The sequence below is a fragment of the Mirounga leonina genome, unplaced genomic scaffold (assembly GCF_011800145.1).
Source record: "Mirounga leonina isolate KUSES-001 unplaced genomic scaffold, KU_Mleo_1.0 Mir_173, whole genome shotgun sequence".
NCBI lineage: Eukaryota > Metazoa > Chordata > Mammalia > Carnivora > Phocidae > Mirounga > Mirounga leonina.
Genome location: NW_023270447.1, coordinates 60338627 through 60399574, shown reverse-complemented (window position 1 = coordinate 60399574; position 60948 = coordinate 60338627). Strand labels below are relative to the sequence as shown.

Sequence of the window (60948 nt, the reverse complement as noted above, 5' to 3'; positions counted from 1 at the left end):
AAGTTGAATTCTTCAGGCTCTTAACAATTTTGTGAGCTACCCAATATAGTCTATTAGCTAATATACTATCTTACTAGGTCAAGAGAGAAAAACTGTGTAATTGTTTTGAGACTATTGGTTGCCTACCCAACGATCAATGATCATTCCCTTGTCTTTTTCTGAAACAGAACTCTGCTTTTATTGTGGTGTTTTGTTGTTTTTGTTTTTTCTTAGGGTGCATGTGTCCAGCCCCAGGGGAATAAATCATGATTGATCTACCTCCATGCCACTCTAGGTAATATCATCCTTTTTGCCAACATATATTTCCCCTCCTTTTTGCAACAATCCCGCAAGGCAGGTATTATATTTTCCATCTTACTGATGGGAAAACCCAGGCTCAGAGGAGTGACCGATTTTGAACACAGATCTGACTCCATAGCTCTTTAGAGTGCACTACACCATTACTCATCTATGGGTATAATTTTAGACTTTTTTTTTTATGATTCTGGTTTTGAGAATTCTACTTTTCTATTGGACCTATCAGAGCGTTTTGTAGGTTTCCTTGCCCATCATCCGTGATAATCTGGGAGCTCCTTAGGGCGACTCAGTGCCCCTTAGGAACAGTTCCTAATGACTTCTAGGTACCCCCTTAACTCTCCAGAATACGTCTAATGACTCCCAGGATCTTCTCCCCCGCCCCAAGAGCTGCTCCTAATGACCCCCAAGTCCCCGCTCATTGAAGAACTGCTTTTTAATGACCCTAAGGACATTCCCCCCTCAGAGCTCTTTCCCCTTCAGGAACTGCTCCTTTCAGGAAATGTCTCATTGGCCGGCGAGTGAGAGTTTCCCAGGATACGGGACTTTCAATTTTCACAATCAAGGCAATCTCGGGCAAAACAGGACAAGCTGGTCACCTTATCAGAAACTGCTTGATCTCGGAAGCTGCCCGTAAGGGCTCGCAGCGCACTTCCACCTTAGGCAAGGGTCCTACTCACTCTACAAAGACCCTGCCCCACGCTTTCATTAGTAACATCCTACAATAATTGCACCGTCCCTACCCTTGCCGACCATCCCACTTCCAGGCACTCGCCTCCTTCAATCCTGATTAGCTTTGGGCGGCCAGAAGCCTGCCTATGATTGGCCAGCCCCGCGATTCAGCCAAGATGCTCAGTGGCCGCGGTCCCGAGCGGTACCGTGTTTCCTCCTGGCAACAGCCCGACCCGGCGCTCATAGGTTGAGCAGACCGATATGCCCGGACTTTTGGGCGACTGCAGCGCGTGCTCATTGGCTGTTTGAGGAGTGATAGCGGCCCTCAGATTGGTTGACGCTGTGCGGTTGCGCAGGGGCAGACTTTGTAGGGGAGGCGGAGCTTCGTCCTCCGCCGGCTGGAAAAGCGGTAGGTACGGCTAGGGGCGACAGCAGAAGCCAAGCCTTAGCCCTGCCGGGGCAGTGGGCTTTAGGTAAGAACCGTACAGTTTTGGAATCGTTTAGGTTTGTTGCTGCTGTAGCCGTGACCGTGAGCTCCGGTGGGGGGAGGGGCAGAGGGTTTGCCGTCAGCGGTGAGTGATAGACATGGTTCTTGGCTAATGGGAACAGGAGCTTCTAAAATGGGTCCTGAGATTGGTCCTTTCTAATCTCTTATGGCCAATGCACGTCGGGAAGGGAGGCGGGTGTACTGGACCTTATTTTCTTCTTCCTGCGGCCGGGCCTCACTCGCCTAGGCGGCGGGGCCGGGAGGGGCTGGCCGTCTACGCGGTGAGGTTCGGGGACCTTGGGAGCGGGGGTCTGCCTTGGGAGTGGTACCCGCGGGGGCAGCTGCGAGGGGAGGGGGCGGGAGTTAGAGGTAGTTGTTAGCAACAGCGACCTTTATTGAGTTACTAAGTACCGGGCCTAGTGCTTAGCGTTTCGCTTGCATCATCTGAGTTAATCACAGCAACCCTGCTGGGCAAGGAGGTTGGGATCCCCATTTTACAGGCGGGGAAACTGAGACTCGAGCAGCTCACACAGCCAAGGTCACACAGCTAATAAGTGGCAGAGACCGGATCTGAATTCAGAGTTGTTTTGATTCCGGAACTCCTGCTCTTAAACCACTAGGCTTTGTTGCTGAATGGGGGAAATGAAGGAGTCAGGGAACAGGAGCTTTCCCCAGGGAATAGGTTGGGGGAAAGGCATCCTAGGGTTGAAAAAAGGCAATGAGCAACTGAAGTGGGGGCGAGGAAATCAGTTATTCAACAGTTACCGAGTATCTGCTCTGTGCTGTGCATTGTTCTAGGTTCTAGGCATACAAAGATGACGAAGTCCAGAGGCAGGCCCTAGCGATGGGACCTAACACCGTGTTCACATGATTATATGTTTTTGTAAAATTGGCTGAAGTAAGATCTTCTGTATTTTTAAAAAAGAGGGTCTCCAAAATTGATTAAACTTGAGGTTCTTCCACACTTGGATCTGCCCTTGCAAAGGGCTTAGTCTAGGTGGAAATTATGATGTAGGCAGCATAGGGTAATGGAAGAAGCACTGGGGTGCATTGCAGGATGGTGGGGAGATGTCTTGCTCTGTAAAACGAGGATAACCATATACCTCCTATGTAAAGTTTTGGTGAGATGCATGAAAAGCTCCTGGCCGAGAACACACTTCTTTATTTTTGGTGAAATGGAAGCTTGAGAGATGTGGGTACTGAGGCTTGTCTTCTTTCCTACCTTAGACAGTTCTGTGCCATGCTGTCTTCCTAGTCTGTTAGTAGGTTGCCGGTAGGTTGGAGGCAATTGCTTCCCTTCTGAGCTCTCTAGCTCTCAAAGGGATCTCTTGGATCTGGGCTTTGGGGCCCAGATTCGGGGAGTCGAGGAGGGAAATGTTTTTGCTTCTAAAGTGGCTCCTTTTAGCTGGTGTGCTTGGTTCTTACTCAGTTGGAATAGTCTATTGTGTTATCAGGCAATGGGGATGCACCCACTTAGTTGCAGGCCTCATCTAGAAACACAGTATTTCACCTTTTACAGTCAGTTTGAAGTTTGCCCTGTATTGGCAGTTTATTGCCCATTTACATTTTGTCCTTTGAATTCTGGGAATGGTACCGTTGGACTCTCTAGCTTGACCTCATGTAGTACTGATGAAATGACATTTTGGTTTAGGTAGAACAATTTCATTTTAGGGTTTGAAATACTAGTATCAGAGTACTTTTTAACTCTTAAACTTTGTAATCTTGTAGCCAAGTAAGGTTAAACTTTGTAATCTTGTAGCCAAGTAACTTTCCTTAGGAATTGTTTTAAAGTTGTGCCCTAAAAGGGAGCCCATAGGTTGTTTTTTAAATCTTGTTGTAATACATCGTTTAATACCTCCTGAAGCAATTATCAAAGGTGAATAAGGGAGGAACTTGAAAAGATAAGAGTAAAATAGGGGCAGGCCAGCTCTAGTATTGTTCAGTGGTACCAACAATCTAGTAACAACTTTGAGCTGAAACAGTGTCTACATTTAAATGAGATTTGATTATATACAAATTTGATACATTTGATTCTTTTAAACAAAGCCTTTTCTTTTTTTTTTTTTTTAAGATTTTATTTATTTATTTGAGAGAGAGAGACTGAGAGAGAGAGAGAGCATGAGAGGGGGGAGGGTCGGGAGGGTCAGAGGGAGAAGCAGACTCCCTGCCGAGCAGGGAGCCCGATGCAGGACTCCATCCAGGGACTCCAGGATCACGACCTGAGCCGAAGGCAGTCGCCTAACCAACTGAGCCACCCAGGCGCCCTAAACAGAGCCTTTTCTGTGTTCTTGTTCACTTAAATAACCTACCTAGAGGCAGATTCCAGCTGTGAGGTCTTAATGTTTCTTCAGGATTTCTACACCTTTTACTGTTTCAGCACTGACATTCCCAGCATTTTTTTTTCTTTTTCAAGTTTTATTTAAATTCCTGTCAGTTAACATACAATGTAATATTAGTTTCACATGTAAAATTTAGTGATTCATCACTTACTTACAACACCTCGTGTTCATCCCAAGTGCCCTGCCTCCTTCTTAATATTCATCACTCATTTACCCATCCCCCCCTGACATTCCCAGCATTTAATCCTAATTACATTTTATGTTCTTAATGTATTTCTTCAGATTCCTGTCTGACCAAAGTGACCTCAAAAAGGAGGGAAGATGGCTTCTGAATCTGAAACTCTGAATCCCAGTGCTCGGATAATGACCTTTTACCCAACCATGGAGGAGTTCCGGAACTTCAGTCGATACATGGCCTACATTGAATCCCAAGGAGCTCATCGGGCTGGGCTGGCCAAGGTGAGGGTGGGTGGGGTTGTTCCACATGGCTTTTGTGACAGGGCAGCAGGAATTTTTCCTAAATGGCGGATGAAAACCAGGCAGGGTGTTGAGTATATACTGTCCTATTTGCAAGTTAATTCCTTTCGTTAACATCTGAAGCATCTTTTAGGTAGCAGGAGAGCTGAGAGAGAGCCGCTTGGCTTCTTTAAAGGGAAGTAAAGAGACAGTGTCCCAGGTCCAGCTGCTGTGCTGCTTCCATCCTCATGGTGGAGATGGGTGCTTTAGTGTTTTTACCCGTCACTGAGGGCTTATACCCTCCACCTTCCCTTGTTCTCATTTCAGTCTCATCTAGCACTCTGAGAGCAAGTTGGCTCTTTGTGTGCACTTTCTGTTAGATTGAGAGAGAATCAACTTCTCAGCCTCCTGTCTTGGTGTCCAGATAAGATACTGAGCTGAGAATGAGTATTATCTTTGGTCATTGCAGCGAGGCAGCTAGTTGGTGGCCAAACTGGGTCAGGGTTAGCCCAGCAGTGTGACTTGCTGTGTTTGGGTGAGCGTGCTTAAATCAGAGTCACTTTATAGTAAAATTGATTGGTTGGATAGCAGCCTACCTACATCCTGGACTGTGACCAGCTTGCCAGGTTTCTGATCTGTTTCTTGTGTTCCCTACAGGTCGTTCCTCCAAAGGAGTGGAAGCCACGAGCATCCTATGATGATATTGATGATCTGGTCATTCCTGCCCCCATCCAGCAGCTGGTAACGGGGCAGTCTGGCCTCTTCACTCAGTACAACATACAGAAGAAAGCCATGACTGTTCGCGAGTTCCGCAAGATAGCCAATAGTGATAAGTGAGTGAAAACCTGTCCCTTCCTACCCACATAGTGCCTAGGAGCTAACGTTTCATCCTCGTGGCTGTCTCCTAACACTGCTGTGTGCCACTGAAGCATGCTCTCCTCAGCCCTAGCTCTGTCTCCCCTTCTGCTTTTTTTATGGAAGCATCCTTACTATTTTCTGTACTGTGTCACAGTCTAAATACATCCATATTCTTACCTGAAGTAATCCCATTGTTCTTCCATCAGAAGTGGCATCATTCTCTGACCTTGGTAAGTTGCAGAGTTGCAAAGGAGAAAGTTGGGAGTTGGTTCAAAAGGAGCTTTTGCCAGATGTGTTGATAACACCTGCTTATCGAAAGTTTCTTCTCTTTCTTCGGGGTCCTTCTGTCTTTTATCATGCTCAGATTCCTCACTACCCATCCAACCGCTGTCTCCTTTCCATTTTGACATAACAAACTGTGCATAAACTGCCATGCTGGTTGTTAGTTTCTTTGCCTCCATTCTTCATCATCCGTACATCCTTATCTCTGTTAGACACGTCTTTTTGTAGGCCCCCTGTTTTCCGGGGTTTCTTCTCTGTTGTTTTTCATATTTAGCTTTCATTGGACCTCAGATTTACAGAGAATGATTTTTTGGTTCCCTCTTGAGCTCTTGACTGCTCCTTCTTTAATCCTCTTTCTTGGGACTTCCTCCCTTCCCATGTTACTCCTTAATTTTGAGTGTCCACAAGGGATTCCTTCCTTTTCTCTTGCTTTTTCTTCTGCACTCTTTTGATCTATACACATCTTGATTTCAGCCAGTCAGACGTATTAGATTGTGTCTTTGCTGTGAACGACCCCAGAGCTGGATGTGTGGTTTGCCAGTCTTCACGCTTCTGGGGACGTCACTTCATGGCTTTATGAGTGCTCGCTTTCACATCAGATCTTGTTCTGTTTCTATGCTTTACCACCTTTTCCTTTGACTTACCACAATTCAAAATGTGGCTTTCTACTTCTAAAGAATTTATTTATTTATTTGACAGAGAGAGAGACAGCGAGAGAGGGAACACAAGCAGGGGGAGTGGGAGAGGGAGAAGCAGGCTTCCCACTGAGCAGGGAGTCCGATGCGGGGCTCGATCCCAGGACCCTGGGATCAGGGCCTGAACCGAAGGCAGACGCTTAACGGCTGAGCCACTCAGGCGCCTCTGGTTTTCTACTTCTGTTGACAGCTTAACTCGTAGAACATCTGTATCACTGACTAACCTGCTGTCTAAAGAGTGAATTTATGTAAAAGCATGTTGAAGAAGTGTGACATGCTTTGCAGATGAAAGGCTGTGCCATCCTTTATGTCTGGTTCTAGGTCTGTGCTGGGACCGGGCTCGCCTGCCTTCGGCTCACGTGGGGGCTCCGCCAGAGGCCTCAGTCTCCTGTGTCTGGTTTCTCCTCTCAATGTAGGGGAGGCCTTTTCTTTCAGGATGGCTCTTTTTCAGTTAGTCAGTCCTGTCTTTCCCCTTCATCTGAAATGCAACAAATTCTTACCCTTGATTTCTAGGTGCATGGTCAGCCAGCTTTAAGAAAACCCAGCAGGTAAAAATCTGAATTTATAAAGCAGATCAGTTGCAGGTGGAAGAATTACGTATATTTCAAAGGGAATTTAAGAGTCCTAAACTTTATTATGAATTGGTTGACATTAAAGTGTAAGGCTGGATTTAAAGTAAGATTTTTTTCCACTCAGCCCGTATTCCCCACAGTTTGGGGTCTTTGCGTCCACTCTTTCCATTCATAATATTTTTTTGCCATTTGAGTTACAAAGTACACTTTCAAATATCTGTTCAATTTATACATTATTCTTTTTTAAATTGCTGTGTAATTTTTGAGTGGTTTGAATTTTTAGAAGTTTTTTTTTTGGAATAAATTCTTAGTAGGTGATCATTGAGCTAAAGAGTTAGATATATTTAGTGCTTTCATAGAGATGTACAGACAACTATATGTGAGTACATATAAAAAATTTTATCTTTTTCCTTTTTTTTAAAGACTTTATTTTTACTCATTTGACAGAGCGCGCGCGCACACACACACACACACACACACACACACACAAGCAGGGGGAGCAGCAGAGGGAGAGGAAGAAGCAGACTCCCTGAGGAGCAGAGGAGCCTGATGCGGGGCTTTATCCCAGAACCCTGGGATCATGACCTGAGCTGAAGGCGGATGCCACTCAGGCGCCCAAAATGCTTTAAAAAATAAATAAATAAAACAGAATACTTTGTTTTTAGGTGCAGTTATTTGTTGAGTTAGCCACTGCATAGGGTGCTGGGAGTGTAGCAGTGATGATACAGACGAGCCCTCTTGGAGCCATTGCCTTTACAGAGTGAGGAGAAGTGAGTGCTGTTCTAAGGCCTCAGCTCTTCACGTGCTGGCAGGTTTGGGTTGTCTGTGGATATGTAGGGATTTGCATTCTTGGTTCTCACAGTTTGTAAGCCTATTTTCTCCCTGGGTGGCTAGGCCACTCCTGATTCCTGCAGGGTGTAGTTTTAGTGGCCTCTTGAAAGAGTTGAGGGTATTATGCCTCTTACATGTACATGACCTTCCTCAGGCCCAGAGCTCTTAGAAGGGATGTTGAGGAAGTTACTGTGTATTGGAGCCTTGAAAGCCAAGGTTATGTCTTGTTGGTCTGAAATAACTTGCTGTCCCTAGAACAGGTAATTGTGTCTTGTGCTGTTCATAATGCCTAAAGAATTTAGTCCGATAAGTGGTTAATACTTTTTTTACTTTTGAAAGGTACTGTACCCCACGCTATAGTGAGTTTGAAGAGCTTGAACGGAAATACTGGAAAAATCTCACATTCAATCCTCCAATCTATGGTGCAGATGTGAATGGCACTCTCTATGAAAAGGTGAGACTCACCGGAAATGGCAGCGTTTTTGTAATTTAATACCATTTTTATCTGACCAGCACATAGTAGGCACGTAAAAGCTGCTTGCTGAATGAGTGGTTGAACAAAGGAACGATCCACCACCAGCTGATGTGCTGTGCTCACTTAATTGTGGGTATTTTTGCATGTGACTGAATTTTATTTCTCCCACTCTACATGTGAATTGGGTGATGCGCCGTTCTTTGCAAGGGCTGTTAGAATAGTCTGTGGGTGGTAGCTGATGAGTTCTTGAAAGGGTGGGATCACAGTTAATGAAAATGTTGGGGGAGAGGCAGTGTGGTTTCTGCAAAAAAAAGATCACTGACTAATCTAGTGAAAGGAGTGGATATTTAAGAGAAACATATTTAGATTTTCAGAACCCTCAAACAAGATTCTTTAGCCGAAGCTATTATAACAAAATGCATTGGATTGGGGTGTAGTGTTTTTCGACATAAAGAACAGCCTTAGATACAATCTAAGAAAGGACTATTTGGGACGGTTTTTGGATGATTTAAAAATCTGTAGGGTGTTGCAGGGATTATTGCTCAGATTAATTTAATGTTTTTGTAAATTATTGGAAGGAAAGGGTTTAAATATATCCCAAGTTTGTTGATGACAATTTTTTGAGTGGTGTGAAGTGAAACTTACAGATGTAAATGGCAGGAAGATACTGTAAGGGTCTGGGATGGGGAGGTACAAAAGCCGGGCACAATAATCTAGAATGGATTTATAAGAGGTGGGCTCCTAGCAGACCATTACAATTTAGGAGAAGGATTTGGATGACATTGTAGACTTTTTACTGAAGACTCTGCCTAGTAGAAATTGGGGTTAAAGAGTCACAAATTGGGATAGTTAATTCCCATGTTGTATTTTTGGTGGTTTAAGAGTTCTTTCCTATTTTGATGTAAGTTTCTTTAGCTTCAGATCAAACTCTTCCTCCTGGGATTGAGAACAGGAGGTTCGCTGTTCCCTCCTGATTCATCTTTCATATACTGGTTTTCTTTACCAAGTGGTATTTGCCTTTTGGGGCTCTAATGGTGTCCGTTCCAGTGGTCGTTGTGAAGAGTGAGTGGGGTTGTGGTCTTTGGGTCCAGGCTGTTTCCACATTATTCCACATCTTCATTAGAGGTGATAGGTCACCTGTGACCTCTTCTCTGATTTGTAGGTTCAGAGCCTTAGTTTATATTTAGTATAATTGCCCTCAACTGTGATTTCCTTTGCAGCATGTTGATGAGTGGAATATTGGCCGGCTGAAAACAATCCTGGACTTGGTGGAGAAGGAGAGTGGGATCACCATTGAGGGTGTGAACACCCCGTACCTGTACTTCGGCATGTGGAAGACCTCCTTTGCCTGGCACACCGAAGACATGGACTTATACAGCATCAACTACCTGCACTTCGGAGAGCCAAAGTCCTGGTAAAGCCGGGCCGCACTTGGCGCTGGGGCTTCTCAGGCCACCGCAGGCCTCTCAGCTCTCATGTGCCTACGCGGCACCTCGGGATCTGGTTAAAATGCAGATTCGGCTTCAGGAGGCCTGGCCTGGGACTGACATTTAACATTGTCACCAGGTGTTTAAGCCATGAGATGCTGTTGGAGCTCTGGCGCTCAGACCCCCTTTGAATAGCAAGGCTTTAGAGGGCAGGACATTTAATACCCTTGTATGAAAAGCTGAGTTGGCTGAGTTACTGAGAGCCACAGAGGCTCTTCCATGCTCTCCCCCTGTGATTTCTTCTGAACAGGCCTGAGGCATTTCTTAGAGGCAGACTTCTAAGACTGGAGGCACTCCTTCAGGTGATAGAAAGCTTTCTTTTCCTCATGGAAAAAATACTTGGTGAGCAGCAGTGTGTGCTTACCTTGAGAGGGGATGCTTCCTGCTCCGGGATGTTCTCTAGTTGGGGAGACAAAGATCTGTTCTCTCCTCTCTCCCTGTGCTGATCCATCTCTCAGTCCCAGCATTTTAGTGAAGGTGCTTTGTTGGACAGCAGTGACCAAGACAGGAGGCATCTATTCTCACAGATAGGAGACTGGTCAGGAGATTGAACATGTGAGGAAATAATAATCTACTGTGAGAGAAATTCTGATGGGCGCTCTAGGTCTGCATAGGAAGGGTACATGAACATGGCGTGGGGATTGGAGAAGGCTTCCCTGGAAGAGGTGACAATGAAGCTGAGACCTAACATGAGGAGGACTAGCTGACTGGGAAGGTGGCGGGTTTTTGGGCAGGGAAGACTGAGGAAAGTGTGTCCAGGTGGTTGGAACAACACATGCAGAGAGCCTAAGCTGAGAGAGAGCACGATGTCTTCGGGAACTAGAGGAAGTCCATTGTGGTTTGGGTGCCGTGTATAAGGAGGGAAGAGCGAGGAGGCTGGCAGGGACACCATGGGCCAGGTCACGAGAGTCGTGGAAACTGTGCGTCTTCATTTCCTTTGCCAGCATTTTCAGCCACCTCCTTTCCCAGAGGTTTCCCTTTCTTTTTTCAGATGCTTTCCAGTTTCTAATCTTAGTGGGGGTGACCTTCTGAGCCTCTGCTGACCCCCTAACTGCTGTCCCATTTCCTTTCTTAGATGGCTAGACTTCTAGAATCTGTAATTGTTGCTTTTATGGTTTCTGCCTTTTTACTCCTAAGTTCCCTGAGGTTGGATATTAATTTTCCTTGTGAGAGAAGATTTCCTGGTTATTACACATGCTCTTTAGGTTATCGGAAGTGGGACCTCCAGAGACTTCTGGGCAAGGTTGCCTGATGGATCCCCATGTCCTTTGGGTGACCAACATTTTCTGCTACTCCCCATCTGTTTTGTTTCATAATGAAATTATTTGGGATGAGAAATTTCTGTTGGGGAATAATCTTTAGAATCAGTTGTAAAGGTTAAAATGGACTTACCGTGAGTTTCAGAATATTAAGTTAAACAGTTCTGCAAAAATTTTAAGTGGTTGTGTGGTTTCCTTTTTTTTTTTTCAATGAAGAGCAATTTCTGTGGTGTATCACTACTCTGCAGAGTGGAGGAGTAATTAATTAATTATTGGGTAATCAGTGTAGCTGTTATGGAGATGAAGAGAAAAATGGGGTCAGCAGCAGATACGGGGCCTAGTCTCTAGTATCAAATCCCACTTTCACCTCGTTTTCCATTCCTCCTCTATCTTGTCCCAGTTAGGCCTTTTAGGCTTTGTTAGGAGTACTTTAATGCTATCCTTTTAAAAAATTTTTTATTTCTTGAACATTATAAAGGAGAGTAATGCTGATTGCATACCATAGATTCTGCCTCTTGTCTCAGTAAATGAGTGAACATAAGAGAACTACATTCACTCGTACTTTGTGGGCTCTTCCCTCCTCTCCCCCAGTAGTCTAATATATCATTTCTCCAGACTCCTTTCCAGTTTTTGTGGTTGGGAAGTTGAAAAATCTGGTATTTCGAGCTGTTTTGAGAATGGGAAAGAGCCCCTTAGCTCCTGTAGTGTCCTCTGCTCAGCATGCGATGCTTTTCTGTGATTGCAGGTACTCTGTTCCCCCTGAGCATGGAAAGCGGTTGGAGCGCCTTGCCAAAGGTACTATGTCTCCTCCCTGTGCTGGGTCAGACCTTCCTGTGAGCTGTGCTAATTGCTCTAAAATGTCCATTCTCTGTGGTCACATGCTTATGTGTCCTTTCTCAGGCCTGTGTGTAGGGGATGAGCTAGACTGCTGGATTGGTTACCGCAGCAGAGCAATTAAAATCGGAAACTTCCTCCATTTGTCCTGGGAAGGGACTAAGTAATTCATTCTTTCTTTCTTTCTTTTTTTTTTTTGATTACTAAGTAAGTAATTTCTAGTCTTTGCCTCAGTTTTATTAGGCATGGGTTTATTTGACCACAGATCGTATACCAGGCATATTGGGTCTGATTCTTCTGTCAGAAACCCAAATGTGAAAATTCAGTTTTTGTGCTTTGGTTCTTTTAAGTGGACTTTAACAGATTTGTACCACCAGAGAGCCTATTTCAGGAGAGCTTGGATAGTCTGCTCTGTGGATGTGTTACTAACAAAAGATTGAGAGATACAGGTTAACAGGAAGGTCCTAAATAGTTTCAGGGATTTTATAAGGACAGGGCAGCTTGGGTGATCTCAGTCTCCCAAACAGAATTTGATTACCTATGTAACAGCTTGCATGGGAGAAAGCCCAAGGGCTCATTGTAGAATTTTAGGATTGGCCTGAAGCTAGAAGGATCTGTGGTGATTTATCCTCCTTATCATCCGGATGAGACACACAAGTGTGCAGCAACTCCAGGGTTGAAGAGCTGGTGGGGAGCAGTGTATTAACCTGTGCCCATGTTCAACGGAACAGGTTTTTTCCCTGGAAGTGCTCAAAGCTGCGAGGCTTTTCTCCGCCATAAGATGACCTTGATTTCCCCTTTAATGCTGAAGAAATACGGAATTCCCTTTGACAAGGTGAGCTGATTTTACATACAGAAGTCCTTAGGCTTACAAGGAAGCCACCCTTTTTGGTCTGTTTCACAGAGGAGCTTTAATCTAGTTGATCACTCTGTACCAGGGGTGGGCCGGAGCTAACCTATATAGCCGTACTTCGATCCAAGGATGTTAAAGGTGGAGGTACTGTAGCGCCCAGTGCCCGGGCAGAGTCCCGTCCCCTTGAACAGTGTTGACTTGGAGGAATGGTCAGTTACAGCGGTGGGGTCTTATATGATAGGGCTTTGCATTTTACAAAGACCCCCGGTAGTTTTGGGACTTCTCCTGGGTTACTCAGCGAAGCTGTGGCAGAGCTGGAGCTCAGAGGGCCAGTTGGGTAGACTTCACCCATTGCTGCAGGTGCTTCAGTCTGCTCTCGTTTAGGTCACTCAAGAAGCTGGAGAATTCATGATCACTTTCCCTTATGGTTACCATGCCGGCTTTAACCATGGCTTCAACTGTGCGGAGTCTACCAATTTTGCTACCCGGCGGTGGATTGAATATGGCAAACAAGCTGTGCTGGTAAGTCTGTTGGGTTTCTTCCTGTAACGCCATGACTGAAAATGTCTGGTGAACAAATTCTCGTTAGATACACTGGCTGGCGATTAGAACATTCTTTGAACTGCTGGAATTCAGAAACAGTGACAGGGATGTGCAGAAGTGCCAGCATATTGTGTTCGTACAGAACGGTAAAAAGTTTGCTCAGGTTTGGGGCGCCTCAAGTGAGCTTTCCATGCTTAAGTCCCCAGAGCTTGAAGACCACACCCACACACATTGATATTTCTTGCTTTGGCCACTGTGGGATTTCTCTGTTGAGAAGTTCTTCAGGTTAGGGAAGCAGGCAGGCTGGACATTTGACTGGGCGCACTCGCTCCTGTGGTCCTGGCTTGGCTAGATCTCAGACGAAAGGTGGACGTTGACCTTCCTGGGTGTGAGTGCGGAGCTTCGTTGCAGTGTTTCTCTACGCAGCCTAGCGAGTGCCCGGGTGGGCGCACCCCAGCGCTGCACATTCCTCCCTGCTGTTTTCCATGCTTCCCCCCATGCTCAAAGGCTTTGCAAGGACAATTTGCCCTTAGCCTGTGAACGCAAGCAGTTTGGTTTAAATGGGCTTGTGTCTTTTTCACTTGGAGGAAGGAGATGGGATATGGGGGTCGCGTGGAAGCCGTTAAAGCATGCTGACTGGAGCTCTCCTGGTTCCCTGGGACAGTGCTCCTGTAGGAAGGACATGGTGAAGATCTCCATGGATGTGTTTGTGAGGAAGTTCCAGCCAGAAAGGTACAAACTTTGGAAAGCTGGGAAGGACAGCACAGTTATCGACCATACTCTGCCCACGCCAGAAGCAGCCGAGTTTCTTAAGGAGAGCGAATTGCCGCCAAGAGCCGGAAATGAGGATTGTCCAGAGGAAGATGACATGGAAGGGCTTGAGGATGGAGAGGAGGGTGACTTAAAGAGAAGGTAACCCAGCGGCCCTCTGGGCCCAGCTGTTTGAGGGAGGGGTCTCTGGGCAGCTTCCATAACCTGTCGAGAGGCTGTTTCTAAGTGGGGTGTTTGAGCCACAGCTGAAGGAATTTTATTCTTGGTAGAGGCTCCAGAATCCTCAGAGCAAGGGCATCCAGGCTCTTCCTTATGACTGTCCCCCAGGAATGGCCACATCTGTATGTGGGCCTGTAATTGGCTGGGGCGAAGGTCACATACACAAGAGAGCATGGCTCTCTCTGAGCCAGAAAAGTCCTATTCTCATTGCCACGTGAGACATTATTTATTTATTTATTTATTTATTGTTTTAAGTAGGCTCCATGCCCAATGTGGGGCTTGAACTCACCACCTTGAGATCAAGAGTCGCATGCTCTACTGACTGAACCAGACAGGTGCCCCATTATATGAGACATTTTTTTTTTTTAAAGATTTTATTTATTTATTTGAGAGAGAGAATGAGAGAGAGCACATGAGAGGGGGGAGGGTCAGAGGGAGAAGCAGACTCCCTGCTGAGCAGGGAGCCCGATGCGGGACTCGATCCCGGGACTCCAGGATCATGACCTGAGCCGAAGGCAGTCGCTTAACCAACTGAGCCACCCAGGCGCCCTATATGAGACATTTTTTACGAAGGAGAATGTAGTGGTGGGAATGAAACTCATAAGGGCAGGGGGGTGGTAGGATTGAGGTTGGCCAGCGTCGTTGGTGTCTTAAGCTGGAGGATCTGTCTTCTGGGGAGTTTATCCTGGGCCATGTGGAGAAGAAAGGAGGAATATTTATGGGGTAACTACTGTATGCCAGGTGCTCTGCCAGGTCCTCTGCTTACCTTATAAGCTTCACATCAAATCTTTGAGGTGGGTGGTGATGCTCCTGTTTTTCGTTGGATGGAACAGGCTCAGAGAGGTGAAGTCCCTTGTCTCTCCCACAGACAAGAGGTGGGACTGAAGTGTGAAGCATAGCGGACAGGCTCTGGCCGTTGATTCATTTTGGGTTATGTGTGGATGTGGGTGAACATGTCTGTATGTGAATGTATTTGTGGGCCCTTAAAAAGTGTGCTCTCCTCCTCGCAGCCTCGCCAGACATCGTATAGGGACAAAGAGGCACCGAGTTTGTCTTGAAATACCACAGGAGGTGAGTCAGAGTGAGCTCTTCCCTAAGGAGGAGCTGAGTTCCGGACAGTACGATGTGACGGAGTGCCAGGCTGCCCTCGCTCCGGTGAGGCCCACCCACAGCTCTGTGCGGCAAGTCGAGGATGCTCTTCCCTTCCCAGGTTCGTCGGCTGTGGTATTTTTCCCACAAGCGTTACTGTGCTCTGTTCTGTGTTAGATGCCATATTGCGTGCAGGGTCATAGGTATGGAAAAGTCGGGAGATGGGGTCTGTGAGCAGCAGAGTGTAAGTGGAGTGTGAGAATGGGTGTGAGGAGAGGGACATGCTGGGCGGAAGGTAGGGGAGGTGCCCCCACCCTCTGCCTGGTGAGGGGTCAGGGAAACACCGAAGGTAGGTGAAGTGATGCTGACGCAGCTCTTACAAGAGAGGTCGGAGTTTTCCAGGCAGGCAGAGTCGGGGACACCTAGGAAGGGCACCCAGAGGGGAGTAGCAGGGGCGCCGGCATGGAGGTCTGAAACCACACGAGCTATTTGGGGGGAGCTGGTAGTGATTTCCTGTAACTTGAATACAGGGGTGAGAAGGGTAGAAGACAGCTGTACTAGCAGGAGATGAGACTAGAGAAGTAGGAGTGAGACGGTGTGGCGACTGGCTGCCATCTTAGTGTTTGCTCTCTGGCGGGCTTGAGGGCTACTTGGATTTTAGGAAGGAAGTGGCGTGGTCAAATACGGTGTGGGACAGCCACTCTACCCGCTCAGGTTGATCAGGGTAGTTTTGTTAGGTGAGTTGTGTCAGCCTCGGGTGAGGCTTGGAGGATCTGTCCTGAGGGTGCCTTGGTGCATCTGCTGACAGCTGGACAGCACTGTGGACTGGGGCCCTGGGGCCTGGCTGCCACATTGTCTAGCGTGGAGTCACCAGGCCTGCTGTGGTCAGGCCTTCGTTCCTGCAGGTGACTTCTGAGGGTCTGCTGTGTGCCAGGCTGTGCTCCATCGTAGACACAGAACCCTGGAGACAGGTGGTAGGTTGCCTACCCTCCATGGGACGAGCCTGGAGGCCTGGAGCAGCTGAGCAGTCAGCCCCAGATCACACAGTGATAGAGCCAGAATCGGCTCTATGTTCCTTGCCACCCATGTTCCTCTGTGCTTTGCCACTCTGCTTTTCTCTAGCTTCACATGTGCATGGGGAAGTTGGCTCTGGCCAATGTGTGTGTGTGTTTCAGATTATTCTGACTCCTCTGAAGTCAAATTTGAAGAGCTTAAAAACGTCAAACTAGAAGAGGAGGATGAGGAAGAAGAGGAGGAGCAAGAAGCAGCTGCCTTGGATCTTTCTGTGAATCCTGCTTCTATAGGGGGACGCCTTGTCCTCTCAGGTTCAAAAAAGAAATCATCTTCTAGCCTGGGCTCCAGTTCTTCACGGGATTCTATTTCTTCTGATTCAGAAACCAGTGAGCCTCTGTCCTGCCGAGCCCAAGGGCAGTCGGGAGTTCTCACTGTGCACAGCTATGCCAAAGGGGACGGCAGGGTCACCGTGGGAGAGCCCTGCGTGAGGAAGAAAGGGGGCGCCACCGGAAGTATCAGTGAGCGGGAGCTGGCAGAGGTATGGGCTCTGGGCAGTGCTGGGGGGAGGAGCTGTCTGGCTGGGGCCCTGTGCGGGGGCGGGGCGGGGGAGTCGGGAGTGGGGGTGCTTGCTGCAGGTGTCCGAGATGGCAGGAGAGACCATCAGAAGGGGCCACCAGTCTGTAGTGTCAAGCAGAAAGCCGGGTGGCATTGGTTTACTTCCAGCTTGTTCTTTGCTGGGAGTTCCTTTTCTCTTGCCCCGGTGTGTGTGTTCCAGAGAATCCAGCCGTCTTCATGACAGCTGCGGGTCTCCAGCAGTCGGACGCACCTTCCGACCCACCCCTGCCCTAGAGGCACGAGCGTTAGGGTGGCAGTGGTTGCAGCCCAGATGTGTGTGGATTGGGGATGAGATGGCCTTTCTTACCTGAAAATTCAAGGGTGTTTTTTTTTTCTTAAAATTTTGACTGCCTTGTAGACACCCATGGGGATTTTCCCTCTCCTCCCCGCATACATTCTTCATCTCCCAGTACAACATGGTTGATAGAGCATCTTTTTGGAGACCAGGATGAATTCCCAAAGCCGTGAATGTGAATGTTTGTTCAGACTTTCTTCTAGAACATGCTGTCACCAAAGCTGCTCTCTCTCTGTTTTGTGTTGAAAGGCTCTTGATGGAGCTCAGTGGGACACAGCAGAGCCGTGTTGAATGCAGCCAGACTCATGGCTACCCAAGTGACCTGCTCTTACTCCCCAGCCTCACAGCTTATGGGTCAAGTTGTAGCCTCGAGTGGGGCTGGGGTGGGGTTGAAGTCCGTGCAGAAGTTTTAGTTATTCCCCATTTTCTTACCTTTACCTTTGAAAAACTGGTCTTTTAGACGTTTTTATTATGGAATGTTTTAAAAGTCTATACAGATGGAGAACCATCACCAGTTCCTCACGTATACTCATTGTCTCCGGATGTCAGCATTTGGCCTATTGGCTTTATCTGTTTTTGGCTTCAGTGCTAACCCTGAGTCCATATTACAGTTCTCCTGGTTTTCCCAGTAGTGCCTTTTTGTGGTTGGTTTGTCCCTCATCTTGAATACCCACATCACTTTCCTTTCTGCCTTCTCAGTCTCAGGGCTCAGTTTCTGTAGATCTCCTCTTCTGCCGCACGTCCCTCCTTCCATCTGAGTGGGTGCGGACTGCTGAGCTGAGGACCGTGTTTCCTTCTTTCTCATTGCCTCTGGCGGCTGCTGTCTGCTCTCCTGTGGCAGCTTCCACAAGGGGTGGCTTTCCAGCTTGGACACCAGAACTCTTTATGGTCCCCGATGCCACATCAGAGCCATTCTTCTTCACAAAGCTCCCGGGTCTTCACTGACACTGCTGTCATGCTACCGGTCACACTGTCCTTGTGCAGCGTCCTCCTGCCTTTCTTGCCTTTGGCTGCAGTCACAACCGCAAAAGCAGCTAATAGCAAGGAGTTACTACACGCTAACTACTTTATCTGCATGGTTTATTTTTATTTATTTATTTTTTTAAAGATTTATTTATTTATTTGACAGAGAGAGACACAGCGAGAGAGGGAACGCAAGAAGGGGGAGTGGGAGAGGGAGAAGCAGGCTTCCCGCTAAGCAGGGAGCCCGATGCGAGGCTCGATCCCAGGACCCTGGGATCGTGACCTGAGCTGAAGGCGGATGCCCACCCAGGCGCCCCTATCTGCATGGTTTAGACTATATGTTCCTGCTAAGTTCATATTACTGCAGGGGAGGGTGGGGGGTGGTGTGTGCGTGCGTGCGTGCGTGTGTGTGTGTGTGTCGGGAGGAGCCAACAAATAACACCCATCTTTTTTCCTCCCAAATTAGGAACCAGTTAAGGAATGAATGCAGAGTCAGGCTTATGGAGCTCAGAATGTTGCTTCATTACCAATTAAAATGATTGAAGAGAGTGGCTTTTAACCTATGGCCAAATGGCTTTGCTGCTCATTTAACCTCAGTGAGACAGGCTACCTGCCTAGTCAGCTGGCAGTCCTGGAGGATGCAGGCCTCTCATAGTGGCTGGACATTTTCCACTTGCCTTTCATGTGTGGTGGACATAGACCTGAATGCACTCCCTCCGCAAAAGGCAGATCCCAGCTAAGTGAAGCTCACTAAGGTCCAAGGGTTGGGAGAAAAGCCAGGAAACCCTCCATATGGAAATATGCTGGGAGGAGGAGGCTTCTCTCTGACATGCCTCTTATTCCTGCTTAAAAACCATGAGTGCCTTCCTGGTTCCTTTTTATGTCTGTATGGCCTTAGCTGGAGTCTGATGGTAATGCCATTCTCCGTTGCATTGCCACCCAACCCCCTGCCCCCACCCTCCTAGATGCGCTGCCATCTTTGAACTACTTCACATTCTCTAAAAATAACTTGGCTGCTCTGCCTCTTTGCTTTACTCTATAAGCATATACGGCGTGCCTATTCGGGGCTAGGACTGTGCCTTTTAGGAGCTCATAGTCTAGATGTGAGCAAATAAATCCATCCCTTAGGGATAGGTGTTGTCCAAGTGGAAGAGTTAGCAGCTCAGCCTGGGGTTGGGGAGAAGAGTACGGGGAGACTGCGGAGAAGCAGGCGTTGTAGCTAGGTTGAAGATTTGCAGGAGTATGCGTGGTGGCTGGAGGGAAATGGGGAAGGGAATCCGGGAGAGGAGTGTGTTCTAAATGGTGATGGTCGCACATGCCAAGGTCAAAGCATGTGCAGAGTTTTGTTGGTCTCAGGCATACGGGTCTGGAGAGGGCCTTGGGAGGTGCTGTGGAGGGTGTCAGAAGCCAGGTCGGAGTGGTCTGCTTGTGTGCCATGAAGCAGCTTGACTTTGGAACGTTCACTGCCATGTGTTTCTGGAGTTGAAGATTTCCAGAATACATTTTTTATTTTTTTAAAGATTTTATTTATTTATTTGCGAAAGAGAGAACACGAGCCAGGGGGAAGGGCAAGCAGATACCCTGCTCAGTGGGAAGTCTGATCCCAGGACCCTGAGATCATGACCTGGGCCTAAGGCACTGAGCCACCCAGGCACCCCCTAGCCACACTTTACATACTTGGTTGTCAGGGGACATCAGAATACATTTTTAAATGCACAAGATGCATGTGGAATAATAAAGTGAACCCACAGATGCTCCTCACCTGGGCTGACGGTTGTTAATACTTGGCCACGTTTGCTTCACCTCTCCTTTTGTCATTTAAAGCACTCCTTCTGTTATATTTATTTTTTACATTTTAGGTTGATTTGTTTTTAATTGTACTAAAGCATACATGACATAAAATCTCTTGTTCTAGCCATTCTTTTGTGTACAGTTCAGCGGCCTCCCGTGCATTCTTGTTTGTTGTAAGTCATCACCAGGCCACAGGTGGTTTGGAGGTGGGAGGAGCCGGGGGAGTCCTCGGCACACGTCTCTCCTGGAACAGTTCTCTTACTTATTGGAGCCCAGCCCTTTTCAAAAGTCACTACTCCCAGAAACCTTTCACTGCTTCCATCTGCTTTCCTTCCTACCTTGAACACCTGCAGCACTTGGCTCCCTTTTTACGACAGTCCGCCATACTCTCTGCACAGCTTCCTAGGCGGGGCAAGGCCAGACTTCCAGGAGCCAGGCCCTGTGCCACATCAGCCTCGCTGCTTCAGGCACCAGCACGGTCCTGGGACTTGGCCCATGAGCCTTCTATAAACGTGGAAGGAATGAATGGAAGTTTAGTTTTAGTAGGAAGCGACATCAGGATTGATTGATTGGGTTGCAATGGGGGACTGACAGTCAAGGCTTGAGGCAGAAATTGAACCACTTTACCGATCCCTGGAGAGGTCTAATGGCATTGTATCTATATTTGGAAATAGCTGGGTTTTGAAGAGCACCCTGTGGCCCTCCTGCCCCCACTTTAAGCATCCCCCATGCTGTAATTCAGGCCTCTTGCTGTTCAGTTTATGTGCTGGTCTTTGTCAAGGGCCTTGGTAAAAGCACCCAGGTTGACTGACTGCTGAAGCACCAAAGCTACAATGATGTGTCTGTTGTAACGTTTCTTGTTAGTTTAAGCTGCTTTGAGAAAGTGAGTTCCCAAAACAAAGAGGGAGCAGTTGGCTCTTCACTGTATAGAACAAGCCCCATTAAGAACATTGCCCTTGATCTGGGTGCCTGATGTTAGAAAAGGGGAAACAGAGAACTCAGGAGCCTGAACTCTAGCTCTCTTGCAGGCAGGGACCTGGGAGACCCGACCTGCTGTAACACCCCATCCTCACAAAGAGCATTCACTGCTCCTACTTTACGAGTGGAACGCTACTTGCTGGGCTCACACAGCTAGTTGCTAGAACTGGGGTTGGAACCCAGCCCTTTCTGCTACATACTGGAGGAATTTAGAAGTCGGAGCACATCTCAGGGAGGAAGGCCTTGTGGAGACAACGTAGCAGGAGGAGTACTGAGGCCAGAAGATGAGAAGATGTGGAAAGACATTTAACTGTTTGAATAGATCTGACTACTTTGGTCAGAGGCAACGGGACAGTAGTGGAAAGGGTAGAGACATGAGACTTGCACACCAAGTCCCACTCTGGCCTGGCCGTGAGCTCCTTGAGGCTCGGGATTGTGTGTTTCCGGTGTCTGCATTGCCGCAGCCCCACATGGTAGGCTGGGTACATACGCTGGCGTACAGGAGGCACTCGGAACAAATAGGGCTGGATACTGGCATCTTCTTTCCCCGAGCTGCATTCTGGGGTTCTTGGTCTTGACCCCTCTACTTTCTCCAGCCCTTGGACCTACGAAATGATCTGTCTATATCTCCTACCCCATGCTCATTTCCTATTGCTGCTTTTTACAAGTTCCCACAAACTGAGAGTCGGAGCCCAGTACAGATTTATTATCTTCCAGTTCTTTGGGAGTCTGGCATGGGCCTCATTATGCTAAAGTCCTGGTGTCAGCAGGGCTGTGTACCTTCCTGGAGGCTCCAGAGGGAGACGCCTTGCCCTGCCCAGCTTCTTCAGGCTGCTCACATTCCTTGGCCCATGGCCTTTCTCTTCCATCTTCAAAAGAAGCAGCCACATTGGCCAAGTCTTGCTCACTTGGACATCACTTGGATGCTGAGTCTTCTGCTTCCATCTTCATTATTAAGCACTGTTTGATTACATTGGGCCTGCCCAGAGAATCTAAGATAATCTTACTATTTTATCCGATGAGCAAACAATAATGTTTTGTCATGTCAACATAGCATTCACAGGGATTAGAACTGCACCTCTCTGGGGACCGTTACTCTGTCTGCCACATGCTTAGTATCTCTCCTCTCCCAGGCTTCTTCACTCTCTGCCTATAAAACATACGCAGTCCCTTTTCTCAAATACAATTGGAGGGAATTCCCTATGATCTCATTTCTTCCCTTAATCTTCTCAAGAAGAGACTGGGATGCATTCATTCCTTAGTTTCTTACTTCTGTCTGCTGGGACTTATCTCTCTGCTGGAACTTATCTCAAAAAAGTCCTGACACCTCCCAGTTGCTGAGTCCTTTGGTCCCTTCCTGCTCAGCTCTTAGGCATCCTTTGGCACTGTGGCGTTCCCCTCCTAGCTTTCTCTATTCCTCCTGTGCTCTCTGGCTGGATCTCCCTTTTCTTTCTTTCTTTTTTTTAAAGATTTTATTTATTTGAGAGAGAGAGCAAGAGCAGGGAGGACAGGGAGAAGGCAGGGAGCCTGACGATCCCAGGACCCTGGGGTCATGACCTGAGCTGAAGGCAGACACTTAACCGACTGAGCCACCCAGGTGTCCCTGGATCTCCCTTTTCTCTCTCTTCCTCCTCCTGTTCCAGAAGCCTTGTTCTCCATTCAGTTTATCTTCCACTGGTACTGTCTTCCACTCCCATGATTTCAATTCTGAACCTGATGCTGAGCATCCTTAAATCTACAGCTCTTGCTCTGACTTGCTTTCTGAACCCTCGGGCTCATTTCTTCTGGCCCCTCTGGGTGTTTCCAGAGAAACAAGGCGGGTGGTACGTGCCTATCATGTTTAACTTGGCTTGTTACTCCTCCCCCTTCATACCCGTGAATCCTCATGAATCCTCGTGAATCCTCATAAGTCTCTCTCACCTTGGTGATCCAGGCTGGAAATCCCATCATTTTGGGTTCCTTTATTTTTTCTTATTTTCTGGTCTGCCACTGCCACATCCCAGATTTAGGCCTGTTATCTAGGTGGTCTACAAAGGCAGAATGTAAGAAGATTATCGGGATGCAGAAATAATGGGAGTTTATTTATTTTTAATTAATTAATTTTTTTACTTTAAACTGTATGCCACACCTGGGGCTCAAACTCACGACCCTAAGATCAAGAGTCACATGGTCTACTGACTTAGCCAGCCAGGCTCCTCAATGGAGTTTTATTTTTATCTTTATCTTTTTATAGTCTATTTTTAAAAATTAAAATTTATTGGGGCTCCCAGGTGGCTCAGTCAGTTAAACATCTGCCTTCGGCTCAGGTCATGATCCCAGGGTCCTGGGATCAAGCCCCACATTGGGCTCTGCTCAGCGGGGAACCTGCTTCTCCCTCTCCCTCTGCCTGCTGCTTCCCATGCTTGTGCTCTCTCTCTCTCTCTCTGTCAAATAAATAAATAAAATCTCAAAAAGATTTATTTTTAATTTCTAATTTTTTTGACGATTTTTAAAATTTATTTGACAGAGAAAGACACAGCGAGAGAGGGAATACAAGTAGGGGGAGTGGGAGAGGGAGAAGCAGGCTTCCCTCAGAGCAGGGAGCCTGATGGGGGCTCAACCTCAGGACCCTGGGATCATGACCTGAGCCAAAGGCAGACGCTTAACTATCTGAGCCACCCAGGTGCCCCAAGATTGATTTATTTGAGAGAGAATGCGTGTGTGCATGGCGGTGAGGTTGAGGGGATTAGGGGCAGAGGGAGAGAGTGTCTTAAGTAGACCCCATGCTGAACGCAGAGCTCAAACGCAGGGCTCAATCTCATGACCCTGGTATCCCATGACCCTGATATCACAACTTGAGCAGAAACCAGTAGTTGAATGCTTAACCAACTGCACTACCCAGGTGCCTTTACAGTCTGTTCTTGTTTCAAAATGTGCGTAAGCATATTGGTGTATGTAAGTTGTTAGTAAGTATACATATGGTGGGAGTGCATGTCCCTAAAGTTTTTTATTTCGTGGTAGCACTGTGAAATAAATTTGATGAGTCTAATTTTCTAGTTTGTTTCAGCCAAAGAACCCTTTCTTTAAGTGAAATCTTACTCATTTAAAAAGTACAAATCAAAAGCAGGGCTGTTTTGGTTGGAGGCTCTTGAGGGGCTCTTGAGGGGCCTTCTTGATGTGCACTTTGGAAATTGCTGGTTTAGCCTGGTTTAACTGACAGAGCCACCGAGGCGTCCCTGAAATAGTATTTTTTTTTTCTGTTTTTTTTTGGGTAAATACCCAGTAGTGTGATTGATTACTGGGTTATGGGGTAATTCTATTTTTAATTTTTTGGGGAACCTCCCTACTGTTTTCCACAGTGGCTGCACTAGTTTGCATTCCCATCAACAGTGCAAGAGGGTTCCTTTTTCTCCACATCCTCACCAACACCTGTTTGTTGTGTTGTTAATTTTAGCCATTCTGACAGGTGTGAAGTGATATCTCATCATGGTTTTGATTTGTATTTCCCTGATGAATGATGTTGAGCACCTTTTCATGTGTCTGTTGGCCATTGGATGTCTTTAGAGAAATGTCTGTTCACGTGTCTTCTGCCCAGTTTTAATTGGATTATTTGGTTTTTGGGTGTTGAGTTGTAGGAGTTCTTTATATATTTTGTATACTAACCCTTTGTCGGATATGTCATTTGCAAGTATCTTCTCTCATTCCGTAGGCTGCCTTTTAGTTTTGTTGATTGTTTGCTGTGCAGAAGCTTTTTATTTCGATGTAGTCCCAATAGTTTATTTTTTCTTTTGTTTTCCGTGCCTCAGGAGATACATCTAGAAAAAAGTTACTGTGACCAATGTCAGAAAAATTAACTGCCTGTGCTCTTTTCTAGAATTTTTAATTTTTTTAATTTTTTTAAAGTTTTTGACAGAGACACAGTGAGAGAGGGAACACAAGCAGGGGGAGTGGGAGAGGGAGAAGGAGGCTTCCCGCAGAGCAGGGAGCCTGATGTGGGGCTCAATCCCAGGACTCTGGGATCATGACCCGAGCCGAAGGCAGACGTTTAATGACTGAGCCACCCAGGCGCCCCTCTTTTCTAGAATTTTTATGGTTTCAGGTCTCACATTTAGGTCTTTAATCCATTTTGAATTAATTTTTGTGTATGATGTAAGAAAGTGGTCAAGTTTCATTCTTTTGCATGTAGCTGTCCAGTTTTCCCAACACATTTGTTGAATAGACTGTCTTTTCCCCGTGGCGTATTTTTTTTTTTTTAAGATTTTATTTATTTATTTGACAGAGCACAAGCAGGGGGAGTGGGCAGAGGGAGAGGGAGAAGCAGACTCCCTGCTGAGCAAGGAGCCCCATGTGGGGCTCGATCCCAGGACCCTAGGATCATGACCGGAGCTGCAGGCAGATGCTTAACCAACTGAGCCACCCAGGCACCCCTCCCCGTGGCATATTATTAATTAGTTGAATATTAGTTGACTATATAGTTGTGGGTTAATTTCTGGATTTTCTGTTCCGTTGATCTGTGCGGCTATTTATGTGCCATTAACATACTGTTTTGATTACTACAGCTTTGTAACATAACTTGAAGTCTGGAATTGTGATGCCTCCAGCTTTGCTTTTCTTTTTCAAGATTGCTTCGGCTGTTAGAGGTCTTTTGTGGTTCCATTCAAATTTTAGGATTGTTCTAGTTATGTGAAAAATGCTGTTGGTATTTTGATAGAGATTGCATTAACTGTGTAGACTGGTTTGGGTCGTGTAGACATTTTAACAGTATTTTTCCAATTCATAAGCATGGAATGTCTTTCTTTGTGTTGTCTTTAATTTTTTTCATCAGTGTTTTATAGTTTTCAGAGTACAGGTCTTTCACCTCTTTGGTTAGGTTTATTTCTAGATATCTTATTATTTTTGGTGTAATTGTTTACAATTGTTTTCTTAATTTCTCTTTCTGCTGCTTCATTATTGGTATATAGAAATGCAGCAGATTTCTGTGGATTGATTTTGTATCCTGCGACTTTACTGAATTCCTTTATCAGTTCTAGCAGTTTTTTGGTGGAGTCTTTCGGGTTTTCTATATATGATATCATGTCATCTCTAAATAGTGAAAATTTTACTTCTTCCTTACCGATTTGGGTGCCTTTTATTTCTTCTCTGATTCCTGTGGCTAGGACTTCCGGTATTGTTGAATAAGGTGGTGAGACTGGACATCCTTGTCTTGTTCTTGACCTTAGAGAAAAAGCTCTGTTTTTTTTTCCATTGAGGATGTTAGCTGTGGGTTTTTCATATATAGCCTTAATTATGTTGAGGTATGTTCCCTCTAAACCTACTTTGTTGAGGGTTTTTTTTTTTTTAAGATTTTATTTATTTATTTGACAGAGAGAGACACAGTGAGACAGCGCGAGCAGGAACACAAGCAGGGGGAGCAGGGGAGGGAGAAGCAGGCTTCCCGCTGAGCAGGGAGCCCGATGTGGGGCTTGATCGCAGGACCCTGGGATCATGACCTGAGCTGAAGGCAGATGCTTAACGACTGAGCCACCCAGGCACCCCTTGTTGAGGGTTTTTATCATAAATGGATGTTGTACTTGGTCAAACGCTTTTTTTGAGAGGATGATGAAGTTTTAAATACATTGGAACGAAACTCATGTGGTCTTACTTATTCAGTCTTGTACATCTTAAACCTAATTGCATTTGCTCTGACATTATCTAAATGCAGCGTTAGTTACATCAACTTTTGCTTTTGTAGCTAGGCCAGAGTTTTAGATGTGCACCCCGTCCTGTTTAATGAGGAGACTGACTGAGGAATGAATAGTATCAGCCAGAGCCGAGGGCTTGACAGCGCATAAGGAGAGGCTAGCCTAGTTTACTTTAATGGGTCAGCTGTTCCTCACCCCTTCGGACGTCCTCTAGCTTTTCAAGGCCAATGGCCCAGCTGCCTGGCTCTTCGTAACAGGTGCTGCTGCCCTTCTGGTCTAAGAAAAGGTGCACCTGGTTTCTCCGGGGCACTCAGAGATGCAGTCTCCTGACTGTGGGCTTAAGGGAGGGGGCGTGGCTCTCCTGGAGAGTACGTTTATTTTTGGTACATTTGTTTCAGGCTGCTTCTGAGAGGAACAGGAGCTACACTTGTTAGGCACAAATTTTGCCCTAAAATGTTTACATAATCCTAGTTTAGATTAGTTTGCATGGTACTGTCATTTTGGTTTTTCTAAAGACAGGTGTGTTCTGTGTTTGGTTTTATATTTCTTTGTGTCTCTCTATGCCTGTCCTTTCCCTTGCTTTTTTTTTTTTTTTTTTAAAGATTTTATTTATTTATTTTGACAGAGAGAGAGACAGCGAGAGAGGGAACACAAGCATGGGGGAATGGAGGAGGGTGAGGCAGGCTTCCCGCCAAGCAGAGAGCCCGATGCGGGGCCCGATCCCAGGACCCTGGGATCATGACCTGAGCCGAAGGCAGATGCTTAACGACTGAGCCACTCAGGCGCCCCTCCCTTGCTTTTCATTGTAAGACTAACTTCTGCTGTGTCCCTAAGTGGAGGCAAGACCAATTTGATTTCTTCTTGTGGTTTGCCCAGGTGGCGGATGAATACATCTTTTCCCTGGAGGAGAATAAGAAGTCCAAGGGCCGTCGTCAGCCCTTAAGCAAGCTCCCCCGCCATCACCCACTCGTGTTGCAGGATTGCATCAGTGATGATGGTAAGTGTTGTTTTCCCTCCTCACCAGGAAGAGGGAAGGAAGTGTTTCACCTGGACATCGGGAGGCCCAGCTGAATGTCAGGGGTGGGCCTGTGGCTGAGCCGTTCTCCCAGATACTCCACAGAGGACAGGATCTCATTTGATACTTAATTTATAATCATATTTCTTTGTATGTCTGTGTATCTTGGAATGTGCCTAATACAGGATGATCGCATGCAGGTTCTTCTCTTTCTTTACTAGGAGGTACAGGCTGATTTTTCTGGATAGCAATTCTGTCAATGATGCCAAGCCCAATGCTGAATGTGTAGCTACAGAGATAACTAAGATATGTCCGTGCCCTCAAAAAGCTCACAAGGTAGTGAGGCAAACTGACAGGTAAACAGATCTAAAGAAAGGAGATGTTAATTTATGCAGAAGGGAGCGCGAAGAGAGATTCAGAGGGAGCCACTCAGTTAAAGGGCCAGGTCAGGGTGTGATGGGTGGGTCCAGAGTGAGGTGGGGGGAGAGGGAAGAGGGAGGCCTTGCTCTAGTGTGCCTTTAGGAGCCTTTGACGGGTTTTAAGTGGCCAGATTTACATTACAAGGATTGCTTCTAGTGACTGCATCTGGAGAATGACTTTGAGGGCAACAAATGGGCTTTTGTCTTGGACTCTGAGAGATAGGGGAGGGTCTGAAGCGGGATGATGGTGGTAAGGATGGGGGGAGGGATGTAGTGAGGGTGTTGGGAGCATAAAGTCAGCTGGATATGGGGGTTGGATATAGACCTGTGAGTGTGGTTGTGGTAGGGACTGGAGAAGCCTGAGTTCAGTGCCTCCCTGCCTTCTAGCTTTGGTTGGGATTGGAAACCTGTGTTCAGTGTCTGTGGAGGATGTAGACTTGGGGCTAAGCTCGGTGGGTGTTTGATACTTTTTTAAAAAATGTATTCAAAATGGGGCACCTGGGTGGCTCAGTCAGTTAAGCGCCTGACTCTTGATTTCAGCTCAGGTCATGATCTCAGGGGTCATGGGATGGAGCCTTGTATCTGTTCCCACACTCAGCGGGGAGTCTGCTTGAGATTCTTTTTTTTTTTTTTTTTTTAAAGATTTTATTTATTTATTTGAGAGAGAGAGTGAGAGAGAGAAAGAGCACAAGAAGGGGGAGCGGGAGGGGGAGAAGCAGACTCCCTGCCGAGCAGGGAGCCCCATGCGGGACTCGATCCCGGGACTCCAGGATCATGACCTGAGCCGAAGGCAGTCGCTTAACCAACTGAGCCACCCAGGCGCCCTGCTTGAGATTCTTACTCTTGCTCTCCCTCTGCCCCCAACCCCTGTGCTCACTTTCTCTCTCTCAAATAAATATTTAAAAAAATTTATTAAAATTTTTTTTTTACTGAAGTGTAGTTGACACAGTTACATTACTTTCAGGTGTTCGACATGGTGATTGGACAACTTTGTTATGCTATGCTGACCAAGCGTAGCTACCATCTGTTTGATACCTTTACCTAGAGTACATGAGGCCACTCGGGAGAGGGCAGAGGCTGGGGTAGGAGGACAGGAAGAAGGGCCTGTGAAGGAGACAGAAGGGGAATAGGCAGGGATTGGGGCAGAACTGGGAACTTTGTCTATCACTGGAGCTCAGAGTTGTTGCCATCAGGGCAGGGTGGTCTCCTGTGCTGCCTGGAGCTCAGAGTTCCAGGAACATGAGTGTGGGTGAGTTTCTGGCGGTGACCAGATCCCTTGTTACTCTTGACTAATGCCAGGCCCTTTCTTACCCTGCCCTGTCCTTCCTGGCACCATTGGCTGACTGGGAAGGTCCAGAGTCACCAGCCTCTCTGCACCATAAGCAAACCCCATGTTGCCTTGCTGATCTGATGCTGGTGCCCACCTCTGCTGTTTTCCTTGGTAGTAGGATTGTGGTAAGCGGGTGGGGAAAGTCTCTTGAGATCCTATAGTCAAAAGTAGGCCAAACCTTGAGTCAGAGTCTGAGGAAGTCCTCTGTGCTCTTCCTCTGGCCCAGATGGGGCTTGGGTTCTCTGGGTAGCAGCAGCCTCGCTTCAGGGTCTCCACCCCCAGTGCTGTAAAGGCTCTAAATATAGGTCGTAGAAAATTGGAAAAGCAAAGTTATAAAGAGGACAGAATTACTCTGCAGAGGTGACCACTTGCATGTTTTAGTGTGTAAATCTTCCTGATTTTTCTAGTCAGATATTAGATTACGTCCATGTATGTCTTTTTATACTAAGTAGTTGAAATCATAACATACAGCCTGCCAACTGTTTATGATTAGTTTCAAATGTGGAAAAGTTGAAGGAATGAAAACACCATGTGTGCCTCCCATACCCAGCGGCCGCCACCATGTTGCCATGGGTGCTGTCTCTGCACGCACTGGGGTACACACACTCGCCGCCACCTTTGGGAGCGGGCTGTCACCACCAGGTCACCTGAAGTGCACTGAGAGGCATCTCCGAAGGATCCTCTCCTATACAAATGCTGTTACCACACTGAAGAAAATAAGCCATATCTCAGGATATTCTCCCATCTTCAGTCCATATTAATTTTTTCCTGCTTATCCCAAAAATGTGTTTTTAGCTTTTTTCCTTTAAACCAGTATAAACCAGACCAGGGTCACCCATTTCAAAGCTTTGTTTCTTTAGTCTCTTTTAGTCTAGCATGCGCCCCGCCGCCCGCCACACCTTATCCATTTTTTTTAAAATCGAGGCATAAATACTCCATGAAATATACATGTCTAACTTGCACATCTCAGTGATGTTTTGTATATGTAAACTGTAAAATTCCTGCAAGTTTCACTTAACATAGTGAACATTTTTCCTTGTCATTACAGTGTTCATAAGTGGGGTGATTTGGGGCCACTTACGGTTTTGTAAACAGAGCAGATGTCACTGTGTTAATTTTTCTCTTGTGATTGGGAGGCTGTTTCTGTTTCTTCTATTCTATCTTGGTCACTCTTGTTTTGGCCAGGAGAAGGAAAATACCTGCTTTGGTTTCGGCACCATGGTTCCTGGCTGGGCCTGGTCGATGGGGCTTGTAGGGGTGGATTTTAATTGTCTGCAGTGGCCTCACTCTGTTACAGTACACTTCACTGAGGTCACTCACACGGCAGCTGCCAGGTCTCATTAGAGTCAACATGACTATGAAGGCAGAGTAGGTAACTATTTACACTGAGCCAGAGTTGCCAGAAATGAGCAATTAAATGGGCTCCTAGTGTAAGTATGTACCAGAGCGTTCCTTGGGCTGCTCTGCATAGGTCTGTAGGGCCTCTTCACAGCGGTTCTGTCTTGGAAGAAGTGAGATCATTGGAGGGGATGTAGCTGGGGATTCCTGATGCCCACACATAGCTGGATGCAGTGACCCCAGGGAGGGGTGTCATGTGGTGCGGCTGGCACGGAGCTGGTCTCCTGTCAGGTGCAGGTGCTGCATACTTGGGCCTTTTTTGGACTCGCTTGCCAAAGAAGGACATCCCAAATGTAACCTCTCATACTTCCCTCACTTGGGGGCATCTGGAGAAACACTATGGATTAGTTTATTTTGATATTTGTTGTTCCTTTTACCAAAGATTGCCTTCAGTGACCCATAATCTTAGAGTTATGGTGTTTACCTACCTCCTTGACCTTGTTTCTATTGGAACCTCGTGGGCTATGCCCATCTCACTGATTTAAGGGAACCTGGAAAGTGTGCACCTTTATCACTTCCATCTTGTTTTGCCAGCATAGTTTTTTGTTTTCTATTCAGCAATGTGTCCCTTTCTTTTGGGAAGATGGCACCCAGAGGGGATTTTCCTTCCTCAGGCAGTGCTGAGGCCTGATGAATCATATGCTCTGTTGTCTAGAGTCATGAGGAGATACGTATTTGTCATCTAGACCAGAGGTCTGTGAAGGAGCAGATAGTAAATATTTCAGACTTCATAGAAGGCCTTTCGCCGTCTGTCACATATTCTTCTTTCTTTCCCTTAATCTTTTAAAAATGTAAAAACAATTCTTAGCTCCCCAAGTGGAGTGCATTTGTCCTATGGGCCATTGTGTGCTAGGCCTTGGTCTAGACTCAAGGTGTTACATCCTTTGGCTGGGAAAGAGGGTTCATCTTGGTCACGCTCTACCTTCCTCTGAGCAGAGCCAGGATAGTTGGGGATCCTTGTCCAGAAAAGGCAGATATCCCACTGACCTTTCCAGAGGGAGTTGGAAAGTTCTGACCAAGGCACATGGTGTAAAAACTTTTAAGCCTTGCCATCTCGTTGTTATTTTTTTTTCCTTGTTTCCCTTCAGTGCAACTCTTAAAAGGTAGGGACTCAACACGCTGACATATTGGAGGCAGCAAGTAACATGGTTTCTGGCAAGACTGTGTCTCACTGTGCTGCCCTTGGGCATAGGATTTGTACGCTGGCAGCTGTTAGGGGAGAGGAGAGTGGGTTGAATTCGGGAAAGAAGTCTAACCGGAGAAGGTGCTACAGGCAGGACTGTCTGCATGGTCATCCAAGTATTGAAGGAGTCTTTTGAAAATCACTTCTGCCCTTTGCCTTTATCATACCTGTAGGGTCTTAGGTTTAGGCCAAACCTGGAACCAAGGATCCAGGCTGAGCTCATTCTCTCTCTAGGCAGAGCTACAGATGTGCGGGACTGGTGCTGACTCACGCTCTGCTTCCTGCTCTAGAGTCATCTGAACAGCTGACCCCTGAGGAGGAGGCTGAGGAGACAGAGGCCTGGGCCAAGCCCCTGAGCCAACTATGGCAGAACCGACCCCCGAACTTTGAGGCCGAAAAGGAATTCAATGAGACCATGGCCCAGCAGGCCCCTCACTGCGCTGTCTGTATGATCTTTCAGACTTACCATCAGGTAAGCCCACTTTATTTTCTCTCTTTAGCCAGGACCAGCAGTCCAGAGGGGAGTGAGGTTTAATTGTGGGTATATATAGCTTGTCCCTGGTTGTCTTGGGAAAGGCTGTTCTTCTCGTGTTCTCTGCCCCGTCTGTGTACTGGTCAGGCTTCTCCGGCAGATAGTCCAGCAGTGTGGGTTTTCACTTGAGAATGGTTTGCAGAAGAGCTGGGGTGTGGCTTAGTCTTGGAGGGATTCCCTGTGGGCATCCTGGGGCACTCACACTGTTTGCAGAGGAACCTGTTTTTCTGTTACCATTCTAGTCAGTGATTGTTCCTTCTGGGTGGTTTTTCGTCCTGGCCAGTCTGGAGCACTGTACATTTCGTTACTGTGGTCTGCTGGGTCCTCCAGTGTTCTTTCTTTTCCCATTGCCACAGTAGATACGGGCAATAGTCAGAAGAAATTGGGTGCCGGGCGGGTGGGGAGGTAGGAGCAGAGGGTTTGCAGGAGGGAGAGGAGTAGGGAAGCTCTGGGGCTGAGTTGGGCTGTGCCCCCTGGGCTCCTGAGGCATTTGATGGCCATCCTTGGGCTCAGCTCTAGGAGGTCAGGAATGCGTCCACGCCAGCACGTGTCAGGTGAGCAGTTCAGTCTCCACTGGGACCTGCACCATGGGGGAGGGGGGCATGTGGAGAAGCAGTCCTCTGAGCACTGAGCCTGGCGTGGCCCCAGATTGACGCTTGCCGAAGAATGGAACGTCAGACTGACATATTTTGGATTAGTGACTCACTGCTCCTTTCCATTGACAAAAGAGCAGATGTGAAAAACTGTACGTGCCCCTGCCTCTGAGACAAATGAATGGCCTGGTTGTCGGTCAGCAGACCTACTGTGTGGGTCTCAGAGTTTCATGAGGGGCCTGTGCCTAGGGTTGACATATTTCGGGCCCTGTCCTTGAAATGGTGGTAGAGCCAGCAGGTATCTGCGGTCAGGGTGTTTGCCAAGGGAAGTACGCAGACATAGCATTCTTTCTGAAGGGACCCCGAGCTGGCAACCACAGGTGAGGCCACAGCCGTGTGGCAGTGTTGCAGCTCAGGTGACTCGCTGCCATGGGCCCCAGGGGGACATCTGTGCTAGTCCACGAGGAGCGTCTGCTCTGGGTCCTGTCCCTGGGTGGGGGCCACCACGCAGTGCCACATGTCGGGGAGCCCGCAAGAGCAACCTTGCTAACAACTCAGCGCATTTTATTACCACTTGATTTGGGAAGATTGAAATCCCAGTTGCCTCTTACCTCGCTCCCTTTTCTCAGTTGTCCCCAGGGGCCTTTGTTTGATGCCGCTGTGAGAAATTGAATTTGAGTCATTAGAGGTAACTTCAATTAGCAGCTCTGGGATAATGGCTATGCACCCGGGAGCCGTAGCCAGAGTCCTACCAGTAAGAGAGGCAGCTTTCTGCTGACAGAGCAGGTAGAAAGCTGGGAATACAGGCGCATGTTCACTGAGGGATGCACCTGCTCTCCCCATAGGTTGAGTTTGGAGGCCTTAGTCAGAGCTGTGGAAACACCTCAGCTCTAGCCCCCCAGAAGCAGAGGACCAAGCCATTGATTCCAGAAATGTGTTTCACCTCCACTGGCTGCAGCACGGACATCAACCTTTCTACCCCTTACCTTGAGGAGGACGGCACCAGCCTTCTCGTTTCCTGCAAGAAGTGCAGTGTCCGCGTCCATGCCAGTGAGTGCCTCTCTTGTCGCCTGCGGCCTGACCCAGGTGCCTGGGCCTACTCGCCCCATGTTGGCCTCCCCCCAATCTGCCAGGGGCCTCCCCAGGCTCTCAAGTACAAAGATTGCTCTTGTGTTGTTGGGGGAGTTGGCTGTTGATGGAGTTGGAGTCGCACTGACTTTGGGGTCAACCTTGTGCTGTTCTCTGGGCCACAGATACCAGGAGGCGATTTGTCTGTGCTGCTCCCTGTGTGTTCAAAGCAGGCAACCTACAGTCTCTGACTTTTCGAGACATTGGGCCATACTGTATGGGTGAACCCTGGGGCTCCTGACTCTAGAATTCGGGGGTTTTTCTGTAAGATTTGGTTGCGGCTTTCACTTTGATGGTATATGGAAAAGAGTTGCAAGTGTACATTCTCGTGAATGTACTGGCCTCTGGATTTAATTTGCTCATCTTGGTATCCTTGTTAGGTTGTTATGGGGTTCCCCCGGCAAAGGCTTCTGAAGACTGGATGTGTTCTCGGTGTTCAGCCAATGCCCTGGAGGAGGTGAGTGCGTCCACAGTGTTGCTGTCTTCCCCATGAGACTTGGGGTTTGCTCAGGTCCAGGTTTTTTCTTGTGGACTTTCTATATCCAGCAGTGTGCACCAGGCCTGGTACATGGTGATGTCAGAGAGCGCGGATTGTCGGAATAAGTCCCCATGACAGCGTGGTTGCTGCCCAGCTGTGGCAGGGCATGAATGGAGTCTGGAAGCTGTGTTTGCTGTTTGCTACATTGTGTCTGGACCACATAGAGGTCCTCCTGTGGACCAGCAATAACCCCCTTTACAGAACTTAGCTATTGGGTTGGACCATCAGAATGTGGTTCATTTGGTAGCTTTCTCTTCATCACCCCCTGCCCCGGAACCTGGCAGTACCCCACATAGGAGGCAGGCAGAGCCCTATAATGCTTTCAGTTTGAGCAGAGTGTTCTTGGTGACTGCTTACAGTTGTTATTATTAAGAGTAACAGTGGAGACGATTATGTTGAGTCAAGCAAATACTTCCTGTACTTTAGCCCTGGGTGGTCTCCCTGTCTTCCTGTAGGGGAGTCCTGCTTCCATGGACTGTGTAGGTGAGGCCCCATGTGCCATTAAGCCGCTTTCTTATGTGGAGGCTGCAGTTACCCAAAGGAGGCTGAGGAGGGAGCAGAGTGGATGTTAATGACTTGGTGGTAACCACCCTTCCCCCTCTCCCTTGGCAGGATTGCTGTTTGTGCTCATTACGAGGAGGAGCCCTACAGAGAGCCAATGATGACAGGTGAGTTTCCGAGCAGAGGCTGCGGGGCTTGTTCTGGAGCAGCGTGCAGAGAGACACTGCGGGCGGTGGCTGTTCATCAGAATGACTGATGGAGGGTTTGGGAAGCGCGTCGCTGGAGCTGGAATAGCATCTCCAAGACGAATTTTAAAAATGGGATGCCAAGGGGAGCCAAGCAGTCCTAGACCTTTCCGATCTAGCTTCTCCTCCGAAGCAGAGAGATAAGTGATGTCTTCCTTTCTGTGGAGCTAAGACAGACTCATGAGGTTTGGAGATCCTGCACCGATGACGCAGAGGCTCCAGGGGCTGGAAGTGAGAACAGTTTCCTTATCGTAGCTGGGGCCGGTGCAGAGGTGGCTGTGGCCATGGGCTTGTGAGCACGTGTCCACAGGCACACTCTCCCTGGCTCAGACCTGCTGTTGGAAGGAGGGTGAGTGTCCTTGGGGAGCAGAATGGGACATCGAGGAGAGCGCAGGCTCACTCGCCTCCTGTGGAGTCAGATCTGCAGAAGTCTGGGCATCATAGCTGGCGGGCAGCTTTTTGTCCACCGAGCTGACCCTTTGTGCCTGGTCTTCGCTTACTTGTTCTGAGGTAGGAACGTGAGGGGGTGAAGTGTTTGCTCTGGAAAAGCAGGCTGTTGGGATAGTTCACACAGATCGGTGGGCAGCCGGTGGTGAATATCCTGCTTCTGGCTCTTGTCCTGTGGGAATTGGAGCCTTCTGCAGCACAAGAACCTCCCCCACCCTTCATGCTGTTCCAGGTAGACGGCTCTTCTGCTTGCTGCTTCCACGCCTTTAAAGGCACTTGCTGCCATTACTCAAGGTCATCGTGTTCCTCATAGTTGTGAGTGAGCACTGTTAAAAGTTCTTCCTTACTTGGAGTGGAAATGGCTCTGCTTTAGCCCCGCACCTTTACCTTATATTCCTAGTTCTGCCCTTGTGGGGCCACGCCAAACCAATCTGTTCCCTCTCTTGTAGAGAAGCCCCACATTGTGTGGTAGGTTTCCACCTGGCCTGATTATAAGAGCTCTCATCATGGTGCATATCAGTTTCTCAAAATGCCCTGATGTCCATTGAACAAACCCGTGAGAGTAGGTGGGGCCTGGGCCAGACCTTAACGAGTGAGTGTGCTGTGGGGGAAGGGAGCAGAGGGAGAGGTCATTTCAGCCCAGTGGAAGAGTTTGGGTGAAGGCCTGGAGGGGAGACCTGTGGCTGCTGGCAGAAAGGGTGCACACGGAGACATTTTGAGACATTAGTACCCAGCTCCTGTGGTAAAAGAGGTCTGTATAGAGCTCTCGGATTTATTCTCACTCCCTGAAACCTGCCTCACTCAATTAGCTATGGTTCTGCTCATTTTGTAACAGATTGTGAATGAATTTGTGGTGTAAGAAGTGCAACCCTATGCTAACCCAGAGTGGTGTGCTGGGGACCCATTTACATACTCAGTGTGGAGACACTCCTGGTTCTTACCTTGCTGGGTCCTGGGACCTTGCAGGTGGAAGTAAGAGGCCACGTTGGGTTGGGGAGGGAGCACTATGGGAAGGCCCCCCCACTCTTGAATCCATAGATTGGATGAGGCCACAGGACCTTGGAGCCAGAGGTGACTGAGGTAGCCTTTGCTTTTGGCAGGTGGGTCCACGTCTCGTGTGCTGTGGCAATTTTGGAAGCAAGGTTTGTCAACATTGCCGAAAGAAGTCCAGTGGATGTGAGCAAAATTCCACTGCCCCGCTTCAAACTGGTAAGGAAGAGGAGATGGGCTTGGGGACTCTCTACATCATTGCCCCATTTACATGTCTCTGGGTGGAGAACATAATGTTTCTGAGGGCATCCTCCGCGTGGCCCAGTGGTCCACTTTTACCCTTGGTTTTGGTCAGGGTTTGTGAGTCACCGTATGGTTAAAACTACTTAGTGAGGACACACGTATTCAGAGATGAGGTTGAAAGAGGTGTGTGCGCCCTCTTATCTTGGGAGGAAGGTTGCTCGTTGGGCTGTGTGCATTTGGGCAGGGGAACGGTGGAGGAGATGGCGCTGGTAGCTCCTGGAGTCCCTGGCTTGCTTCCCTCGTGTTGTAGAAATGCGTCTTCTGCAAGAAGCGGAGGAAAAGAGCCGCCGGCTGCTGTGTGCAGTGCTCTCACGGCCGCTGCCCGACCGCCTTCCACGTGAGCTGCGCCCAGGCTGCGGGGGTGATGATGCAGCCCGACGACTGGCCTTTTGTCGTCTTCATTACCTGCTTCCGGCACAAGATCCCCAATCTGGAGGTGAGGGAGGATGCCGGTCTGGAATCCTCTTGACAGTTTCTAGGATCATTTTCTCTGCAGGCTATCCATTTATTGTTTCAGCAAGTATTCTCTCTGGCGTTCTGCTTTATGGAGCGTGCCAGTGAGGAAGGGACGAAGAGGCGGCCCCCGTCCATCTCTGCTCCCTGCCTGGCACCTCCTAATCCATTGGCACCAAATGGCTTGTGGTTGATCCCTTGTGATTCTCTGTGTAATTGTTTGCCACTCCTTCTCGGGGGGCCCTAGCTTATTAACACGAGCTTTCCTATTCCCTAACACTATGTCCGGGACAGAGCAGGGGCTCTGCAGATAGGGTGAGCTGGTAGAGAGAGCTCGGAAGAGTTAACCGTTAACCACCATACAGTAGAGATTTTTGTGCTTTTCTAAATAGTGAAGCTTGGAGAAAATTACATGTCATCTTAGCTAGACAGGTTATGAAAGGGTTTGGGTAGAAGGTGGCAGTTGAAGTGGGACTTCAAAAGTAAGTAGGAATTGTGAGAGGGAGGGCATTCGGGGCTTCAGAAGCAGAGCGAACACGTCTCAGGAGAACAACATATAAGACTGGTTCTGGGAATATGGTTGGGCTGATATTGAAAGACAAGCAGCACCAGATGGACAGGTAAGCCCCTGGACTGCCCTTCTTAGGAGTTTGAGCTCTCTGAGGGGAACTTTGCAGAAATTATGATTTTGAGCCATATTTCTTAACAATTACTCTGGTGGTGTATTCAGAGGCTCAAAGAATAAGAATTTGAGACAGGGAGACTGGTTAGCCTGGGAGCAAAGTGAGGTCTGCAGTGGGAACACATAGCTCTACATAGGTAGAGCTTTGGGGTCACATCTAACCGTGGGGTCCTACGATGGGTGGGATTGAGAGGGTTTGTTGAACACCCTGGAGAGATTAGCCTGGGGAAGGGGTGAAGGAGTGTGAGTTTAAGATGGCTCAGGTTACTCCCCTCAAAGATGGAGAGGATGCAAATATGATGATGCTGTTAACTGTGACTGGAACTGATTCAGAGTAGGGCTGGTTTCCGGGGGAATGGGGGAGAAGTGAAAAAGAGGGTAGGACATTTGACTTTGAGGTCATTTCTGGAGAATTCTGATGGAGCTAGCAGCAGGCGCTAAAAAGCTGCTTTAACTATGAGGATGAAATTTGGATTTTACGAGTCTTTAACAGGGTAGTTCAATCCAGTTGCCATTAGAAACCAGGCTCTGGAGATTCCTGATATAAGGAGCAGATAGCAGAGCAGAAGCCTTTGGAAGTAGCTGAGAAAGTAGAGACAAGCCAGTGGAGAGGGATCAGGAGGCCATGTGCTCTGGGGCGGGTCTGGTATAATGCTCAGTGGTGCCCCACACTGAGGAGTTGCCATAGGGTCTTCTGGTCAGAAGTCAGACTGTAGTTGGGGGAGTTAAGAGTCGAATAGAAGAGACAGCGATAAAGCCTTGTCAGCAGTACGGTGAACACGGTAGTGAAGGACACAAGAGTACCAACCTGGAGGAGCAAACCCGTCACTACTATGTGGAATCATGGCAGAGGCCTTGTTGGCTGGCTGGATTCTCCTTTTCCATAAAGATCTTTCACTGAGCACGAGAGGTGGTCAGGTGGGTTAGGAGCTCAGGAAGAGGAAAAATAGTCTTTGTGAGAAAGAGCTGGAGGGGCGGTGGGTGAGGTCGCGCTCAGCCCTGACGGCTCAGGAGCGGGGTTTGGTTATGGTGCCAGGACAGTGACTTGGGGATTGTCATCAGTACTCCATATTCTTCAGTTTGCAGCCGTAGACTGCTGATGCTATGAGAAATGGGGGGACCATTGAGTATTTCCTACACACTCTTCAAATACTGACTGAGCGCCTGTCACATGTCAGGCCCAGGTTCAGGTGCTGGGAGTATACCAGTGAACCGGGCAAAACTGAGCCTGTCCTGCTGTATACAGTTGAAAGACTTACAGAAATGTGTAAATAGTACAGTATATCTGATGGGGAGGAGTGTGTTGGATAAAAACGTAGTAGGACAAGGGGAGTGGAAGAGGGATAGTAAGGCACAGTGTCAGTAGGTTGACATTTGGATGTGAAGGGGCCAGTGTGCAGATGACTGGGGAATAGCATTTCAGGTAGAGGGAACAGCAGGGCAGAGACTCTGTGGTGGGAACCTGCTTGGCACACATGCTTGGGGATAGCAAGGCGGCCCGTGTGACAGCGCAGTGCTTGGGGAACTTGGGGAGGAGCGGTTGGATACAATGCCACGAGATGCTCTGGGATCCCATTTGCCTCAAGGGCAAGTTCAGAATGAGAGGGTGATGTGAGGGTCCCAGAGATGGCAGGGCCCTTAAAATGGCAGTCCCAGCTGAGAACATCCAGGGAACCTCAGCCTTTGTGCTATAGCCCTGAGTATAGAGCTAGTGCTGAGGTGGGCATGGAGCATTGTCTGGGGCCCTGGGCTCAGATCTGTGGAGTGTCCACCTTGATGTGTGTCTAAGCTGTGTGCAATAGTAGGTGCTATTTGGTCACTCCCTGGCAACAGTAGGGAAGTCACAAGAGTCTCTTATGGGGTAAAGGAACTAGGTGGAAGGTATAAGACAGTATGGATTGGGAGCTAAGGAGGTGCTACATTTATGGAGGAAAACAGGATGCTAGTTTCTTGCAGCATCCCTGCTGGGGTGTGGAAAGACCTGGTTCACCTCCCATCCCCTAGTCCTTTTTACTTATCCATTCCCATGCTCGTCTCTCCCTGAGAAAGAAAAACCAATTGATCCTGGTCCCCATTTTCCAGTCCTGTCAACTGCATGTGGGAGTAACCGCAGCCCCTGTTTTTTCCAGCGTGCCAAGGGGGCCTTGCAGAGCATCACAGCGGGCCAGAAGGTCATTAGCAAGCACAAGAATGGGCGCTTCTACCAGTGTGAGGTGGTCAGGCTCACCACTGAGACCTTCTATGAAGTCAACTTTGATGATGGTTCCTTCAGCGACAATCTGTATCCTGAAGACATAGTGGTAATGTCTGCAAGGAGCTGCTTGGGAAGTCTGGGATGGGGGTGTTTCTAGGTCTGGCTGGCGGACTGACTGTGGGCCTGCCTGCCATTTCTAGCCAGGCCCAAAGTCCCATCAGTCTTTCCCTCAACAGAAAGAAGCATTTGTATTGGTCTTTCCTTATGAAGAAAATTGTGTGCTGCTGATAGGCTATTCTGCTTCCTCGAGAAGCTCATAAGAATCCGTGTTTTCTGCAGTACTTGGCAACGTGCTTCTTCAGTCTAAACCACCCTTGAAAGGTGTTGTAATGCAGTGCAAGAGCCCAGGCAGTGGAATCTGACCAGTGTGCCAGTACCAGCTCCTTTGCTTATTAGTAGCTGTGTAATTTTGGAGAATTACCCAACTCTCCTATCATGCCCTCTTAGTAGACATGGAATTTGCTTTTGGTTATTTACAGGTGCAGGCTTTGGGGCGGAGTAGAAACTACTTGGAGATATCCCTGGCCTGCTTGTGTTATTGACACCAGACACACCCACTTCTAGGTTTCCTGGCTTAGTGTGCAGGACTTAGTTCAAGTTTCCCTTACCCTTACTCTGCCTTTTCATGTGTTAGACTAAGCACCAAGGTAGAGGGATGAAGCCACTTTTTTCTGCCTTTATCAAATCCAGTATTTCCCACCTTTATGCCGCATTAGCAACCTAGTTGCTAAAAGCACATTCATTAATTCTAAGGTAGACTGAAGTCATAGTAAAGATGATGTTAATAGTATTTGTGGCAACAGAATAACTATAATTTACTAAGCTTTTCTAGTATACCAGGCCCTATACAAAGTGCTTCATGTCAGGTGTCTCTCACTTCTCATACCAGTTCTGAGAAGCAGGTGATGGTATCTCTAATTTACAGATCCGTGATCTCAGGACTCTGTTTTCTAAAAGTTACTGAGGACCCCACAGAGTTTTTTTTTGTGGGTAATGTCTATCAGCGTTTACTGGAAATTAAAATGGAGATTAATTGATTTAAAATAGTCTGGGTTTTTTTATGGGGTGCCTGGGTGGCTCAGTTGGTTAAGTGTCTGCCTTCGGCTCAGGTCATGATTCCAGGGTCCTGGGATTGAGCCCTGCATCGGGGCTCCCTGCTTGGTGGGGAGCCTCCTTCTCCCTCCCCTTCTGCTTGCCGCTCCCCCTGCTGGTGCTTTCTCTTTCTCTGTCAAATAAATAAGTAAAATCTTAAAAAAAATAAAAAAATAAAAAAATAATCTGGGTTTTTTTGTTTTTGTTTTTGTTTTAAAGATTTTATTCACTTATTTGAGAGAGAATGAGAGAGAGCACATGAGAGGGGGGAGGGTCAGAGGGAGAAGCAGACTCCCTGCCGAGCAGGGAGCCCGATGCGGGACTCGATCCCGGGACTCCAGGATCATGACCTGAGCCGAAGGCAGTCGCTTAACCAACTGAGCCACCCAGGCGCCCTAATCTGGGTTTTTTAATTGAAAGATACCCATTTTAAAACAATATTAGTGGGAAGAATGCCATTTTTCTACAGTTCTGCAAATCTCTTTATTAGTTTTTAAGATTTTATTTATTTGTAAGTAATCTTTACACCCAGTATGGGGCTCAAACTCAAGACCCTGAGATCGAGTTGTGTGCTCTACCGACTGAGCCAGCCAGGCACCCCAAATTCTGCAAATCTCTTTAATGTTATATCTTCATTCAATCCATTGTGATATATTGTTTTGGTTAAAGTATTGGGAAGAAAATTCAGCCTCACACAGTTCTGTAGTAAATGGCAGGGGGAGGCGTCTTTTAATAGTCTTTCATACCATTGTGATTATTCTTTGATACTACACCAAAAGTCAATGAGTAGTGATTTCTTTAAAAGTTAGTTGCAGGGTGGTATCTGAAAGTAGGTCAGTAAACTTTGCACGCTCTGTTACATTAAAATCCACTGGCATATCTTGCACTGAGAATGAGTCTTGACCTGTGCATAATTCTGTAACACCGTACATTGGTTATTTAGAAGGTACTCATGCATTGGGCTATGCAGATCTTCCAAATGTTAAATTTTCATTATACAGTATCAAAAAACACATTTATTAGTACCACTATTCTCAGAAATATCTTTGTTTATTTATTTAAGTGATTTTTTAAAAAAGTAATCTCTACACCCAGCGTGGGGCTCGAACCCACAACCCTGAGATAAGAGTCATGCTACAGCTGCTGAGCCTGCCTGGTGCCCCTCAGAAATATCTTTAAATTTGGCAAAGCTTCAAGCTTATTGTGGTGATACAACTTTTCTGAAGTTCTGATTTTTCTGAAAGCTTAAGTTTTATTATTGGCAGCACTATCATTTATTTTCCTTGAAGTGACAGGCTTATTTCATTCCTTTCCAAGAGGATGTCTGCCAATACTAAAGTCTGAATAACCATAGTTTGTCTGTCAGCCAGTTTTTCAAATAAAGCTGGTGTCCCATGATAAGAGCAGCTCACAATTCAGTTACACAGTGCTTTTCAAGGTAACCATTGTCCTTCAGCATGCAGCCAAAGTGTCCATCTTTGAGTACTTACATGTACTCAAGGACTAAGGCTTAAAAAAATAAGTTTTTCTGCTTCGTCAAGATTTTTCTTTCTTTTTTTTTTTTCCCGCTAAATTATGAGTGCCCAGTGGTGAAGAATACAATAACAACTGGTAATGCTTGGAGCCGCTGCCTTGCGCTACGGTACAAGCAGTTTTACCTATTAGAGATTTTACACCATTGCTGCAAAGGTCAACACAGAGAAGGAGGCTAATGATGTTTTCAATAGTACTCTGAGGGCGCCTGGGTGGCTCAGTCGGTTAAGCGACTGCCTTCGGCTCAGGTCGTGATCCTGGAGTCCCTGGATCGAGTCCCGCATCGGGCTCCCTGCTCGGCGGGGAGTCTGCTTCTCCCTCTGACCCTCCCCCTTCTCATGTGCTCTCTCTCAAATAAATAAATAAAATCTTTAAAAAAAAAAAAAAATGAAGGTAACATTTTAAAAAAAAAATAGTACTCTGAAATCCTCATTCTAGTATTTCTTCAGAGCAGAGCCCTGTCCTTTGATCTTTAGTGGGACAGTTAAAGGAATTCGAGAAGGATTCTTGATCTTGGCACCATGTTTATTAAGTTTACTCTAAGTTTATTATGGCTCCTCTTTTCTGTCACCTCAGTGCATCAGGAGCAGAGATACCAGGCAGACTTTGACTCAGCAGGCAGGTCTTTAACTATTGTATCTTTTAGCCCAGAGGGGGCCTGCCTTGCTTGGATGTCTGAGCAGGAATTTGTCCTGGTTTATTCTTCCCTAAGTAGATGGTGGTAACCCCTGTGCTCAAAGGGATCTTCCTTTCACTCTTCTCCCTTTCTGTTTCCTCAGAGTCAGGACTGTCTCCAGTTGGGTCCTCCTGCTGAAGGTGAAGTGGTCCAAGTGAGATGGACAGATGGCCAAGTCTACGGAGCCAAATTTGTGGCCTCCCACCCCATCCAGATGTACCAGGTAGCCAGAGGTTTTTGTTGGGGGCTGGGGAGTACTTGATTATTCAGTGTTTCCTCTTTGGCTAGAGGCGAATCTTTGCTCTTGGGAGAGCTCACCAGTTAGTAATAACCCTTTCAGAACTTGGGGCTGCCCCGTGTCCCGTCTGCCAGAGGTGGGTTCAGATTTGGCAGTCCTTCCTTCAGTGTACTGGATCCTTCCTGTGATGGCAGGAAATTGCCACTGTGCACAGTGGACCAGGGAGTCAGGGTCTTAGCCAAAGGTCTTTGTTTACTTGGTAGGTGGAGTTTGAGGATGGCTCACAGCTTGTGGTTAAGAGAGATGACGTGTACACGCTGGATGAAGAGCTTCCCAAGAGAGTCAAGTCCAGACTGGTGAGTGTGTTTTCTGTGTGCCCTTGGTTCCCGCCTGGGAGGGAGGGAACAAGGCAAGGGTGTGTCCTTTTGTTCTTTCTTTGGGGTGGTTGGCCACAAAGTGCTCATTTGGCCTGCTTATTCTTCTATAGTCCGTAGCCTCAGACATGCGCTTCAATGAGATTTTCACAGAGAAGGAGGTTAAGCAGGAAAAGAAACGGCAACGAGTGATCAACTCAAGATACCGGGAAGATTACATCGAGCCTGCGCTATACCGAGCCATCATGGAGTAGGTGCTTCCCTGGGCCAACAGGTGCCCAGCCATCACGGCGAGAGCACTCTGGGGTTCCACAGCACAGCAGACACTTGGAACTCTGAAGTCTCTGAAAGTGAAGTTGTAAAATGAAAAGGAATGGAATAACCGACCCCATCGTCTTCTCACGCCCCCGCTCCCCGTCGCATTCCGCTGTAGTGGAAGGACAGCCTTTCTTGGACACGTGGCAGCAGCCGCCTGTCTCCCCGCTGAAGGGCTGAGCATTGCAATGCTGGGGCCGCACTGGCCCCGGTCTGCAGTGGGGTCGACTCTGCTGGCTGGGCTGGTTGCCTAGGACTTAGCTTCCTAACAATCACCTGCACCAACTAGGCAGAGGTGCTGGTGCTTACTCCCTCCCTCTTTTGTATTTATGTGTGTGCGTGCGCGTGTATGTGTGTGCGTGCGTGCGTGTGCGCGTGTGTGTATGTTTGGTCTGGACCAGCGTCTGCCAGCCCCTGGCCTTTACTTTCTTCCTTGCCTGTCCAGGGCAAACAAAATGTGAAATTCTGCCCTCAGCTGAGCTGAGTAAAGGCTCCTGGGGGTTGGCTGGAGATGGGTGTGGCATCTGTCTGTCCCTGGAATTGCCCTCAGGGGAGGCTGGCAAAGCTGCAGTACTGAGATGTGAAGGAATTAATGCACCTCCTTATCCTGTCTTGAAGGAGGAGATGGGGATAACATGGGTATGTGCCCATATCAGTCTAGGCATAGAGCCTCCATGGCACAGTATTAGAGGGTGTGGGTGGGGAATACCCTGAAGGGGGTTCTTAATGATGGAAGCAGGCAGAGCCTGGTGGGTGATTCTGTCAACAGAAAATTGCAATCATGCAGGGGCTGGGAGGGTTAAGATGAATTGGGGCCACTGGAGACCAGGGGCAGGCTTAGATATGTCCCTGGTCTGGGGGTGGGAGGGAGCTGATTTGGGGGTGGGGGTGGGACTGGAGGGCAACACTGAAGGGGTTAAACAGGTTTTTGCTCCTCATGAATTTGTTTGCCTGGGCCCAGGATTGGAGGGCTTCACACCTATACCCTGTGTATACAAGAATCAGATTTATAATACTTCCCTGTTTTTTGTTACGTATGAACGCTATAAACCAAATTATTTTGAAAACTGGTGCATCACCTTGTCCTTAGCAATAAAATGTGTTGAGCAGAGGATTGGTTGTGTCTGCCCCAAGGAGCCTGAGTGGCTCAGGGTCAGGCTGGGGGTGTATCTAGTCATAAGTTCTGGAGCAGGGCCAGGTATTTTAAGAAGACTCAGGCAGGATCCAGGAAGCTGTCCTAAAAGCAATGGGTTCCTTGTCAAGTCCTGGTCCTGTGGCTGTGTGTTAGACCAAGCAAGGTGACACATGGGAGGCAGAGGCACCTGGGGCTATGAGCACCTTGTTTTGCTTCCTTTGCCTTAGGGATGGGAAGGAGATGGAGGACCAGACCACTTTCACAGTCAAACGGGGTTTAGTCTCACTTCTGCTGCACTTGATTGTCTTCATGGAGCTGGTCTAAGTTCATATTATCTGTGTTCCATGCAAATTGTGGAACCAGCATAACGGTGGTTTAAGAGCAAGGGACTCGACCCCCGGTGGGATCCAGTGGGGTCTTGAAGCTACTCTGGGTTGCCTGTAGTTGGTGAGAAACTTCCCTGGAGGAAGATCCGGTCCCTTCGTCTGGTGGGTTCCTGGGGTATATATAGGTGGTTGAGGATGGAGCAGCAGCAGGGCAGGGAGGGGCCGGTGACTAGGTGCGGGACTGGGGCACAGCAGAGCTGTTTCAGCTGGCCCTTGGATGACCAGGCACTTGTTTCATGGCCCTGTACAGATGCCAGAGAGGCTTGGGTCAGTTCAGCAATTCTCAATGCTTCTTTGTATCCTGGGGTTTGGGAGGTGGTTGCTACCTGGTGTCTGATTGGGGGGAGGCGGGGGGAAGGGAGGCACAGCAGCTTTCAAAGATACTTTCTATAACAACTCACTCCTGGGGCCAAGAAAGGGAAGTTGACTTTTTTGTCCAGTATCCAAGAATTCATTTGGGAGATGAGGTGGGACCAGGCCTTAATGGATTGTTGAGCCCTGGGAGCACATATCTTTGACGGGAGGGAACACTTCTCTAGACTGGCAGGGTCCCAGGCCCTGCTACCTCTCACGGACCCCACCATGTCCATCTGCATCCCTGGTGAAGGACCTGCAGGGCAGAGGTGCCTGGACTAACCCCAGCAGAGCTCTAACAGCTGACTTTTTCTAGAAATTCTGCACTTTGAATTTTGGCTAAAGTAGTAACTCTGGGGAAATCGAAGTTTAGAGGTGATGAGGCTTGCTCAAATCCGACAGAACAGGTCGTCGGTTTTCTTCCTCACTGCCTGCCAGTGCAGTCAGGCCCAGGCCCTAGAGGACGCACTCCAGGGAAGCCTTTCTGTCAGGGCAAACTGCCCTCCTTTCTTACGGTAGCATCTCTGGGTTGGCAACCAAGGATCGCAGCCTGACCGTACCTTCTCCCTTCTGTCCATCCCATCGGTGGTATCACGTTTCAAATTGTGCCCCAGGTGGATGCCGGTGCTCAGTTGCGGGAATGAGGTAGGGTGGGAGAGAGCTGGGACCTCGGGAGCCGAAAAGGGCGAGTGCTCCTGTGCCGGGACTAAACATTTTCTGCCACACTGAAATGGGCAGGACAGCAGGGAACCCTGTCCCCTTATATGCCATAGGATCGGGCAGGGTCGCCCAGCCCGTAGAGGCCCCCAAACCTTGGGCCTCAGGGAGCCCACTGGCGGTGCTCAGCCGGGCTCCCGGCGGCAGCTGCGGCCCTTGTGGAATGACCGTGGCCACCCTGCATCCGCTCCCGCGAGGAAACAGGCTCCCGAGGGGCTGGGTCACGCCCGCGGGCATCAGATGTCCGTCTCCCGGGCGTGAGGCCGGGGGAGGATTGCTTCAGGCGGCGGATGTGCTCCGGGAAGCCGAGGCGAGGCGTCCGCGCTGACCTGCAGGCCGGGCGGGCTCGGCCCGACGCGGCTCCGCACCGCCCGCAGCCCAGGTCCCCGCGGAGGGCGGGGTGGGCGGGCCGGGGAACCGGGGGTGCCCGTGCCTATTGGGCCTCGGCGAGCTTGCGCTCGCCCGCTGCCCGCAGCGCAGCTCTGCATTGGTCAGCCCGGCGCCCCGCCCGGCTCCCGCGGCCCCATTGGCCGCGGATGCCCGACCCCCGGCGAGGGCGCTGAGGCGGAGAGCGGGATTGGTGGTCGCGCCGTCCTCGGGTCGCGGCCGCGCGCTCCGCCCGCCGCTGCGTCCCCACTATGGCGGCGCCCATGCAGCCCACCGCGTCGTGGGCGCCCGCCGGGCTCCCCCGCGGCTGTCGCGGCCGCCTGCACCCTGGCCTCCGCCTTCCCGCCCGCGTCGGGCCGGGTGCCGCCTCCCCGCTGCCTCCCTCTCCGCTGCGGTAAGGGCCCGCCGTGCGCGCGTCGGGGCGCGGCAGCCACCGCGGCTAACGGTGGCCGCGCCGCCCCTCCCCTCCCCCGCCGCCCCGGCTCCCGGCGGGGCGCGGAGCCTGGCCGCTCGCGCTGGGGAAGGGAGGGTGGGGGCATGGCCTAGCTGCTCCCGCCCCCCCTCCCCCGAGCAATGAGGTCCGGCTCGGACTGGGGGCTCGGGCCCGGAACGCGGCCGCCGGGCGACCTCACCCGGGAAAGGGGGAGGGGTGGGCAGCCAGGCCTCGGGGGAGGACGGCTGGACCCGGGCCGCGCGGTGTGAGGTCACCTGCGTGCGAGACCCCGCAGCGCTGCGCACCTTGGCGCAGAGGAGGGACCGGCGAGCGGGCCTCCGCTGTGGGAAGAGGAAGGAAAAGTCCAGGGAAAGCTTGAGCGGGAATCTGCAGCGCACTGGGTAGCGGTTGTCATTGCTTACTGCTCTACTCGCATCTAGACGTTCAGGGGACCGGGTCAGTTTGATGGGCGAAGGACGCCTCTCTGGCTTCCTTTCCTTCTGGCACTTCTACCCATTGTTAATTCGGGGATTTTGCTTGCAAGACGAAGTATCTTCGTGATGAGAGCAGGTTTGGGGGAGGATGGTGTCCCACGAATGTTTTGGATTTCTTTTGTACCACTGCTCATTTTAATGATTCCTCAGTAAACTTCATTTCTGTTTGCGCTTCCCTCACAAACGAGGAAGGAGTGGAACGTGTGAACTAAATCATAGTAGGTAGTTGAGAGAGAGAGACCAGTGAAATCAGCTGTTATTTTCTAAAAACTGGGAACTTTTTTGTGGATATAGTTTGAGTTGTCTATACTATACCTAGTTGAACTTGAAGGTAGAACGAAAGCACTTATTAGGTTCCTGAAAGTAAGATAATCCTCATGGAAAATTAGGTTATTTCTCAGTTCAAATCGCCTTAGAGAGATGATCGTTGAACTGTTTGGTGTACCTAAAAGTCAAAAGGACCCAATGGTGTTTTCAAATCACCTCTTAAGGCAATAGCAGCTCCTAAGATGAAAGATTCTTCACTCAAAGACATCTTGAAGTATTAAGTGATGAACCTCACCATTTTGCATGTCTAAATGTGTAGTCGTGGTTTAATAAAAGTAAGTTATTAAAGAGGGAATAAGATGTGCATGTTCTTAGAGTAATTGACTTTGGATCATCAATAAAGTGTCTAATGAGTACATATTATGTACAAAGGCAGTAAGAATGTGGGGAAACTGAAGACCTGTCATGTGAGAGACTTGTTCTTATCAGCCTAGGAGATAGTTGTGGGAATACAGGGCACACAGGACACTGATAACTGATGATACTCTCTCTAGAATTCCTAGACAATAGGTAGGAGAGTCTGGGAAAAGGAGAAACCCATGTGTTTGAGGAAGGTTTCACAGGGAAGCTGAGGCTTGCTTTGAGCCATGACTGGGTAGGCCTGGGGGATGAAGAAGAACAAGGGAGGAAATGAGAAAGTGAGGATGGTCAGGGTGGGCAGGGGAGAACCTGAAATGCTCGTGGGTGAATCCAGGGGGTTCTTGTTGGAGAAACTGGGAGGTAAGTTTGTATAAAGAAGGTAGGTGGGTCACATCAAATGGAGAAGTAACTGGGGCGCCTGGGTGGCTCAGTCGTTAAGCGTCTGCCTTCGGCTCAGGTCATGATCCCAGGGTCCTGGGATTGAGCCCCACGTCGGGCTCCCTGCTCCGCGGGAAGCCTGCTTCTCCCTCTCCCACTCCCCTTCCTGGTGTTTCCTCTCTCGCTGTGTCTCTCTCTGTCAAATAAATAAATAAAATCTTAAAAAAAAAAAAGGAGAAGTAACGTCTTAGGCAGAGTAAAGGATGAACAGGTAGTAGCATTTACTTCAGCTAGCCATTAGAAAAATATACAGTAGCACTTTGTTGGTTCTTGTTACTTTTCTGATTAATCTCAGCTGCGTGGACTGACAGTCCTTGTGGCTACTCAGGATCTGCACCTTGAGATGCCCTCTTGCCTTCCTTCTCTCCCCTGTGTTCACTTGGTTGCCAGGTCTTGCTGATAGACCTCCGCACTATTTTTGACATCTGCTGCTTTCCATTTCTACTGTCATCAGGCTTATTTGGGGTCATTGATATCATGCCCTTGAATTATTGCGGAACCCCCCCCCCAATATTTTTTTTTCTTATCTCACTTCCCCAGTCAAGACTTTTAACAGGTCCCCGTTGTCTGTTGAATTTAGCACAGATCAGCCTGGCAGAGACACTGTGGGTAAACTCATTTCTTGCCATTCCCTTAGATTTTACTATTTTCCAGGTCAGAAGAACTATTTGCTCTTTGTGCTTTGCTGTTTGTGCTCCATATCTTTGCTTATGTTGCTTTTTCTATCTTAAATGACCCCCTTGAATCTCTAATTGTTGGTTCTTACCCATGTTCAGGGCCATGTGATATGGAACTTTCTTTGTGAAACTTTCCTTTCCATCTAGATGGGACTTGTCTCTCCTTTAAACCATTATAACACTAGAGTCTGCCTTTTTCGCGCAATTGTCAACCTAAGACTGAAACTTTTTCAAGACATAGACTGTCTTCATCATCTAGCACAGTGTTTTGTATACAGTAGGTACTTGACAGGTGTGTTTTATATTGAACATAGCTTTGAACCAAGATGGATGCAAAGAAAATTCTTTGTACAAACAAAATGTTCATCTTAAAATCTGTAAAGAAAGTTATTTGTGTGAGAGAATTCCTTACTAAGAGATCTGATGAGGGTCACCTGGCTGGCTCATCAGTGGAGCACGTGACTCTTGATCTCTGGGTTGTGAGTTCGAGCCCCACGTTGGATGTAGAGATTACTTAAAAATAAAATCTTTAAAAAAAAAAGAGATTTGATGATCTGATGTATTCATCTGGGTAACTTGGATTAGGCTGCATTAACAAAAATCCATTAAGACTTAAGTGGCTTAACAGAACAAAAGTTGAGTTCTCATTAGCATGAGTGCACAGGGAACTGTGCTCCTCACAGTCAGTCAGTCAGGGACCCAGGCTGATGGAAACTCCATCTGAACATAGTGTTTCGATGGTCATTTTGATTGAGTGAAAGAAGGTGGTTAGGGGGCACGGTCCCCAGATGGCACGTGTCACTTTCGTTTCACATTTCATCAGCTAAGGCAAGTCACATGGCCATACCTAACTTTATTTATTTATTTATTTAAAAAAGATTTTTATTTATTTATTGAGGGAGAGAGAGAATGATAGAGAGAGAGCATGAGAGGGAGGAGGGTCAGAGGGAGAGGCAGACTCCCTGCTGAGCAGGGAGCCCGATGCGGGACTCGATCCTGGGACTCCAGGATCATGACCTGAGCCGAAGGCAGTCGCTTAACCAACTGAGCCACCCAGGCACCCCATACCTAACTTTAAAGAAGAGGAGGGAGGGGCACCTGGGTGGCTCAGTTGGTTAAGTGTCCGACTCTTGATTTCAGCTCAGGTCATGCATGCTCTCAGGATCGTGGGATTGAGCCCTGCATCGGGCTCTGTGCTCAACGTAGAATCTCCTTGTCCCTCCCCCTCTGCTCCTCCTCTATGCATGCTCTCTCTCTCTCAAATAATAAATAAATAAAATCTTAAAAAAAAAAAAAAAAAAGAGCAGGGAATTGCAACCTTAGCATGTGCCTGGAAAGCAAAGAGCCAGATCTAATTGGTGGGCAACATGAGGGACTACTACATCTTTTATGAGTACCACAGTCCATAGAAGATTGGAGGTAGCAAAATCAGATGGCCTGCTAGAGACGAGCATATTGGCAGTAGCAAGAAATAGGATCTCTAACTAGGCATGGGAGGAGGGTGGGTTGGGAAGTTAGGACTCCATAACAGGCACTGTACATGCCTATAGGCCGGGGCTGCTGGTACAAGGGCAGGCTGGTGTACCCTAGTCCCAGCAGAGACGTGCCAAGGGCATCACTGTTTTACAGTGCCCTCAGTAGTGAACACAGGAAAGGTCCTGAGGCATCCCCCAAAAAGTTAAATTATATTCAAGTTATTTAGCCAGGAAGAGTGAAATAACTGGAGGTACATTTTCACTTGTATAATTAAACTAAGAAGGAATCTTAGTTTAATGTTGGTTTTATTGGGTTTCCTTGAGGCCATCAAACTTTGGTATTTGGGGAGGAGATTTCACTTTTTTTTTTTTTAAGATTTTATTTATTTGAGAGAGAGAGAAGGGGGAGGGGCAGACAATCTCAAGCAGACTCCACACTGAGTGCAGAACCCAAATTGGGGCTGGATCTCCTGACCATGACCCGAGCTGAAACCAAGAGTTGGATGCTCAATCGACTGAGCCACCCAGGCACCCTGAGATTTCACTGTCGAAAAAGAATAGAAACATGGAGTGCTGTTTGGAGCCATGGTTCAGGAGACAAGATCTGGGTTGAAATCTTGTCTCTGCCACTGATTGTCTGACATTGAGCAAGTGTCTTCTTGAGCCTGAGGTTATCAGTAAAGTGCATAGGGTGTTTTCAGTGCATAGGGCTAATCAGAAGAGTTGGTTTATGTAAAACGCTCTGCATAGCACCTGGTTCAGAGTAAGCACTCGTGTTCATGAACATCACCAGGAGCAGCAGCATCAGGGTTTAAAAAAAAACTTTGAGAAAGCCCAGGAATGTAAGTAGAAGGGTTCCCTAGATTTTCTTACCTTTTTTTCCTTTCCTTGGATAGCATTCTTACCACACCTTTCTTATTTTCACATTTGTCGTATTTTATTTTACTTAGTTGTGGGTATGTCTGTGTCTCCCATCACACGAGGCACTCCAGTCATCCCCCAAATATTTACTGAGCAGGTGCTGTGTGCAAGGCCCTGTGCTAGGATCATGGCATTGTAAATAAGAAAGGGATGTCCCTGGCCTAAAAGAGCCTATAGTCTGGTAGGACCGGAAGCCAGTAAGCCAGCAGTTAAAATACATTGTCACAAGGGCTGTGTTTTGAGGGTCCTGTGAGATCTCCAAAATGAGACCTGGTATCACACTGGGATTATACATAACGGTTTTCCAGAAAAGTTTACACCTAACCTAGGTCTTGGAGAATCGCTAGTTATTAGCTGGGTGGATGTGGGTTTGAAAGGCTTTCTGACAGGAAACAATGTGTGTAATGGCCTAGAAACACGAGAGAGTGTGGTTACATCCTGAGGACACTTGAGCGGCAGGAGAGAAAAGGGAGTGTGTGGAGGCTGCGAAAGGCAGCTTGCAAAGGCTTTGTGAGTTCAGGAGTCAGAGCTTTATCCTGCAGGTGATTAGGAGCCACTGAAGGATTTAAAGGTAGGAAATCAGCTTTGTTTCTTATTAAGGTGACTGCGTGTGAAGGAGGTGGAGGAGTGAATACCCCATTTCCCTGACAGGGGAAGTTCTGGGGTTTGCAGCCGTGGTCCTGTGCCTGCTACACAAGGATGTTGATGTCTGGGGAGAGATGAGAGTGAGGTGAGTGTGGGGAGGGCACCAGTTAGACAAGGGCGGTGATGTGACTGGGTAGTCGGGGTCCTTCCCAGGGGTGGAGGAGAGCACCATGGACAGGGGTCTGCAGACCAGGATTTCCATCAAGGTTTCCCTAGTTTCTGCAGTATGACCTTGGGCAAGCTCCAAAACCCCTTGTATCTTGTTGGTTTCCAAATTTGTAAAGTGGGGTAAAAAATCCCTATCTTGCAAGGTTGCTGCTCTGGGAATTCAAGCAAATAGAAAGCCTGGCGCTATTAGATAACATAAGGGACCTCTTACAATAAAAATAACAGTTTTAAGACTTCTAACGTTTAGGATATTACCTGGTTCATAGTAGGTGCTCATAAGCCTTCGATCCCACTGTCTTGAGATAGCCACTGCCCACATTGTGGTTATGTTTGTACATCTTAAGTGGTTAGTGAATGCTGGTCTGGGAGTGGTAGGCATGGGGAATTATTCTGAGATCAAGAAGGGAAGGACTGATACGGATATCATACCAACGTACACATTCTTTAAATGCCAACAAATTATATATGGCTCTTCAGCTGTTCCCCGCCCTCACCCACAAGTGCACACGCTCCTGCCCTGGTGTTACTGTAACAGGCACACTGCATGTGCGACCGGACTGCATACTTCTTGGGCCTGGCCTCGTTGACTGCTTCCCCCTGAAGTGCTTCTCCTCTTCAGTCTTCTTCTGAGCATGGTTTTAAAGATGATAATGGGGCTTTAATCAGATTTGTTTTCCATTAGATTCCTCCCTGGTCATCCTGGTTGACGGGAGTTCCTCCCCTCTGAGCTCCTGTACAACTTAATATATGTTGCTCTGATTAAATGTCATCTACTGTCTTCTTGTCTTACCATTATTTGTCTACACCTCAGTACATTTCCCCTTTTCCTTGATGTCAGCTTTCTTAGAAAATAATGAAAGATGGCATGTTTATGTATTTTTGACATGACTTAAAAACCCACTGAAACCTTTTGTTTGAAATATGTTGAAAGGGTTAAAAATTCTATGACAGGCACCTGGCTGGCTCGGTTGGTGGAGTGTGTGATTTTTGATTTTCGGGTTGTGAGTTTGAGTTCAAGCCCCACATTGTGTGTAGAGATTACTTAAAAGTTTTTATTAAAAAAGAGAAGGGGCGCCTGAGTGGCTCAGTTGGTTAAGCGTCTGCCTTCGGCTCAGGTCATGATCCCAGGGTCCTGGGATCGAGCCCCATGTCGGGCTCCCTGCTCAGAGGGGAGCCTGCTTCTCCCTCTGCCTGCCGCTCCCCCTGCTTGTGTGCGCTCTTGATCTCTCTCTGTCAAATAAACAAATAAAATCTTTTAAAAAATAGGAAATCTTTTAAAAAAGAAAAGAAAATTCTATGGCTAAGTTTTTTTCCCTTAATTAATTAATTAATTTAAGTAATTTCTACACCCAGTGTGGGGCTCAGACTCACTCCCCGAGATCAGTAGTCACATGCTCTTTGGACTGACCCAGCCAGGTGCCCTACCAGTGAGTTTTTTATTTTATTTTATTTTTTAAAAAAGATTTTATTTAATTATTTGACAGAGAGAGACACAGCGAGAGAGGGAACACAAGCAGGGGGAGTGGGAGAGGCAGAAGCAGGCTTCCCGCTGAGCTGGGAGCCCGATGCGGGGCTCAATGCGGGGCTCGATCCCAGAACCCTGGGACCATGACCTGAGCCGAAGGCAGGTGCCCAAACAACTGAGCCACCCAGGCGCCCCTATACATGACACTTTTATATCTTTTTGGCAACAAAATGAAATAAGGTGGAAACACGACCAAACATCAGTTTTTGTTTTTTATTTTGTTTTAGAGAGAGGGGGTGAGGGGCAGAGGGAGAGAGAGAGAGCATCTTAAGCAGGCCCCACGCCCAGTGTGGAGCACAATGTGAGGCTCCATCTCACAACCCTGAGATCATGACCTAAGCTGAAATCAAGAGTCCAACACTGAACCGACTTTTGGAGTCCCCCAAACATCAGTTTTCAAAATGCAGTCAACATAGTTTCTTTTAAAAAAGTAACTAGTTTCTAGCTTTGGTTAAGACATGTCTTTTATCTTGAAAGAACAGTTGTGAATATTTTTGGAATAACTGCTTAAGTACCATACTGCTAACGGATACTTGCCATTGCCAGTAATGGTCAGCAAACTTGGAACACCAGTATTTTTCTAAAAGAAAAATACACAACTGCTCTTTTAGGTCTAGAAATCATTTTTTGTTTTTTTTTTTTTTAGATTTTATTTGATTTTTTATTTATTTATTTTATTTTTATTTATTTTTTTAAAGATTTTATTTATTTATTTGAGAGCCAGAGACAGAGATAGCGAGTGAGAACACTGAGCGGGGAGGAGAGGGAGAAGCAGGCTCCCCACTGAGCAGGGAGCCCGATGCGGGGCTCGATCCCAGGACCCTGGGATCATGACCTAAGCCGAAGGCAGACGCTTAACCGACTGAGCCACCCAGGCACCCCATTTTTTATTTATTTATTTTTTATGTAGGCGCCATGCCCAGTGTGGAGCCCTGGGCTTGAGCTTACAATCCTGAGATCGAGACCTGGGCTGAGATAAGGAGTCCGACACTTACCTGAGCCACCCAGACACCCCTAAAGATTTTATTTTTAAGGAATCTCTACACGCAACGTGGGGCTCGAACTCACAGCCCCGAGATCAAGAGTTGTGTGCTCCACTGACTGAGCCAGCCAGGCCCCCCTAGTTCTAGAAATCTTATACGTCCTCAGCCAAACAATGCTTAGAGAACTGCTTTGAGGTTTAAGATTTTGTGGTTACTCACCATCTCAATGTCACATTTGGTTATGATCCTATTTAAAAGATTCAGTTCTTAGGAGATTAGCCACATTCATGTCATTCTGTAAAGCATAAACTGCACTACATCCCAAAGCGGGTGAGCAAATGATGGTGCCCATCTCCTCCGTGCTGTGGGATTTCACACTCCCTGAGGATTCTTCCTGAGCCTCATGTGCCACGAGACATTTGACAGAGGGATTGTGTGAATGTCAGTTGAGGCTAAATACCAGAAGCATTTATCAAGAAGAGTTTTGTTTCCTTTCTGTGCCATGGTGCATCATGCCGAGTACCCTCTGAGATGTCCATCCTCTCTGAAGGCAAAGGGTCTGAGCTGTTGCAGTGGCCTCGTCCTGCTCTTGGCTTAGTCTTCTCCAGGCTGTGCTCCATCCCGCTACTCCAGTGATCTTCCTAAACTACAGATTTGACTGTCATGTCTCTTAATCCCCTAGTGGTTCTTTATTGCCGATGGGATGGATTTCAGATTCTTTAGCACGGCATCTAATGCCTCTCCTACACTTTTACTGCTTCACCTTCTTTGCTGAAGCTTTTCCTAAATGTTGCAGATGGTTGTTAATTTCCATCATCTCATAATGTTGTTTATACTCTGCCTGCATCACACTGCTCTCGAGGACAGGTACTGCACTGTGCTCCTACTGTTGTACTCAGGTGCCTAATAATGGCTTCTGCCTGGACATATGTTACGATGGATGTTATATACATTAGACTAATATGTTATCTATTTGTATGTTAATATATATAAAATATGTAATATTACATATATGTTAAAGACATGGGCAGATAAAGAATATGGAACTACTACATAGGCCTAAGACATTTAGAGTCTCAAATAACAGCAATGAAAGGGAACATTTAGCCCATATTTTATTATTTATTAGAGAGAGAGAGAGAGACTGTGTGTGTGCATGTGCGGCAGGGAGGGGCAGAGAGGGAGAGTCTTTCTGTTTTTTTTTTTAATTAATTTATTTTTAAAAAAGATTTTATTTATCCATTTGACAGAGAGACAGAGAGAGAGAGAGGGAACACAAGCAGGGGGAGCGGGGGAGGGAGAAGCAGGCTTCCGGCCGAGCAGGGAGCCCGACGCGGGGCTCCATCCCAGGACCCTGGGACCACGACCCGAGCTGAAGGCAGATGCCTAACGACTGAGCCAGCCAGGCGCCCCAGGGAGAAAGAGTCTTAAGCAGACTCTGCACTGAGTGCGGAGCCCCACATGGGGCTCAGTCCCACAACCCTGAGATCATGACCTGAACCAAAACCGAAAGTTGGACGCTTAACCAGCTGAGCCTTCCAGGTGCCCCGTCACTAAGTTTAATATGCCATATCGCTTCAGGGTTTTGTTTTGTTTGTTTTGCTTCGAGAAATAGAATGCTACATTTCCAGTAAATGCCCCCTATGTATTTTTCCCTAGTCTCTTTCCCTCTTCACCAGAGAAAACAGTATCTTGAATTTAAAGTTTTTAAATTCCCAGGCATGTTTTTATGGTTTTGCTCCATGTTCTGTGCCCACACATGGCACGCAGCTGGGCTCCTGGCAGACGGGCCGGCAGGCTTCACTGGAGCACTGCTGTGCATGCCCACGTGTGACTGTGGTTCCTGACTGCTCTCAGCCTACAGTTCTCTGTGTCTGGTTTTCTGGACACATGGCCATCTCCCAGCCCCCTTCAACACCAGCCCCCACCCTTTGATCTCAGTTGGCCCAGGCAAAGGAGGGTCATGTTTTCACACATTCCAGTTGAATTTTCTCAAGACTGATTGTATTCAGCATTTTTAATCTTACACATAGAATTTACCTTTTCCAAATAAAACATCATGTCTACAACCTTGTCCCCCGAACACCATTAAAACACCATTAACCAAAACCCCCTTAAAACCAAACCTTAACAGCTCCTATTCAGAAAGGGTCATTTTGTTTGCTTGTTTGTTTTTTGGGTAAAAACAAAGATGAACTGAAAGTTGTGTTCCCTTGGATCCCTCCACACCCCACCCCACACTCCCCCCAACCTGGCTTTTCCTCAGCTACTTCTAAAGGGAGCATCTGATCAGAGACAAAATATTTTTCAGCTTTCAGCTTCTGTCCTGTATTTTTATAACCTTGGTGGATATCTAATTTCTACTTAGAAAGTCATTGACCACCTGTGTTACAGGAGTCTGGGTCCAGTCAGGAGAGAGAAACCACATGGTATTTTGAGCAGGTAAACTTTAATGTAAGAATTATTAACTATAACAGGGATTTGGAGTAACATGAGCTCAGCTAGTAAGAAGTAAAGAAATAAGCACATGGAAGGATGCTCAACACCATTAGCCATCAGGGGAATGCAAAGCAAAACCAGAATGAGACACTTAGCCTCACCCCAGGTCTCTCTGATTATCCATTTTTGCATATATATATATATATGTGTGTGTGTGTGTGTGTGTGTGTGTATGTTATATATATTTATATATTATATACTTATAATTTATAGTATATATTTATATATATATATGTTGTTCCATTTGCTTGGTTCACACCCACTAGGACAGCTATAATCAAAAAGACAGATAATCACTAGTGTTGGCACGGGTGTGGAGAAATCAGAACTCTCATGCGTTGCTGATGGAAACGTAAAATGGTACAGCTGGCATTTCCTCAAACAGTTCGGTGTAGAGAGTTACCACGTGACCCAGGTATGTATCACTCGTAGGCGTACCCAAGTCCTTCTCTAGGTATGTACCCAAGAGAAATTAAAATTTACGTCCATGTAAAAACTTGTACATCATGGGCGTCTGGGTGGTTCAGTTGGTTAAGCGACTGCCTTCAGCTCAGGTCATGATCCCAGGGTCCTGGGATCGAGCCCTGCATTGGGCTCTCTGCTCTGTGGGGAGCCTGCTTCTCCCTCTCCCACTCCCCCTGCTTGTGTTCCCTCTCTCGCTGTGTCTCTCTCTGTCAAATAAATAAATAAAATCTTTAAAAAAAAAACACACAAAAAAAACTTGTACATCAGTGTTCCTAGAAGCATCATTCTGCCAAAAAGTGGAAACAACCCAAACGTCCATCAACTGGTAATTGGACAAATAAAATGTGATTTATGTTCATATGATGGAATGTTATTTGGCGCTAAAAAGAAATGCAGTACTGATCCATGCTACAACATATGTGAACCTTGAAAACATCAGGCTAGGTGAAAGGAACCTGTCACCAAGGACCATATATTGTATGATTCCTTATATATGAAATGTCTATAAACATTTGCTCGTTCTATAGAACAGAAAGTAGATTAGTGGTTGCTTAGGGCTCAGAGAATGGGAGGTTGGGCAGGAGGTTGGGCAGCTCAGGGGTGCAGGATATCATTTTGGAGTAACGGAAATGTTCTAAAATTGATTGTGGTAATGTTTGCCCAACTGTGTGAAAATACCAGAAGCACTGAAATGTCTCCTTTGAATGGGTGAATTGTATGGTATCTGAAGGATACCTCAGTAAAGCTTTTCTAAAGAAGTAAAGAGAACTCCAGAAGAATATAGATGTAGCACATGTAAGGAGTAACCAGCACCCTGGGGCTGAGAGAGAGTGCTAAATGAAGAACCCCCCAGTCTACCCCACACCTGGCGCAGGCTGAGATCCAGACTTCAGGGTGTAGTGGACATGACCATGGCTCAATGGGTTGCAAATGAGTTATTGTGGTGCTGCATGGTGGGATTGGCTGGAAATCAGCCTTCTGGGGTGTTGGGGGGAAGCTGTTTGCACAGAGGGGTCTCACTCTGCTGCAAAACTGCCCAAGAGGGGTGTTGAGGGCGGCTGTTGGCTGCTACTGTTCACGGCTCATAGCCGGGCACTGGACAAGCCAGGTGGGCTATAGGAGCCTACCCGGAGGAACACACCGGAACCCAGAAACAAAACCCCTTCGTCCTCCTGCAGTGGCTCTTCAGCACCTTCTACTGACAGAGCTCAATATCATGCCAAGCGGCAAAGAAAACTACTTCATGGGTGCAGACCCATCTTGACCGAGCAAGCAAACAGGGTGACAGTGGAGCTGAAAGGCAGTAAATCTGTAACCCATGCAGGAGTCATCGGGACCTCAGCTTCCCCCTAGCTTTTTAATTCCCTTTGGGGGGGTCCCAAGGTTATCCTTGCCCCTAGCCCTGCTGTGGTTTGGAGAAGCCGGGACACTGTATCTTTGGACCAACTCGCCCTCAGCCCAGCTCACTCTAGTCCATTTTTACATATCTTTTTCTGTTCTGTTTGCCCGGTTCTCTTTTTCAGACACCAATTATGCTTACGCTGGATCTCTTATGGCTACTATTGCAGCATGTTTTAGTAATCCTTTTACACTTTTTATTCTTTTTCATTTTTTTTAAAAGATTTTATTTATTTGAGAGAGAGAGAGCGGGTGCGCGCGCGTGAGCATGAGCGGGGGAGGGGCGAGGGATGGGGGAGAGGGAGGATCATGACCTGAGCTGAAGGGAAGGCAGACATTTAATTGGCTGAGCCACCCAGGTGCCCTTATTCTTTTTCATTTTATCTTGCTTTTTTTAAATCCACCATCATTTTCTCCCTCCCTCCCTCCCTTCCAATTTTACTTTTTTAAAGTAAGCTCTACACCCAATATGGGGCTCAAATCCCGAGATCAAGAGCCGCACACTCCACCCCCTGAGTCAGCGAGGCGCCCCCACCATTGCTTTCATGATTCTTAATGTCTTTTTAGCAGTGACCACTTTGTTGTCTACC

The 60948-nt window shown here is 47.7% G+C and overlaps 2 protein-coding genes across 12 annotated transcripts in view; both read left to right on the top strand.

Annotated features, from left to right (window-relative positions):
* Positions 1-1337: 1337 nt before the first annotated feature.
* KDM4A (lysine demethylase 4A) lies at positions 1338-45685 on the top strand. Of its 4 annotated transcripts, none has more exons than XM_035018789.1 (22): positions 1338-1375; positions 4075-4251; positions 4906-5081; positions 7826-7940; positions 9182-9375; positions 11453-11502; positions 12273-12376; positions 12779-12916; positions 13602-13849; positions 14938-15137; positions 16192-16568; positions 27209-27329; positions 31968-32149; positions 33648-33852; positions 34311-34387; positions 35081-35136; positions 36762-36870; positions 37205-37390; positions 40219-40389; positions 43748-43867; positions 44146-44238; positions 44370-45685. In XM_035018789.1, the coding sequence occupies exons 2-22, from the start codon at positions 4114-4116 to the stop codon at positions 44508-44510; spliced, it is 3201 nt and encodes a 1066-aa protein (XP_034874680.1). In that variant the 5' UTR covers positions 1338-1375; positions 4075-4113; the 3' UTR covers positions 44511-45685. The 4 variants fall into 4 exon arrangements, 3 of the variants coding, with proteins under 3 accessions (XP_034874680.1, XP_034874678.1, XP_034874679.1); XM_035018787.1 differs by having other exon boundaries at positions 1352-1439; XM_035018788.1 differs by lacking the exon at positions 1338-1375 and adding an exon at positions 1635-1734.
* Positions 45686-47634: 1949 nt separating this feature from the next.
* Positions 47635-60948, top strand: part of ST3GAL3 (ST3 beta-galactoside alpha-2,3-sialyltransferase 3) — a 183484-nt gene continuing 170170 nt past the window's right edge. For 2 of the 8 annotated variants that reach the window (XM_035018780.1, XM_035018779.1), the window contains exon 1: positions 47720-47944. The gene's annotated coding sequence lies outside the window, so the exon portion shown is untranslated. Of the gene's footprint in view, positions 47945-53280; positions 53406-60948 lie in introns of those variants that run through there. The other 6 variants (XM_035018781.1, XM_035018786.1, XM_035018785.1 and 3 more) reach the window with 6 other exon arrangements.

Excerpts from the sequence above, each read along its gene's own strand:
- KDM4A (XM_035018789.1), top strand. The coding sequence starts at position 4,114 with ATGGCTTCTGAATCTGAAACTCTGAATCCCAGTGCTCGGATAATGACC. Across the intron at positions 15,138-16,191 it reads GGATGCTCTTCCCTTCCCAG|ATTATTCTGACTCCTCTGAA; the intron begins GTTCGTCGGCTG and ends TGTGTGTTTCAG. Across the intron at positions 33,853-34,310 it reads CAGTGTCCGCGTCCATGCCA|GTTGTTATGGGGTTCCCCCG; the intron begins GTGAGTGCCTCT and ends TATCCTTGTTAG.